This window comes from Watersipora subatra, chromosome 3 (genome assembly GCF_963576615.1).
Source record: "Watersipora subatra chromosome 3, tzWatSuba1.1, whole genome shotgun sequence".
Taxonomy (NCBI): domain Eukaryota; kingdom Metazoa; phylum Bryozoa; class Gymnolaemata; order Cheilostomatida; family Watersiporidae; genus Watersipora; species Watersipora subatra.
The window spans coordinates 47,400,730-47,472,818 of record NC_088710.1 but is presented as its reverse complement, the minus strand read 5'-3'; the positions used below and the strand labels follow the sequence as shown (position 1 = coordinate 47,472,818).

Here is a 72,089-nt window from a genome sequence, read left to right as displayed (position 1 = left end):
CGATGTTCAGGAGCGACAAAAAATGGAGGTTTTGCGTAAGGCATCCGCCAGAAAAGAGTGATGCGGCCGCCAGAAGGGGGTTGATGACGTGAGCTCTGTTCACTCGGTCAGTTTATTCCCAAGTGTACGATTGGTGACAGGAGGCACATGTAACCTTGAACTCTACCCATCCGCTTTCTTGCACTATCGTGAATGAGCAGGGGAGGGCGCAGGCGTGACAATGAAATAGTCGCTGGAGTTCTGTCACACTTACTATTATTTTCTCCTCTTTGAAGGAGGATTCGGGTCTAAAATCACAACACAATAGTTGACTTGCAATAAGATTTGTACAACATCGTTTCCTGTTATTATATCATATTTGCTTGATCAGAAAAAGAATAAATATATAGCCATGCAATCATGACACAGATTTTACAAAACCTTATCAGAATCCATGATATTGTAAACATAAAAATGTGAGTAATAACTCTATGGATATTCTTTATATTTTGTCAAGTTTGGTTAAGTTCAGCTCTATCTTACATGTAATTGGAGAGCGTTTGACGCTAGCCAACATAGCGCTCAAACTCTTCCCAGTCTTCAGTGGTTGGCACAAACTCTTCATCATCTAATACTAATAATAATCATCTAATAATATTAATATGCTATTAACAATAATACCAGAAAATGACAATAACTATTTTATAACATATCTATAAGTGAGTGGAGTTAAGAAATTTGGCGAAATTAATCGTGAAACTTATAACATTATTTTATCAATTATAGATTAATATATTACGTTTTACAGATAGATATGCAGTATGAATTAACTTTGTTATTATAATAAGAATAATACACGTAATTAAAAAGATAAAATACTAATAATATCATATTACAATTAAATGACATTAATATTGTAATATTAAATATAGATTAATACAGTAGTATTAGGAGAATACTAGAAAATAACCCGAGTTACTACTACTAATACAAGTAGCTCATAAAATAAATTACTCACGTGCTTTGGTGACATGTGGAGTATGCAAACAGGTTAGAAAACATGTCGTCTTTGAAATGGCGAAAACAAAGGTAAGAGTGAGCAGGCGAATAAATAAAGTTTGTCCCATCCAGCTTCACCCAGTTGCTCCACGCCCGGTGAAGGTCTGGTCTTTTCTCTGCTCTTGGCCAAGAAAAAAAGTGGTTCTCAGCTTGGCAGTTGGAAGCTGCACAAACACGATGTAGCGCGTTAGACATTATGACGAATTGAAATTAACAAGTTTAATACGAGAAAGCGTGTCCGCTATTTGCGATAGATCAAACTTGAACTGAAACTAACATTATCTGATCATGTGACTTACAATTCCCGCCATATGGCGCAAACAATTTCTACAGCATTTTTCGACCATCATAGCGGACTAAAAGGCTCATCATGTTTATCAGAGGATGATATGCAATCGTTCAAGCTAAGCTTAAAAAATTAAACATATTTTTATGCTAGGTTTTGAGATATCAGCGCACAAAGTTGCAGCATTACGATGCCGATAAAATAGACGCGTAAGAACAATAGACATGGTTTTTATTGCAAGCGTGAAGTATATTTGTGAAAATATTTCGACAAATAAAGATGCATGAAAGTGTAAACATAAACTATCTCGCACACATACGTCACATTTTAGCCGTTTTGGAAAACGAATCCAAACTACGGCGGTCTCGTGTCGCTGCGAATTTCTGTTTGTTTTTGAGCTTTTAATCACATTCCCACATATTTTGCACCTACAACACAACAGAGTAAGACATGGCGAATCTTTTGATACCAAATAACTGTAATGTGAATTTTATTGCAAGTCAACCTCTAAAATAGTATAGTTTTTCTTGAATGAGGAACAAATACTTGCATATAAAGGTTGTAACTTATGACTACATTGATGGGAGAGAGTGATAACAGTGATATTCTGCTTTTTGTAACTTTAACAGCTTTACAACAAAACATGGTTGTAATGATTTTCTAAAATCTGTAGTTTTGGTTTGTCAAAGAATTACTAAAATAGCTAGAGAAATGTTCGAGTACAAAGTTTGTTCATCCAACCCATAGGATGTGCCAATTACTTGAATCTTTTGGGTTCCCCATTCAATATATTGCCTTAAAAATTGACTTGTGAAACAAAATATGCTGGTGGGAGCCTTAGTAGCTTTGCACTACTAAGGCTAGTAGTGCAAAGCTACTAGCCTTAGTGCTATATATACACTGAGCTATGCATATAGTGTATGTATATATGTACATATGTGTATATGTATATATACATGTATGTATATATTTACATATACACATATATACATATACATACATATACATACATATACATACATATACACATAGGCTGCTTGATGCAGTGGTATAATCACATTATGTATTTGCTTCCATTTCTGTTTTGAAAATATTTATAAATGTGTGTTTAAGAGAAGTTGCCATTGATAATCAACACAAACTATTTTGGCAGCTAGAAGAACAACAACAGTTAATGACAGTTGACTATGAGCTAAACTGTGCCCCTAAAGAACGTTGAATCATGTACTTTAGAGTTATCTTCCCACTTTGTGTTTTCCTGTCAATAAACAGTTTCCTGTCACCTATCGCATGGATGGCATCACGCTTACTAAACTCTTACTTCATCAGAAGCATCCACCAACAATATTACATGGTAGCCAGTACTAATATTACATTGTGAGAACTCTTATGTTAATCTTTTGCTAAGAAGCCTTTTGGTATAATCTTCTTTCAATTGACGCTAAATATGGCAAAGTTTAACCCACCGACAGAATTTGACTTTGTACCGGAAAAGTGGGATGAATGGTCCACCAGATAGGGTAGATTTCATAGCCTGTCACAGCTAGATAAGCAAGAAAATCAGCTGCAGATAGATAGTTTGCTATATACGATGGGATCTACATGTAAGAGCGAAGCAATCTTCAATTGCTTGGACTGCCTACAGAAGACAAACAAAATCATAAAAAAGTGAAAGAAGGGTTTGCCAAATACTTTTCTCCAAGGAAATACGTTATATTTGAGTGAGCGACATTTTTCAGACGTGACCAGCTTCCTGGTGAGTCTGTTGAAGAATTTATCCGAGCAATAAACGACGTGGCAAATAGATGTGACTTTGGAGATCTTAGATCATAACAGATTAGAGATCGTATCGTAGTGGGCATCGTGGACAAGGATGTTAGCAGAGATATGCAAAAAATGGAGCTGGACCAGCTTACTGAGAAGGCAGTTGCCATGGCAAGGCAAGCTGAGCGTCAGATGAAGTTGTTAAGTCGCAGTGAGGATAACACCTTTGTAGACTCTATCCATGGCGATAATCATCAGAGACGCGAACCGAGCCGCAATAGCCATCGCCTGCCCCAACCCTCTGGCTATCAGCGCCAAAGGCAACATCAACCGTGTAGAAAGTGTGGATCCTACCAGCATTCAAGAGGAAGCTGTCCTATTCTGCACGCTGTTTGCCGGAAATGTTCAAAATTAGGATATTTTTCGAAACTATGCTTAATGGCAGCCGGTAAGCCTAAGCCAGATTCTATCAGCCGTACGTCAGTCGATGAGGTAGAGATAGAGAGGGTCTTCCTAGGTCAAGTCTAGGATAAACAGGATTACAGTAATCCATGGATGAAAAGTATCGATGTGCACATTGGTGAACCAGAGTCCAAGCCTGTGTCCGTGAAGTTTAAACTTGACATTGGTGCTGACGTTTCTGTCATACCTAGTAGCTTGTGTGCTGGTCAAAGTTTAAAATCAAATGACAAGATTTTAGTAAGGCCTGGAAATAATAAAGTACCAGTGCTAGGCTATTTTTCAGCTAGGTTGTGTGTAAATAATGCTGAGCACTATGAACGTTTATATGTAGTCAACCAGACAAAAGCGTTGCTAAGTAGAAATGCATGCATTGAGTTAGGTCTAATAAAAGTCAGTGGTAATGTTGACCCTGTGCATACTGCTAATCGTTTTAAATGTGAATTTCTTAAGCTGTTTTAGGGTTTGGGCTGTATGAAGCAGGAGGCTGATATCACGCTGCGGGCAGGTTGTTAACCATATGCCATAAACACGCCAAAAACCGTACCTTATCCGTTGCTCGACCATGTCAAGTCAGAACTAGAAACGATGGTTAAGAACAATGTAATTTTTCCAGTTAATAAACCCAGTGACTGGTGCTCTCCGATGGTGGTTGTGCCAAAGCCAAACTTCCGTGTTTGTATTTGTGTTGGCTATACTAAATTAAACAGAGAAGTCAAGAGAGAAATCTATCCAATGGCCCATGTTGAGTCGAGCCTGGCAAAGCTAGGCACTGGTAAATTGTTTATTAAGCTAGACGCTAACTCAGGATTCTACCAGATTTTGTTAACCCCTGAAGCAAGAATGCTGACAATATTCCTCACTCCATTTGGCCGTTTTGCTTTTAACCGGTTACCGTTTGGGCTGTCATCCAGCCATGAGATTTACTTGAAGATTATATTAAGCGTACTCAATGGCCTTGATGGAGCAATTTGCCACATAGATGATGTGTGTATATGAGGGGAACGACCAACAAGAACACAATAACAGAGTCCGTGCTGTGTTAGATCAAATGGTATGAGCCGGTATGACACTAAATGAATCCAAATGTCAGTTTGCTTGTGACAGTATCAAATTTTTAGGCCATGTAATAAGCTCCAGTGGCGTTAAACCTAACCTCGATGCCATCCAGGGCATCCGAGATTTCGCAACACCAAAAAATTTGAGTGATGGGCGGAGTTTTCTTGGCATGGCCAACCAACTTAGTAAGTTCACTATGCGTCTAGGTCAGGCATGGGCAAACTACGGCCCGGGGGACACATGCGGCCCGTTAAACTTTTTAATCCGGCCCGCCGAACTTGAAGAAATTAAATAAATAAACTTTGTTAAACCATAACTGTCACGAACAATTTTTATTGTATTTACTAAGTAAATTAAACATGCTGATTCCGATTTTGTACTCAAAATAAAGATTAGTCTACTTACTTTCAGAGTAGTGAAGGCTTTTTTACAGCGTTTTAATTTCGGTCTCGAAAACAACACGATCGCCATAACAAGCTCCGCCCATAAATACGTGACGTAACCTAGCTTTTTAGGAACAGAAGTTGCGTAGGGATGTTTAGACCGATTTAGAATACTAGAGATAGGTGTTTTAAAATCTATTAATATCTAAATTCAGCCTTAAAAATAATATCAGTCTTTTCTGAAAGGTAGATAAGCTATTTAGCATTGCATATTTTAAAAAGTGCGATGACACCGCTAGCTTGTGATAAAACCGCGCTTTTTGAGCTCATTTTTCTCGGCGTTCAGCCCATTTAAACGTTGTGTAACAAGCTACGAGCAATTTTAAATAGTTTATATACCTTTCATAGCAAAATGAAATTATTTTACAGGCTGGATTTAGATAATAATGGGTTTTAAGACACCCATCTCTATTATTCTAAATCGGACTTGTAATTCTAAATGGGCAGAGCTTGTAATGCCGATTGTGTTAATTTCAAAACGGATATTGAAACGCTTTAAAAAAGCCTAAATTACTTTGAAGGTTAGTGGCCTAATCTTTATTTTGAGTACAAAATCGGAATCAGCGGGTCTGATTTACCTAGTAAATACGATAAAAGTTTTTCGTGACAGTTATGGTTTAATGTTTTATTTTCCCTGCAATTCTAATGTGTTCCCACTAGATGGCGCACTCTAGATACATTGACTTTGTTGAGGTTCCGCATATTACGGTACTCCACGTTTGCTTTTTGACCCCTCAGTCCTTCTGTAAAGATGAGCGGACTTAAGCAAAGGAAAGTGGACAGAGAATGTCGAGTGTTCAATAAGGAGTGTACAAAAATAGAAATTGTTAGTAAAAAAAATAGAAATTTTTAGTAACAAAAAATTATTTTTTATTCATTTAATTTTCAGTGTTTTAAGACTCATTTCAATAAATAGCTAAATACTGTGGGGCTTTAAAGACAGATCTTTTGTTGTAATGCTTTTGTTCATTTTCATTTGAAATTAAAGCACATGTTTTCTCCATATCCCATGATATATATTTTTTTCTCCTGTGAGGTGGGGTTACCAAAACACTCCATCCATCTGCTCCTGGTCCGGCCCCTCTGTCAAAATTTAGAACCCATTGTGGCCCACGAATCAAAAAGTTTGCCCACCCCTGGTCAAGGTGATCTCAGTACACCGCTCAGGGACTTGCTCTGCAAAAACTGTCCGTTGTACTAGGGAGACCGGCAAGCTAAAGCCTTCACCAACATCAAAGACAAGCTGTCCCGATCTGTAGAGCTGGCGGTATACAATCCAACTCGCAAAACTATCCTCCAGTTAGATGCATGTAGGAATGGCATCGGTGCTGCATTACTACGAGTACAACCCGATGGCACGCTTCGTTTAGTCTACGCCGCGTTGCGAGCACTCACTGACACAGAGCAACGATATGCCACAATTGAACAGGAAGCCCTCGCCATTGTATGGACATGTGAAAAGTTCAGAAATTACATTATAGACATGACTGTTAGTATTCAAACCGACCACAAACCGCTCGTCTCTTTATTTAGTGACACAGAACTCAGCAAAATGCCTATTGGCATTCAATGATTTGTCATGCACATGTCACGCTTCTAGTACCGGATGGAACACATTCCTGGAAAGCAAAATATTGTAGCTGATGCACTTTCCTGTTCAAAGGCTGTTTTTATTGTGGGGGACATGGCATTCGTGGAGGAAGTAGAAAACCATGCTCGCAGTACTCTGCTTTACTCTGCCTCCAATGAGAGACGCAGCAAACTCATAGATTCACAGAAAAACGATGAGGTGTTGTCAAAAATTCACCACTTTGTTAATACAACATGGCATGCGTATATAACATCCAATGACTCATTGGTACGCCCCTTCTTTGAGAATCGCTCTAGGTTAACCATAATTGATGGAGTATTCGTTTTCGACGATCGAATAATCATTCCGCTCGCTGATCGTCGCGAAGCGCTACTGAAAGTTCACCAAGGCCATCTAGGCATTACTAAGTGCAGAAAGCGAGCAAGGAAGTCAATTTAGTGGCCTGGTATGTTGCAACAAATTGCGGAAATGGTGCGCTCATGTGAATTGTATCAAAAATTAGCCTGAGTTCCTCTAGAGCCACTGATGAGATCAGAGTTTCCATCTTGCCCATAGGAGCGTGTTGAAAGTGATCTATTTCAATTTAAGGATTGTTGGTATCTATTGCTAGTTGATTATTATTCATGCTACGTCGAAGTAGCCATGCTGAAAGAGCTTAACAGCCTGAAGACCACTGATCACACGAAAAGCATCTTTGCACGCCACGGTATTCCTGAGCTACTGGTTTCAGATAATGGGCCGCAGTACTCTTTGATAGAGTTTCAAAGATTTGTCACCGGCTATGGTTTTAAACACATCACTAGTTCGCCAAAGCACTCGCAACCAAACGGCGCGGCTGAGAGAGCCGTTCAAACGATAAAGTCCATGGTGGAAAAAGAGACCGACCCTTACCTTGCATTGCTAACACATCATACATCACCCCTTGAAAACGGATTATCTCCTGCCGAGCTGCTTATGAGCCGACAACTCCGAATGACTGTACCAGCACTCCCCGTCACGCTAGAAGCCTCTAGGCTTAACCTCCAAAGCATTCAGGAGGAGGACCAGAAAGAGAAAAGCAAGACCTCCTATGACAACCGACACCCCGCCAGAGAACTGCCACCACTTGACCCTGGACAACAGGTCTTTGTTCCAGATTTAAACCATGAAGCTGAAGTAGCAGCAGCTGCCCCCAATGCTTCTTGATCCTATATCCTCCGAAACTCAAGTAGAACTTCAATTCGTCGTAACCGAATCGACATACGACCGATTGAGGATAAAGCAGACGATGTTGAACCGCCACCAAACTAAGAGGCCCTATATAAGCGGCCCTATATATTGAAGTCTGGTCGTATGGTTAAGCAGCATGTGAAGCTCAACTTATGAATCCAACAGCGTAGTGTCAGCCCTCTGGTTCAGACTTCAGCACTCAAGCTTCTGTAACTTTTGTAGGATGGCGTACTCTTGTTGATATTAATGTGACAATCATTTTTCAATCAATATGTCCTTATGTAAATGTTATACTTTCAATGTTCATGCTTCTCGGAGAAAGAGAGATGTATCATGCACTTTAGAGTTATCTTCCCACTTTGTGTTTTCCTTTCAATAAACAGTTTCCTGTCACCTATCGCATGGATCGCATCACGCTCACTAAACTCTTATTGTATCAGAAGCATCCACCAACAATATTACACATACCTGCCAACTCTCACGCATTGGGCGTGAGACTCACACAATCACCCCATAGAAAAAATGAAAATGCGTGAGAAATGCATGAGATTTTTGCACCAATTTTATATATACTATCATTGATACGTCAATTGCCCCAAAACCAAATCTCAAGCATTGCCCCACTTTTGGGTTGGCAGGCCTGAATTTGCACTCATTATGAAAGCTAAAGCCACTGCTGCTGGCCTTGCCCTTGTTTGACAAACCACAAGTCTATAATCCATATTTTTGGTAAACAGATTTCGTTGTTCAGTAGTTTTATAAATTGCTAAACAACTAAGTAAACAACTAACTAAACAATAACGTAGCCTAGTTTATATAAAAATAATAACTTCTGGTAGCTTCTCCTACTATCACATCACTTTGTCTCCACATCTGTTTTAAAAAAACTTTAAGATGTGTACTAACAAGCAGCAGTTGTAGATTTTTTTTCTCAAAATTGCAATTTACTCACCTTGTGAAATCAAATACATGTACTTAGTTTGAGAAGTTCAACGGTAACACGTAGCAGTCTAAAAATGAAAGTCACATGACATAGAAAACAAAACTAATGGAGCCGGTGAATATTTTTCACCAATCAGCAAGTGGTTCATGCATTACCACTGGTCCGTGTTCTCTTATTCTCTCCTATAGCTAATCCCGCGCTCGGTTTCGACTACTACTGACGTCGATAAACTGCATTATCGAAGATATAGTGATAGTATAGTATTACCGCCCTACCCGAATGTGTTCGGATAGTTAGTGGTCCATGAGTTTACTGTGCCCATAAAGGTAGAACTCCACCCCTTTCCCAGAGAAATAAACTTAACCTTTGATGGATAAAGGGGTAGACTTTACCTCTATGGCAGAGCAAAGAGAGAATGTACAAGGTACTAGGTGAGATAGGTATGTACTAAGTGAGATAGTTCTATGATAATATCGTAACGATCGAATATTATTTTTTAACGTGATAATGCCGAGTCGATCAGTTTATGCGCATATTTAATAGATCTATTAAAATGTTAGTGATCTCTTCGTAGTGTTGGAGAGAGAAAGCGATGCATTCCACAAGCGTAAGAGATATGGCTTTTACAAACGATTATAAAGCACTTTGTCTAGTCATGTTTTAGCCCAAAATACAGCTAGTTAATAAATATTCAGTATTACCCATTCTGGTGACTTTACTCTCACGTGATAATGTGTTCAAACCAAAGCGACATTACAGAGGTTTATTGACACCGGAGTAACAATGACTTTGAGCTTTCTGCCTTGTTAGCATGTTTCGTGAGCGGTCTAAGCCTAATGTTATTAATTTTATTCATACAATCTATGACTAAAAAAGTTTTGCACGATGTTGACTGTTTGTTCGACCCTGTTTTTGTCACTTTCTAAAAGATGTGCAAATATGTTTTGTGTTTTCTCAAATATTTGGTAGCAACACTACCACGCGTATATGTGGGTGCTTATTTTCTATAGGCCGGTTACGGAGACCATTTTAATTTTTAAAACTACGACTTGTAGGCTGGCAATTCAACATTAACGTTATTAAGTTTTCATCAACTTGCGACGTCTTCAAAGGGATTCGTTTTGATTGCTTTCTAGTCTCAGTTGCTTAATGATCATTTTAGTTCTTTAAGATTCTTTCAATAAAATATGAAAACTTTTCTACGTTGTTAAAAATATACAAGATTACTGAAGGATAGCTGAAGATACAAACTCATCACACTACCAATAATTTATTAAAAACTGGCTGATATAAACAAATTCAAAGCTGTTAAAATATGGTATAGACTGCATCACCTAATATTAATTGTTTTTTGCTAATTTTGTGTACTAAAAACATCTACAAGAAATGCATGCTAGTAATGCTTTCGTTCTTTTAAAATGTTGTCATATTCATCAAAATCAAAGTTGTTTGATAAAATGAAAAAAACATGGATTTGTTTTGGGGTTAATGCCATGTAACTGGGTAAATATCCGTTACACAAACTAGGATTTGTAGGGACTAACTCCACAAAAAGTATCAAAAAAGGCATTTAATGATTGATCCTAGATGCCCTTATGCATTGATTGCTTGTCGCGCCCATTCGATAATAACCATACCTTCCTAATCTTAAACTGAGAAAAGTTATAATGGTTAAAAAGTTTATGTCATGCAAATGTGGCCAAGTTGAAAGGGTTACGAAAACATCTCCTGTGCACATACTACAGTATGTTGTTTTGTAAAATTGTATAATAATATGATGATCAATGAGTATGCAACAAAAGATTAGAATTCTCATTGTTGAGAAAGTAGTTTAAATGTTTAGACAATAATCAATCTGATGATCTCAATAATTTTAAAGACGGCTCACATTCAAGTTAGGCTTGTGGTTGAGTTATAGTTTGCTGTTATGTATCACTGATGGTTAATATATTTATTTTAAACAAACACTGGCAGTCTGATGCCTCCGAACAAGTTGCGATACACATTCACATTACTGTATGCATCATAACAAACAAATTGCCCTATTGATTTAATTGACAATGCCATCAATAGCGTTGTCCCCAATTTTTATAAAGACTCAGTAGATTTCTATATTATGAAAAACGTGGAACATTCTGCTAGCTTACTAAGCAAGTTTGCAAACTTACTAAGCCAGCTTGTTAGCTTGAGAGCATTAATACAAGATTTTTTTCTTAGCAAAAGCTAGGGAGAGAATCTTGTATTAATGCTCTCAATAGAACAGATATGTATAATTAGATCTATAATTATTATATATACTATATTATCTTTATAAATAGGACCAAGTCTAAGTTGAGTATGAAATAGACTTGATAGCTTTTTTATATTGCGGTAATAGCTTAACACACTTGAACAACATGATGCAGGTTTCACATTAGTTACAAAGCTGATTACTGAAACTGGTTTATCTTGTCATAGCAAAATGACAGTTTGGAAGTTCTAATGCAATAGTCATGAACCTACCAATAATCTAACTAAGGTATTGGTCATATCACTGATACGAACATTCACAAAATGCTACAGTCCGTTGTAGATCCATCTACAACTGGAAGCATTCATCTAAAGTTGGAAGCAATCAGTTATCGTTTTATTATTACTCAGGTAAACTTCTTTATGCAAATTAGTAAGCATATACTTGTAGGATGTCAGTACGATGTCTAATTGTTACCAACATTGAACATGTCAACAGATGACTATGATCCACTATTTCCAACAGAAGAGTAAGTCAATTTTTACTCGTTCTGTTTTGGTAGCTGCTTTGTCTGCGGACTTCTTAATTTCATCCTTGCTATAGTCTCTTGATTAATTTATCTATGCAATATTTTAGTGAAGACTCTATTGCCATCCATGAATCCTCTTCAGCAGAAGTCTCATCAAAATCTGCTTCTAATCTAAAAGTAGCTGTCTCTTCGTCCCGGCTTGTGGAAGATGCATCTATTCTAGATATTGACTCAATACCACTCCCTGGCACACCAGCCGTTAGTGAACTAGTTTTAAATACGGAAGATAAAACTCTATCTGAACAGAAGCCACTTGTTGAAGATACGTTGTCAAAGTCACCTTTGGAATCTGACTTGACACCAGAAGATGACAAGTCAAATTCCACTCGCTCGCCTCTTAGTAAAATTCAGCTTTTAATTAAACAAAAAGCTGATCAATTGAAAAATTCTGCTGGTAGTGACACCAAACCTAAAGTGAAGAACCTAGGTTTGGCATTTAGTATCGGAAAAAGCAAAAGTCGGCCAACAGATAAAGTAAAGTTTTCTGTAATTAAACTTGACAAGAAAGTTAGTCTCTTCGATGATGAGGAAGATACAGTAGATGTGTCAGTTTCGCCTAGTAAACTAAAAGGCTCTAGCAAGTTGTTGGCTGCCAAAAATGATCCATCACACTATTGTGATGCCTTAGATAGTAAGCCAAGTTCCAATTTTTTGACAGATGGTGTGCTGAAGATGGTAAACTTATCTCCTACCAAGAAATCATGCCATGCTTCTTCAAGCACTAGTGATATGTCGATTTTATCAAACACTGTTAGAAAACCATCTGCTTCAAATCTACCTACACATCTGCCAAGTTCTGACCTACGCAAGACAACAATTGCAAGTAAATCTGAAGGAGCAAGTCAGTCGAGCATTAAAAAATCATCGAATCAGCATGTAGAAAATATAAAAAAGAACCGTCTACTTGATGAACCTTGTAACCTTGTAAATCCAGTGACGACAAACTCGCGTTCTGCAAGTGTTGGTGATGTAGAAGAGCTGAGCATGCAGAGTCCAAAGAAGGATTTCTTAACGAATACTAAAAATGAAAGTATTGTTTTGAAGCCTAGAAAAATTTGCTGTTCTACTTCAATGCAATCAGATGCTGGCCAAATTAGGACTCATGTTAAAACATCTACTTCTGGAAATATTTCAAACCATCGTAGAGTATCTTTTGATAACATTCAACAGGCTAATAAAGAAACTGACTCATGTAATAACAGTGTCAAGCAGTCTTATGAAGCTGACAGTACAATTCCGGATGAGAGTTTCTGTAATGTTGAGATAAAAACTTTGGAACTTTATAGTGATGAAGACTGTTCGTTGAATGAAGAGATAAAATCGCAGACTGATTCTTTTCATCTTGATGACACACAAACTCATATTTCAGTTCTTCCTAAGTCATTTGAGCCATCAGATGCAGCTACTCACCATAAGAGTTTACCAAAGGATGATGATGATGGTTACGCTAAATTACAAGAATTTTCTGCGCAAGAATTAATTCCTACTTCATCTACAGGAGATCTAGTCTCACATATGCATAACACTGAAAACAAGCTGGAAAGTGGGTAGGCATCCTACCTTGTTATATTTACTTCATCTCATACATAGCGCGATAATAAATTGAAACCTATTTTATTGGGTCTATCATATAATATGTTTAAACTGAAAACTTATCATGTTTTTGTTATATTGTGTAGAATACTTGTTAAGGCATGTATTTCTTATTTGTTTCAGTGTACTTCATACAGTTGATCCACTTGAAGAAAATGCGCAGCCAGTAAAAGTGCCTCAACCAGTACTACCACCAGATGTACAATCTGCATCTATTCTTCCAAAGGCTCCCAATGTTAGTGAACTAACTGCTGTTGCTCAGCAGCTTTTTGATGCTTTAAGTCAGCGTATTCATCCTCCTTCAATCTCCAACAAGCCTACAATCTCTAGCCATGATGAAAACAATGTCAGTTCTAGTAGTGGCCATCCTCTACCTGGAGGGCAGTCCAAAAGATCACACAGCAAATCCACAGTTGACAACTCGAAAGAAAAGAAAAAGCGTCTTTCTGAATCATCTAGCAAGTATCATCGCTCACAAAGCAGAGGTAGAGAAAGACTTAAAAGACGTTCAAGAAGTCGGAACAGGCATTGTCGAGATCGATCGCATAGCCGACATCGAGTTCGGTCCCCAAGTAAAGCGACAATTAGACGTTCAAATAAATTGTCACATAGTCCTGAACGACACCAACATCGCAGAGTTTTCTCACCAGGTGATGATAGAAGGCGCGTTAAACATTCATTAGAAAAGATGCATAGCTCAACAGAGAAGACACGTAGCTCATCAGAAAAGACACATCACTCATCGGAAAAGGTGTATAGCAAAAACTCACCACCACATTCCGAGAGGTAAGCCAAGAATAGGATACACTCTCATCAAATGTAGCAGTGTGAATTCACATTTGTTGACTTGCATTTTTCAATGAGCTGCAACACCTCAACTGTGCACTTATATGTTTTTTTTGTACAAGATTATGTATTTCAAACTATTAACCGGGAAGTGTTTTGCTCAATGTTTTCATGAATATGTCAGCCCGCTAAATCTACAAACTTTCTTTTATGATTCTGCAGGTGCTTACCTGCCACGATTACTATTATTGTAGAATGCCCTCTCAGCTATATGATTAGTGGCATACTTTGAGGATCGCCCTTGCTGCATAAACTCAAATTGATATGACATTAAAACCGAGTTCTGGTGTTGCTGTTATAAATGTAGATAAAACATCTGAATCACCATGCCCAATCAATTTAATAAAAACTGTGATGCCACAGTATATGCAACATTCTCTGCACAGGCTAATAAAGGATCGCGACTGTTTGTGCATTTTGAATATACAATTCTAAAATAAGGATATGTAGAGGTTCTTATAAAATGAAAGACACTAGGCACATGAACATGACATTGGCATGAAAACTGATAAATTAATTATTTTGCCGTTCAAACTTCTAGCAGTGGATATTTTTTTGTAGTTTTACAGCGAAGGAATCATCAGTCTCATCAATTACAAGTCAAGTAATTGCAGAGAATCTGGCCCTTGTTTCTACATCAGAGACGACATCAATACCTAGCTCAACAGTTCTTCAATATGTCTACACTGCTGATGGTCAGATATGCCAAATTGCCTCTTATGCGCCATCAGCCACAACGACTCAAGTTATCGAAGGACCACCGCCTCCTCCTCCCGGAATTGGGCCACCACCCCCTCCTCGAACAGGGCTTCCACCTCCTCCTCTGAGATATTCTTCTGTAATTAATGCACCGCCTCCACCTCCAAGACTTCCTGTTGCACCTCCTGTCTTGTCACACTTCGATGCAACCAAGTCAATTCTTCAGTTTTCTGGAAATCAGCAAATACCACCAAATGAAGTATTGGCCTCACAAGCATTAAATTGTCAGCCAGCAACTTACGCTTCATATCTTCCTCAAGCTGAACATGTGGAACACATGTCTTCCCGCTACATGAGTATGCCTCCTCGCCCACACTTGACAGCTTCTCCGTCTACAAATATGCCACTTCACCAGTCCGTTAGTGTACCACTGCCTCAGTCCATTGCAGTACGGCCACACCAGCCCGCAAGCGTACCACCATATCAGTCATTGACCGTACCACCTGGGAAGCCAGTCTCTATTGTATCTCACCAGTCTGTGCAAATGTCAGCTCATCAGTCTCAAGCTGTGTCCTCTCATCATTCTGGCAATGTAGCACTGCAAGAGCCTGTAAATGTACCACCTCACCAGCTTGTAAACATGCCACCTCATCAGTCTCTAAACATATTACATCAGTCTGTACCTCTACCTCCTCCTCCGCCTGGAGCTATACCTCCTCTCGCTCGACAGCCTGTAGGTCTGCCACCCCGCCAGCCCCCACCCATGCCACCTTCATGTCATCCAATGTTTTCTGCTTCTCAGAACGTGCATGTGCCTCCGGCCACACATTCACAGCACAGTTTACCATCAAATGCATCTACTCAACTGAGCTCTTTTGGAAATGTTTCTTTTCCACGGCAACAGGGGCCCCCTCCTCCACCGCCAGGGTTTACATCATTGCCCCCAGATGTGAAACACCAGTGTAAACTGCCTTCACCAGATTCTCAGTCTTTGCAGCAATTGGTTAGCAAAGATGCCAGGCCTGACAACGGTGTAGCTGTTCACACACTGTCACAGCCAGTCATCAAAACTGAGCCATTAATATCCACAAGTGCTGATAATGTAAGTTATCTTGTTAATTTATACATTATTTATTATACTGTACTTGTTTATTTCCTTTGTCTTGAAAAAATATGTGTTGTTTCAGTCCCCAAGCGACTCCAACTTCTTGAGGTGCCAACTGGCTTTACCTGCATACTCTCCTACAACATCTGCGGAAGAGGTACAATCAATTGTCATTGAGAAAACAGTATCCCCCGAGGACACTACAGAACAGCATGGGAAATCTAGCAGAAGTACTGGCAAATCGGCCAATGATTATACTGAAACCGGCAACAGACGAAGAAGCAGCCGGATTCAAGAGAAAGAAACACGTGCTTTGGCAGGGAGTAAAATAAAAGCTGATAAGAACGCAGAGCAGGTAGGGATGAACATGACTGTGATGGGACATTAAAGTTTACATATAATCATATAATACATTTTATTTATACCAGTAAGTGTATCACGTTGAACTGTTGGATTACAACGAAGTTGTAATACAGGCAGGCATATATCAATATGCAATTTCTTATTTTACCTTACATAATTCGCCTCTTCATTTGTAACAAAAACTTGTCCATTTCTCTCAAGTTTTTGTTGGCTACTTTAAACTTTTTTATTTTGAAAAACCCTGAAAATGTATGAGTAAGTAGTTCAATCTGTGTTTGATGTTTAAAATTGCACATATCTTGGTATTTTTACAGATCAATGGTTTGTGGTCTGCTTTGTGTAGTCATTTATTACCTTTTCCTTTGAGTTGTAAAAATATAGGTTACACCATACTTCAGGCTGCAAAGTCAATCACACCGCAAAGTGTTGATGAGGAGACAGTAGACTTTGTCATCGAGAATCGTTCATCTAAGAAAACAATCGATTTGCCTGATAGAACAGAAAATCACCAAACATCTCCCACCAAGCCTCATCCAGGATCTGCCCCTGGAAAACTGAAGATGAGATGGTTACAGGCTAGCAAGTGTCAAGAAGGAAATGCTAGCATGGAAACTGAAACAGATGTTAGTTTGAAAGCTGTTATCCGACATTTTCATTATGTCTCATCGTCTCCATTTTTTCAGTTTGATAGCTTCTCCGTTGCATTTCCTTTTGAGTATAACTATCTCTTTTGTGAGTTCTCACTTTCCACATTTAGTTCGTTTTTAGATGTAGTTCAACCTTTGATCTTTTGTTAATGTTTTCTTTTTTGACTCACTTTTTATCTTTACTTTTTTGCTTGTGTTTAATAATTTACCGATGCATGCCATCAGTTGAACCACTTTATTGGCTCATTTCTTTTAATCACGCTTTTTATTCCAGCTCTTCATTTAATTTGCTTAGCTTTCTTATTTAGGCTTTGTTATCTGCTAGCCATGTCTATTTATGAAGTTTCTCTCTTATCTCTCCTCCCATATTATCCCGAATGGGTTAGTTTCATACTCCATATAAAGCACAGTATTATTGTACAACTTGTATAAAATAATGGTTAAGCTGATGTGATGTTTTAGGATGTGGTGAGGACAACTTTTGGTGAAGAATTGGAAAGGGAAATGGTAACCGGCCCTACTCACTTGGACGCAACAGCCAACCAGCAAACGCCGCAGTTAGTTGAACCAGCTCCTTTTGATCGCATTGATGACAACATCTACCTGACGACCAGGTGCTCTTTATTTCCGACCGTATCTTTACAAATTACTTTATTGTTTTAAACCAATGCGATCATTGCTAGCTATGTGTGGAAGCCAATCATATACTTGTAGCAAAAAAGTAAGCAAGAACCAGAAGGAATCGAAGAGGATGGTGTGTGACTGCTCCACGAGTGAAGAAGATAGAGCCAACGGCATCCCAGCTTGTGGAGATGATTGCTTGAACAGGATGTTGATGATAGAATGGCTAGTAATACAATCATGATTATTGCTTTGTTTTTCAATCCTCGCTTATCTGCTTAACATTTTTGCTTGTTTGTCGGTGCTGTTTATACTTATAGTCAACTTTTAGCACTTCAAGATGTCCGTGTGGGGAGTTTTGTACTAACAAGAGATTTGAGCGCCATCTGAACGCTGATGTTGAAGTTGTTTTGACTGACAAGAAAGGCCATGGGCTCCGAGCGAATAAGTCGCTTCCAAAGTCAGTACTTAGTAATAATACTATTCTCCTGTAACAGCGTGTCATAAGACTCATGCAATCAGATATCTATTTTAAAGCTTTCACGGATAACTAACGTGCCTTTTTTCTATGACATTACGATGACCTTGTATGAATGAGTTGGAAAGTTTATGACTAACTAGGCTGACTTGTTACTAGTAAAATAATTTGACTAATAGGGATCAGTGATATGCAGTCATTGTCTTTGTCTATGAGCTTCACTGCCGTAATTACTAGAGGCTTGTTGAGAGGGAAATTGGATGGATGCCAGGTCTTTTGAGCTGGCATCTTAGCAACCTTTGATCATAACCAGTGTTGAAAATTTAATCGTAGGTATATGAAAATTAAACAGTAGGTTGCGTGATACTCCTCTTCATCCTTATGTCATTGGTAAAATTGCATGTCTGGTTCACTTATAATTATATGGTAGGTTTAATGGCATATCTATATATCTTATGGTTACACACATGGTTTAGTGGCATATCTGGTTGTTTTATTGTTACATGGTAGGTCGATTGTCATGTCTGGTTATCTTATTGTTGCATGGTAGGTTGATTGGCATATCTGGTTATCTTATGGTTGCATAGTAGATCGATTGGCATGTCTGGTTATCTTATGGTTGCATAATAGGTTTAATGGTGTATCTGATTGTCTCATGGTTACATGGTAGGTTGAATAGCATGTCTGGCTATCTTGAAGATACATGGTAGATCGATTTGGCCTGTTTGATTCTCTGGTGGTTACATGGTAGTTTGAAGGGCATTCTTTTGAGTAGAGAAGGATAATCTACATGTTGCAGGGGCACATTCATCAGGGAGTATGTTGGGGAAGTTCTTGGCTACAAGGATTTTAAGCATCGAGTTAAGCAATATGCTAAGGATCAACATAGACACTATTATTTCATGGCTCTAAACGTTGATGAAATCATAGATGCAACGGGCAAGGGAAACATCTCCAGATTTATAAACCACAGTTGTGACCCAAATGCTGAGACGCAGAAGGTAGGGAAGCTGCTGGTCAAGACCTCTAATTGGGTCTGATCAACTTTTTATTAACTCTTGCTTTGGAAAGCATATACCGTACTTTTCGGACTATTAACTGTACCCCTATATAAGCCGCATCTGCTTTATTTTCGAAAAACAGATAATAAAACAACACGTGGGCCGCACCTTTTGTATAGGTCGCAGAACTCATGACGGTGCTTTTTAACACGGCAGCAACTTTGCTGGGAAAAAACGGAACAGTGCCGTTTTTTCTTTCACCGCGCACTAACCAGAGTTTTCAGTTAATGCACCCTAGCGGTGAAAGAAAAAACCACAGAATAGCCGCACCCTTATATAAGCCGCATGGCTCAGAACATCAAAAAAAGTAGCGGCTAATAGTCCGAAAAGTACGGTACATGTATATTGGCTCGCTTTAGCACTTAGTACAAAAACATTGCTCACGGATCGCAGAGTTGACAGATCAACCCAAATTTTTCCCACAATAGATTTAGGATATCGGATTATTTTTTGTCACAAAAATGGGTCAGTTAGTTTTCTTTTCATTCAGACTTCACAGCATAATATTGCGGTTTCCAAATTTTTTAATGTTTCGTCACATACCTATTAACTATACATATTGTTAATAGGTATAGTATAGTTGATAGGTATAGCTAATAGGTCTATGTCTCTTGTTCAGGGTGGATGAAAAGAAAAATTGTAAACAGCGACCTAAACATATTTGTGCTAGTTAAAATTTTCAACAATAAGTCTCAAATACTTCTAATAACTATATTTTTATATTAGAGAATGGGAGTCTGTGTTTTTGTCAAACTGCTAGAATGATAGCATTTTTTTGCATTCGGATTAACTAAACTAAAAAAGATATTACACATGGCTCTTTTTTCAAATGCACTGAGATTTGTGCAGATTTCTGCTAATTCCAAAAAGACTAGCTTGAGGCTCTTTGACAAGCATTAATTAATTGCGTCAAAACAAGTGAAAAATTATGTTGTGAAAGAGTGAAGTTGTAACTAGTTGCCAGAGTATCTAGACAACTAGCTAGTATACCTTGCACCTCACTCGTTAACTCCAAATGCCTTAACTACAATATAGTCACACTTTGTATATCGCTATATTCACTGCTCTGAAGATGCCCAGCAGAAAAAATTATGATCAATTCAAAGATACAATCGCAGGTTTGGTTACCTAATTTGTAAACGTTATATACGGCCAAAAAGTTGTGGAGCAGAAAGCACACCAATTTTACAGATTATCCAACAGCCAAGCCCATATTACCCTGCTGTGAATCATGCAATCTTTTGCTAGTGGACTATTAATAATTATTTACCTTTTTATATTTTATATTACAACTTGCCGAATGCCTGGCATTGCACAGATATTAAAAACAACTTATAAACAGTGGCAGGTAATGTAAATGCCATTGGCTAATCTGAGTAAGCTAGTATATGTATTGCTAAATTTACTAATAAGAGATGTGAGCGCAAGCTTTAGTAACACAGAGTCGCTATGCGTGTTTTAATTCAGATAATGACTATCTGCCCAATGAATCCGTTGTATCTCATGCTGCTTAATAGGTTAGCTTGTCACCTTGTGAACGGGAGGTTCCGCGATCAAATCTTCTGGGATACAGATTTTTCATAACTAGACAGGCTGCACAAAAAGGCAAAAAGTCATACACAGAGATTTATATACCTATATATAGAAGGTATCTGATAGAAGGTATCTGATAGAAGGTATCTGATAAAAGGTATCTGATAAAAGGTATCTGATAAAAGGTATCTGATAAAAGGTATCTGATAAAAGGTATCTGATAAAAGGTATCTGATAGAAGGTATCTGATAAAAAGTATCTGATAAAAGGTATCTGATAGAACGTATCTGATAGAACGTAACTGATAGAACGTATCTGATTGAACGTATTGTTCGAGTGCATGACATCATCTAACATATCTGATATCACCTTTCAGTGGACAGTGAATGGCAAGCTACGGATAGGTTTCTTTACTATCAAGGACATTGAGGAGAATGAGGAGATTACATTTGATTACCAGTTTGAGAGATACGGGTGAGTAAATCCATATGATGCGCGCCTGTTAGTCTAAGCACTCAATTTTCGAATCTCCCTTACTGAGTATTTACAGGGCATGCTGAGCAAACATTAGGTTTTGCATGTTTTTTGATATTTATAAAAAATGTGCAGCGTTGAGATGTTGAATTTGACAAAGTTCAATCCGGCCCCTCAAAATTTGTATGCTACTTGTCTGAGTCTGTAAACATCTTTGGATTTTTTAAAAACTTTGTTCAACTCGCATATATTTCCTACCTGTCCTCTAAATAAATATGTCAGGATGTGATGTGATTCTTTGATCTACCTATGTAACGACTGTGTGTAGCAAATTTTAAATACAGTCATACTTCAACTTACGAGCTTAATGCGTTCCGAGACTGAGCTCGTTTGTCAATTTACTCGCATGTTGGTGCAATTTATTTATATATAGAACAATTAAATATATATTGATTAGTTTCCATACTCTAAAAAAGCAAATAAAACACTCAAAACAAGATATTGTAACAGAAAGAACATGTTGGTTATTGTTCTTACGTACTACATGCTTTCAAAAAGCAACAAATAAAAAATAATGCAAGGAAATGTGATTAATTAAAATGTAAAATTAAATACATACAATAGCTGTTAACACTCGCATTTGCCAGGGAGGGAGATATAAGTTATCCTTCGTTACAACATTTGACTTTGATAATTTTGGATTTTATCAGTGTTAAAAAACAAATTTAGAAGCAAACCTGAAAGCAAACTTTCATTTTCAACTAAACGTAATTAAAATTTCTTCGGCGTTCATAGTTTGAAGTTTCTCGTTGGTTAGCGAGAAATTTTTCCTTTTTTTTTCGCTTTCACAACTAGCCGGCCGTTTTAAGATAAACCTATCTAAGGACGTTTGCCTTTGTCGCCCTTTCAACATGTTGCGATTAGGACGAACACAGGTGTCGTCACAAATGGTTAATGCACGACCACTAGCCAGCTTGTCCGAATGTCTATTAAACAGTTTGGATAGATAGCGCCGGCCTTTTCACATAGCATCGTTTCAGTTACGCTGTCACCGGCCAATTGTTTGTCCAATGCCACCAGCGGTCGTGAAGATCGCTGCACCGCTTAGAAACTATGGTTAGTCCTTTTGCGAACTAAATGCCCTGAATATAATCCTTCTGTTTGATAATTATGAATATATTTCTGTCATACTGTCGAGCTAGCTCAATCACGCATACACATTTCGCATATTTTTCAATATTTTTCCGTTTAATATCATTTGTTATCATTTGCTTCTTCTTGGTATTATCTTTAATTTTACTGGCAAACTTTCGGTCTACGCACAGTACGTTTAATTCACATAATTCTGCACAGAAAATCGTGCACAAAAAAACACGGTACAACAGTATAACCTGAGCAGTTGAAAAATACAGAGTGATGCTGTTCTCATAAAACACCTCTGGCATATTTGGCAACTGACTCAAGTGCTCGTATCTCAAACATGGCTCGTATGTTAGTGCTAAAACTTGCTTAAAAGCTGGCTCGTATCTCAAGTTTCTCGTACGTTGGAGCACTCGTAAGTTGAAGTATTACTGTAGTCAAGAAAGAAAATAGAACAAGTTCTAAACCATTTTATATTCTTATGTACCTGAATGCATGCAACAGCTGCATGGATTTATTACACTTACATGTTTGTAGCTTATCTTAAAAGTTGACTTGCAACAAAATTCACATTACAGTTATTTGATATGAAAAGATTCACCATGTCTTACTCTGTTGTGTTGTAGGTGCCAAATATGTGGAAATGTGATTACAAGCTCTTAAAAGCTCAAAAATGAAAAGCCGCCGTAGATTGGAATCTGTTTATTTATCTGACGTAGTCATTACAGTTTAGTTATTGTCTTGACACGTGATGATCTCACGTGAATTGAAAAGTCAATAAAAAGCTCAATATAAAACTTATCGTAGCACTAGTTTATGACAAACACTTCGGGTTTTACCGAAGACCTGTATCAAATATATATATTTGATACAGGGTCTTCGGTATAGATGCTCACTACTTTACAGTTTTGCTTCGGCTTGATCAAATCGTCAAGTCGTAATCTGATCATGTGACCCAATACTTCGCAAATAAATTTTGCAGCACTTTTCGATTATCACAGGGGACCAACAGGCTCACCATGATTATCAGACAATGATATGTACTCCTTCGAGGTAAGGTTAAAAAATTAAATGAATTTTTACGGTAAGTTATAGGATATCAGTGCTACAAGTGACAGCATTACGATGACGATAAAATAGACACATAAGAACAATAGACATGGTTTTATTGAATGCGTGAAGTATATTTGTAAAAATATTTCGACGAATAAAGTTGCACGAAAGTGTAAACAGAAACCTTCTACCGCAACTACGTCACATCTGAGCCGTTTTGGAAAGAGAATCCAAACTACGGCGGTCTTTGTGGCTGCGATTAACTGTTCATTTTTGAGCTTTTAAGAGCTTGTAATCACATTCCCACATATTTGGCACCTACAACACAACAGAGTAAGACATGGTGAATCTTTTCATATCAAATAACTGTAATGTGAATTTTGTTACAAGTCAACCTTTAAGCTAGTTGGCTGTAAATCGATACGAGTTTCAGCTTAATTCTTGCATCATTTTCTGTTTAGCGTGTGGTTTTTATGTACATATATTATCTTGAATGTTGTAGGAAGGAGGCCCAAATATGTTACTGTGGATCAAGCAACTGTCGAGGTGTTATCGGGGGAGAAAAGCCTCAGGCCCTCAAACCTATAACTGATAGCAAACCTCAGCCGGGAGGAAAAAAGAAAAAAGAGGACAACAAGAGGAAGTTAGACTACAGCTTTAGTGATGACACGGTGAGTTTCTCTTTACGCTTTGTCTTCCAGTACAAATCTTTGGGATATCTTCCTCTTTCCACTTTTGTTAAGGTAAATACCATGATTGGGATGCTGCTGAGTGACAGAAAGATCTTGTGTCACAACAATGTCAATTAGAAACCAGTCTAACAATTCCAGTTGTCAATCGTTCTTGATCGCCATTCAGGCTGCTCCAATCGATTTGTTTCCAATTTCTTTGAAAAAAGATCTATTACTATTAATTTACTTTTTTTCTTATTATGCATATATATATTTTTTTCATTTATAGTTTATATATAGATATATTTTATATATATATATATATAATTTATATATATAGATTTTATATATATAAAATGTTGTGGACCTTAGAAAGTTCTTTCTTACTGTGGGAAGGGAAGTTCTTATTAGTTGTCAACTTTGTAGACTGTTTCTTTTTCTAATTATAGTCATATATTTGGTTGTATTGCAGATAGTTCAAGTTTATAATTTGTCTTCAAAGTTGTTTGAAGACAAACAACTTTGAACTAGCATGAATAATCTGAGTATGGAACTTTCAGTTTTACCATAAAGCTTTTCATTCATTGTTGCACTTCTGGTGATTGGTGTGTTTTTTGATGTGGATATCAGTCCACTTTTTTAAATTGAAAAAATATTTGCATTCTGAATTTTTTTTCACGTGTCTACATGTGAATCAATCTGTCAAACGTGCCATGCCAGTAATCTCCTATCTATTACTCTGTGGTTCGCATTTCTCTTTTGAAAGAAAAGTTTTTGACTAGTAAATGATGATTCTTTGAAATGTCCACAAAATCTTCACTTATTAGAGTTTTCAGCGCTGTGAAAAATTGAAAATTTTAAAAATTTGCGGTCTATGACTCTATGTATGTGATGACAGCCACGATGCAAATTCGCTCTTTTAACTGTTGCAGCTGTCTACAGAGATTGAGAAGCTGACTAGCCTGGGTGGTCTGAAGAGGTCTGAGCATGTGCTTCAACTCTCTCGGCTCATGGTTAGGGCTGACAATGTTGAGCAGAGGGTTCATCTTGCCGATATCATACTGGTCAGCATGCTCACGATTTGTTTCTAACCCATAATTACGCTAGGCAATTTATCATTTCCATCTTAGAAGAAAACTGATTCACCAGCAGTATCAAAATGCCTTCGTAGATTAATTTAGAAAAAAGTTGAAATCAGCTGCGGACTGGTAAGGTGCTATCAACCAAATTTCACCAATAGTAATTACCGTATGTTTGGTTTTCAAAGCGGTGTTGCGGACTTATGAAACAATTTATAGGAATAGTTGTGAAAAGGTGATTTTAGAGAGCTTTTAGAAGAGAAAAATGTTATCACTATTTGAACTCTCTCAAATACTTTTCAGAATACCGTCATTAAATAATAAATTATAAAACTTTATTTCTCTGTAGAACTTTATAAAACATGATTTTTTTTTGGGGTTGTCCAAAACTGATTGTCATAAGGTTGTTCATAGAACAAGGAAAGGAAAGGTGTGAAGCAGCTCCCACCAAAGGTTAGCATGTAAACGAGAGCCTCAGGCTAACTCATGCGTGTCTAACATTAAAAGATGCACTAGTAGGTGTGGGCCAAGTGTTCCATAGAGTACAATTATTTCTTCAAAAATGTGACAAAAATAACAACTACGGCGGTTGTTATTGACTTTCTCTGAGTTTTTATTGTGTGAATGGAAGCGTATATGACTTGTCCTCTTATTACAAATTTGGACAAGACTACATTCATTCGAGCTTAAAATTAAAGTATAGGCTATTTCAAAAAATTGATCAAGTCGTATTTCATCGGATTGATCTGTGATTGTTCCTGTAGTTTAATTGCGGTTGATATTCACTGATCTCCCGATCATCACAAGTGAAAATTGCGCTAGCTAATATGAGCTCTAAATTTTCATGTGTTAAGCAATCGCAAGGATAGATTGTAATGTATTGTTTCCAGGAGACGACAAATCACAGCTGTTTGAGATTGTTTCTCAGCTATCATGGCCTGTCTGTGCTGTGGAGCTGGCTTGTTGACCTTCCAAACATTGGCTGCTATGAACTAAAAATCATGGTGAGCACCCTAGTATAATCCTTCCACCTTACCTTCAGCACAATAGTCCTCATGTTCTTTATTATATGTACCAGTTTGGTGTAGAATGATACTTTTGCCCGCTTAGTTGAGATCCCAAGATAGGTTTTTAGCATGATTGACCAAGTTTACAGCTCATATAGTGACACATCACTGAAATTGCTGCCAAACACCCCAGTTAAACTTCAGCAATTTTTATCCAACAGTCATTTGTCTGCGTAAACTCATAAAAGTACATGTGAAGAGTATTGATACATGTGATATTATGTCATTGAAGTCTCAGACCTATGCTAAAGTACATCCTTTTAGATTATAAATGTACTGCGTCGTCTGCCTATTAATAATCGAAATGTCATCCAAGAAACTAAGATCCAATTGGTGCTTGAGCGGCTGTTAAAGGATAGCAAGGAACGACTTGACATACTTAGTGCTGAGGCTGCCCTCAAACAGGAGAAGGCTGACACACTTAGCGCTGAGGCTGTCCTCAAACAGGAGAAGGCTGGCACACTTAGCACTGAGGCTGTCCTCAAACAGGAGAAGACTTATACTGATGTTGCTAACCAGCCGATCAAAATTAAAGCATCTCCCGAGGTCGCTGATTCAGTCTTCAATCAAGAGGTTTTAGACACGTCACTAGAGATGGCCGGTGCAGACAACTGTCAACAGGTCGTCACTGGCTCTGGTTCGCTAGACAAGCAAACAAAGGAAGACTGTAGTCATGAGTCAAAAGAAATGTTAAAAAAAGATACTGCATTAGATTCAGGCACTGATGCCACTGTTTCAGCAAGCCCAACCAGTGTCTCTAACACAGCTCAGCCAGTTGAATTGATAGCAGAACGACAATCGCAAACAGGTGAGACTGATGACCTCGCATTGCCCAGGTCATGTCCTCAATTACACAGACAATCATCGGATCAGTTGACGGATGAGGTGGATATGAAATCTAGTGCTGACGGTGACAGTCAAGATGGATGCCAATCACAAGACGAGCATGGGTCCGACACAGGGACGAAGACAGAGGAGGAGGGAAATGAGCTGAATGAGCTGGATGACTTAACTCACATGGTGTCACTGATTGAAGAGGTCTTGGAGGCTTGGTCAGAACTCAAGGTAATTTCTGTCTGCTAATCTAACCTTTGTGCTTCGAGCGGATTAGCGCTTGCCTGGTCTCCATTGTGTTTCCAAGCTGATGCAAAAACCCTGCCCAAAGCTTGATTCGCTTCCTATTCCAATTGTAACACACTGCATTACACCTCCTAACATCATGGGTTCCTCTGGCATTGATGGGAACGTTTTCTGTAAAATGATGCTAAGAATCTTTCATAAAATGTTTGAAGCTAAAAAAACTTTTGATGATGCATTTCTACGTAGAAAACGTGATAGGAAAGTGAATTCCTGGCAAATGCTAATCTTGACTGAGATGTTTCATCCCCCTGATATAACCTCTCTTGAATATTTATCTTGTCATAGCCCTTATTTAAATAGATAGTTCACATTTGATCATCTCGATGGTGACAGCGGATCTTGCGGTGTTTTCACAATTGAAAACAGTTAACGCTATAATAACACTCAGCATTGCTCTCTTAGGATTTTTATGGGAAACAATCTTTACGGGACAGTAGAAGTTTGACAGGAACTGTGAAATTTCCAAGTTGCACCACTTATGGTGCAATAAGCAAGTTTTCTTAATAATTATGAACATTGACCATCATTATATCCTATATACTGCTGTATCAGTTTCTAGCACAATTATCAACCACCATTAGATCATATTTCCTTTACTATTGGTTCGACTTGGGAGGGAGGAACGTATAAGTTGACCAAATATTTGCTCATGGTGCTCGTTAGGTGTTAAATATATTCATACCATGTTCTGTTGGTTTATGTGAGTGTTCTAGTTTTATTGGACATGTGTAATAATAGTTCATCAGCTGATTCATATTGTCCATCGTGGATTAATAATTTTATCTAGTCAACTTGTTGCTTTTCTTTAGGAAGAATTTAAAATACCGAAAAAGCAGGAGAATGAGGAGAGGAAGAGAACGGTGTACGAGATTGACACAAGCAAGCATGATGAGTATGATCAGCGAAAAGATAGGAGGGAGTCAAGCAGGTCTGCCAACAATATATATTCAAGTCTAAGCTGACAGGCAGTTACCTTTGTTCTGTTCGTCTGTAATTAGGGTCAGAGCAAAGCATAGCATATGAAGACCTAGTCACCTAGTTCCAGCTTTTGTTGCAGATAATGTTCAATATACAATTTTAACTGCCTTAGATGTCTATATGGTTATAACTATCTTAGATGTCTATATCACTATAGCTACTTTAGATGTATATACGACTATAACCATCTAAGATGTCTATTTGACTATAACCACCTTAGATGTCTATATGGCTATAATCACCTTAGATGTCTATATGACTATAACTACCTTAGATGTCTATATGACTATAGCCACCTTAGATGTCTATATGACAATAACCACCTTTGATGTCTATATGACTATACCTACCTTAGATGTCTATATGACTATAACCACCTTAGATGTCTATATGACTATACCTACCTTAGATGTATATATGACTATAACCACCTTAGATGTCTATATGACTATAACCACCTTAGATGTCTATATGACTATATTCACCTTAGATGTATCTAGCGTCTGCTTTTCAAATGTCAACCCGGCACCATCACTTAGTGCTTAACAAATAGTAAGTACCTATAATGTGCTAAATAGGTTAGTTTGTGCATATAATACTGCAGATGAGCGCTGAGGTATTACAGAGCTCAGTAGTTGTCTTACTCAAAGACAGACTGTTCTATCTTTGTCCTCCGACATGGTTTTATAGTTAGAGTTTTAATCAGAGAGTTGATCAGCCACCTTTACATAGTCCGCTCTTAATATATATTACAGCTATGGTGGAAAGTACAAACGACGCAAGAAATACAATGGAAAAGCTTGTGCGCATCAGGAAACGTAAGTGAATTATGGTTTACGCATCGACCCATGAACAATGTACTTGAACAGGACTAAAGGCAAACCAAAGGCTTCTACATGCATCCATTTCCGTAACCTCGGCCACAAAACAAGCTTCATTCATATGTGAAAGTTCCTTACCTCATGAAATTCTGGTTTGACAAGTGGGTTGTTTATGTTCCGACCGGTACAGTGATGGCCAAAATAGTTGGGACGCCTAATTTTAAATTAGAATTTTGACTGAGTGTCATATTGTCATTTTATAACAATAGTTTCTCATCCCAATGTAGTAAAATAATATATAAATGTTATAAATGAAAAAATATAATATTAAAAATGACTAATCCCATTCGAGACAGTTGAACCCAAGCTAACCCCAATTTGAAAAACCCAAACGGCCTTTTTCAGGGCCACCAACTTATACAAAGAGTTGTTCAAAATTATTTTAAGATGATATCTAGTAGACACTGTCTCATAGATTGATCTGTATATCATAGAATCAACATCTTGCTATATATTGTAGTTGAAGATGTTGCCCAGTAAAAAATTCATAATCAAAGCCATCTAATTATAATATTAATATAATTGGTTTCATCATACTCTTAGCAGTATGAAGAATTAGAATATATATAGTTTTAGTCATCTAGCTGCTCTAACAGCCAGGCTATTTCAATATGAACATGAATTTTTAGTTATTTCAATTATAGGCGTTCCAACTATTCTGGCAATCACTGTATGTGAGTTTAACTCATAAAAACTTTTGTTTAGTTGATTTGTTTTGATCAATTTTTATTGGCTCTGATCTGATAAACCTGCTTTGTGACTATTAATAGCTTGCTCAGGCTTTAATGGCTCACAGCATAGCTAAATATCTTATAACATAAATAAGATCAAGAACTTGTGAACCCGCTCTCTCTTTCGATTAAATGGTTATAGATTACTATAACCATTTAATCAAGAAAATGTTGATAGTGGTTTCAATCTCTGTGGCGGTCCTTCTTCGTTAACATTGCTGGAATTGTGACTTATTGACATACAAGTATTTCAATTGCGATCTAGTGGGTGATGTGAGCTGTGCTTTGTTAAAAGGACGTGTCAGATTGTGTGACGTCGTTGATTGTTGTTAGGTTAGTAAAGAATTTGTCTCGTACAATCTGTTTGACCTTGTTGAGATTATTTATGTTGTCAGTGTAGAGATACAGCCGGTAAGAGGCTAGACCCTTCACACTTTTTATACTTCTTAACAGAGAGCAGATGTTGCTCAGTAAGCTCGAAAGAAGACGAATGTTTGAGGAGCAAGTCCGGGCAGAAGAACTTTACGAGTTTCAGCAACAGCAGGTTATTATCATAGCACTCGGTATAGTTTTGCTGGTATTGAAGGTTTCACCCGAGGTCATAAATTGGTTAATCTCTAGTTTTTGGAAAAGTACATGAACTAAACTATTGTAAACGCTATCAAGTATAAGATTGCATTGCGTGGTTCTTGTGGCACATTACTACTTCTGAACTTATAAATTGCTGAGCCTACACTTCCTTTCACATGTCTCTAAGGTAAAGTAATAATATGAAACCTCGTTTTATTTGATTAGCATTTTATTCATTTTGGTTTTTAGTGTAGTTTTAACCCTTTGAACCTTAACTGCTGGTATTTTGGCGATGCGTAGGGTGTGTCAGAAATGCTAACGGCCGGATACCGGCATCCTCATGCCTTCTGTCTACAAAAGCTGCTTCTAAGTAACAGCGTAGACCTATCAAAATAATTCTTGCACAGGACGTTAGAACGAATATTTCACTTCCGTTTTTAACCTTTTTCAAAGATCGTTATCTTCTTCCTTCGTTGTAATAACAATTTTACTGTGACGATATCGCAAAAAATTGATACGACTAGTTTGTTTGATGCAGATGAATGATTATATAATACTAATCATAATTTTTGCAGGTTATTTTTGCTCATTAAACAATGATGAATGTACACTCAATGGATATGATGCTACTGTAAAGGTTTTTAGAAGTTTTTAAAATCGCACAAATTTTTATGGTTCTAACCCGAAGAACCGTGAAACACATTGTTTTCCATTTTCTAGCATTTGCTGTGTTGCTGGACCTTTTTACCAGTGTTTTACCACATATCATTGGATTATGAGCATACACGTATTAAGATATTTTTCAAAAAGCCTCAAAACTTCCTATCATTGGACAGTTTGCCCGGAGATAATGAAACACATCGGCAAGGATGGGCAGGGTTCAAAGGGTTAAAGGTTAACTGACAGCTCAAAATATTAATGCATTAGCACATGTTACTAATTAGAGTTTCAGTAATATTTATATATATATATTTGACCTAATACTATTTATATCAACATTTTCAAATTGCAAAGGTGGACAGAAAGATTTGCAACATTTGCAAAATATCGATAAAACACTTTTTAATCATAAAATTTGTTATATCCAAATCCTTATACATGTAAAAGAAAAGTATGTGTTGATAGATTGCAAAAGATGGCTTTTGAGAATAGCAAATTTTTACTCATTTTTTGAAATTTTTGTTCAGCGTAAAGGAGGAATTTAGCGCTAGTGCAATTCTTAAGATGACACGCGCAAGCCGATTTATGTAATTCTATAACCACAAATCGAAAACTGATGCAGGACATATAATTATAATAGACTTACTTGTATTTGGGCCAAATGCTTCGTCCTCAATTCGAAAATGCCGAATGTTGCTATTGCGAGGCGGTAAGCTAATCCCCATACTTTTAACAATAGACTGATAACTTCTAACAGTGCTCAGTGAGTATTATTAGTGTTAATCATGTTTTTATTACTTATTCTGTTTACAAGTTATTAAAATGCCGGTTATGTTGCATTATAAGATCATAAGTAAAGTGCAGCATAAAATAAGTCTTATGTTCATGCATTACGTAGTTGGCAGCATTGACATCGGTCATACATCTGTGTTTTACCATAAAATGGCCTCCTTATACCATAACTAAGAGCTTGCCTCACGAGTGTTTTTCCCATAAGCGTTTTTTTTAATTTCGCCAACTTCAAAATCATTGATAAAACATGAAATGTCATAATTAAATTTTATATCTCATTGTAATTGTGGCTCTAAAATAATAAATTTATTTTAATGCTATATCTAATTACCTGAAATATTTGTAGTTGTTTTTACTTGGACTGTAGAATTTTTTATGAATAATTGCGCCAACATGCAAAATAAACGTCGAAAGGTAATTCAATATGTCTAGATTTTACTGTCTGTAATCATGATTCATTTGCACATTCGAGTTTAACCACGTTTGTTGCTGAAAAAAGATTTTATTTAAAGTATTTGTCATCTACAATTTTGACATTATTCACCTGGACAAAGAGCTGAATTGCTAGGGTTGCTCAGCTGAAGCTACGACTTACGTTTCAAGTTCTATGTCTGTAGGATTTCTGGTATGCTTATAGTGAAGTTAGTCTCATCCAGAAGTACACTCGTAACGATGTCAGTTTGTTGTGATGTCATAATGACTTGGTTGGTGTGGAATAGAACTGAGGGAAAGACTAATTTAACAAGAAATAATGTTCAACTCATCGGTATTCAATTTACTTATGCAACAGTTTGCTTTTCAAACAGCTGAGTTTATTACTAATCTCCTCATGATTGACACGAAGAACTTGCCTCTATTTTGATAATGCAGCATTGCCTATATTACACAGCCATAGCAGAGGTGTGAACATGAAAAATGTATATATATGTTTATTGCGTAATGCATGTATTTTTATACAATATATGACACAGAGCAAATCAGACAATAAAAGTACTTGTTGAAAGTTTGAATATAAATAAAGTCAAAAATGAACACTAATTATAATGCTGAGGAATATGCCTGACGCATATTAGTGTAAACAGCTGTGCCATGTCTAGAATGTTGGTTTCAAGGATTAAAGGTTTAAAAGTCATACCTTGAATAGGAAAAGGGCTAGAATTGTCTAAACTGACTCTGATTGGATAAATTATTTCGTAGCCTAGTTTCTTTAAAGGTTGACTTGCAACAAAATTCACATTACAGTTATTTGGTATCAAAAGATTTACCATGTCTTAGTCTGTTGTGCTGTAAGTGCCAAATATGTAAAAATGTGATTACAAGCTCTTAAAAGCTCAAAAACAAAAAGCCGCCGTAGATTGGAATCTCTTTATTTCGATGACGTAACCACGAAATTTGGTTATCGTCTTGTCACGTATGTTCTCACGTAAATTGAAAGGCCAATAAAAAGCTCAATATAAAACTTATCGTAGCGCTAGTTTATGACAAACACTTCGGGTTTACCGAAGACCTCGTATCAAATATAGATGCTTGCTACTTTACAGTTTTGTTTCGGCATTATTCAATCGTCAAGTCGTAATCTGATCATGTGACCCAATACTTCGCAAATAATTTTTGCAGCACTTTTTGATTATCACAGGTGACCAACAGGCTCGTCATGATTATCAGACAATGATATGTACTCCTTCGATTACAATGACGATAAAACAGTACGAACGATAAACATAAGAACAATAGACATAGTTTTATTGAATGCGTGAAGTATATTTGGGAAAATATTTCGACGAATAAGGGTACAAGAAAGTGTAAACAAAAACCATCTATCACAACTACATCACATTTGAGCCGTTTTGGAAAGAGAATCCAAACTACGGCGGTCTTTGTGGCTGCGATTTTCTGTTCGTTTTTGAGCTTGTAATCACCTTCCCACATATTTTGCACCTATAACACAACAGAGTAAAACATTGTGAATCTTTTCATATCAAATAGCGGTAATGTGAATTTTGTTGCAAGTCAACCTTTAAGTTATCTCAACCAGGACTATTGATCTCGGGACAGTCTTGGTCTTGTAATAGAGGCAATATTCTTGTAATTGGTTATTTTGCTTCGACACTTTATCATCTAACGAGTTGCTCATAGTCACATAAGTTGAAACATTAACTTTACAAAATTTAAATACAAAGTTTTTAACTAAGAAGAAAACCTTCTCAAGAAATAAATGCTCGCCCATCTTCATGTCTATTTTATGGCGTAATCAAACAAATGACATGTTTAAAAGTTTTAGCAGCTAGAGTTGGTATTTTGGTAGAGTGTAGTCTAGCTTTGAGTTCAGCTGGCTATTACAGTAAAATGAAGTCTGTTTCACCCATTGCTTGGATTACCTTGACTAGACTTGCCAGTTCATACTCCTTATGTTGCTAACAAAGAATGCTCGTTCCACTACCAATACATTACCTTCTCTGTGGCTTCAACTACATTTATTGGCTGCAGTTTGACGACTATCCCTCGTGCCAAAGTTTCAAAAATGGTTGTGATGGCTTGAGTCCTCACTACTTCTCTAACCTACTATAGAGGGCCAGAACCGTTCTACAGCAATATTAGGCTTACACAAAAGTAACAAATTAAACTCTTTTTCAACCGCTGCCAGAGTCGGGTATAGAGTTAGAGTTGGAAATCTGTATCGGACTCACCTGTGTAGTGTATATTATTCAATCGCTGCCTGTTTTAGTACGCAGAGTCACAGAAATCATCAGATGCCTACTGTGATGATTTTTCACAACCCCCTCCGATGCCTGAACAATCATTTCCAAATGCAACTCAGCCAGCGGTTGCTCCCCAGCATAGTCATCCACATCAGTACGTGGGTCAGGATATTCCTCATCCTACGCCCACAGTTGAAACTCCCCAGTTCTCAGCACTGCCCACCGAACCTGCCCAATTCCCCGCACAATCAGGAGAAAATTCTCAGTATCCCGTTCAGCCGGTCGAGTCCCAGTATTCAGTACAGCCTGTAGGCTTTATCCAACCCACACCCACATCCATTCAGGTACATATATGAAGCCTATTTGATTGAGCAGGCTGAGATACATGAAAAATGGCCTTAAAATGCTGAAAATGGCCTATGATGTTGTTTGACCTCGTTTAATATTCTTGCTGTGCTTGACCATTGGCGGTGTTGATGGTCTCAGTAGTGCCTCTTTGGGATGAGTTACATTGGATTTACTCGATTAAAATAATTGAAAAATGTTTCAAACATTTTTATATTTACAAAGTTGGCTAATTTTAGCAATTTTATGTTTTTGTATGTAATATTTTACCAACACTCAACTGATTATGCAAACAGTTAAAAGGCAGAATACTATCAATAAAAGAGTTCATATAGATGTCAGGACCTGAAAGGTCTTTCCATTCGCACATTGAATAACACTGTTTGTGCTGTTTATTTTGCCTTAAAAGCTGCATCCTCTTCTACAATTGTAAATGCAAATTTTAGTTTGAAACAAGTGTTAGTTTTGAAAGACGAGTCATTGTGGTGACCTTCACCTATATGAATTTGATGTTAACCTTATTCCCATACACTTAATTCAATCTCAATGCTGTGCTTAGGCTATCCCAAAAAATCCTTGTATCTATGATGACAACATAATTCAAGCAGGGTTCAGACAGTGCCCATCGGGACTCAAGCCTCAGAGGCAAAACCTTAGTTTTGCATACACAATTGCAGCTTGCTACTCGAGTGATTTACAGTCTTCTTGTTGCAGCCCGTCGCCACACCGGTGCTCACCCAATCATCTGTAGCTCTTGGATCTCAAGCACCAGCTCTCTGCTATTACACAACTCCTCAAGGAATGCTCTTCCAACAAATTGTGCAGGCAACTCCCCAGCAGTCAAACCCCTCTGTAAGTCTGAAAGTAGATTTTGCTGTTGTTGTTTAAATGTTTTCATTGATCTTTCATAAAACTGATTCAAAATCTTAAACGGTTTTTTTTAGAAACATTTTATCGTTTTGTCATCTTGTGAGGGGTTATTAGAAGACACAAAAAGGAGCAGCTATACTCGCTATCAATGTTGGTTGGAATAATATCTCATTTCTCTTCATAATAACCCATTACAATGTAAATAGTTCTTAAAAGTGCAATTGTTATTTTATTTTGTAAAATAAGGTTATTTTCATTGTAAAAGCCTATGACCTCTGTTACATTGCTGTCAAATTTCCATACAGCGATAGCGTAGCAACAAACCCCCAATATGGCGCTGCAAAGCCATTATGGGAACAACTTTCTCACTCTCATTCTGTCGTGGTTCAGTGATGCTGTTTGGAAGCTAAACAACAGTGCGATACGCCATCTTTGTACCATTAAAATGGTATTAGCGACCAATGGCGTCCCACTTGTGTGTACGCATAGGTCTTGCTTTCCTGTTGTTTCATATATGCAGAATTTTTTGTTATTGAAACGCTCTAAACTAATTGCACAACCATCGCTTTACTATAGCACCCTATGGAAACATGATCAGCGTAGCGCTTTGGCAGTGGCGCACACATGTGTCGCTAAACTCTTGCTGAATGGAGACTTAGTAAATGTGTTGTACATGGTTATATACATGGTCATTGCAGGTGACATATGGTCATCTGGTTTGTATGTTATATTATCAGGTAATATACATGACTCCAGCCTCACAGACTATCAGAATAGACGAACCGCCTCCTCCTCCTGCTGAACGTAAATCAAGCCTTCCATCTGATTGGAGGAGTGCCACTGATGCACAGGGCCGCATCTACTACTACCATAAAGTGACTAGGCAGACCCAATGGGAGGTGCCAACAGGAGATGAGGAACTAGGCGCTGCTATGGAACTTGAAAGTCCGTCACAGGAGAAAAAGAGTAAAGCTAAGCATAGGGTTCGTTATTTTCTTTTTGCTAGACAATTTCATAGTCGTACGGTTACATACCTCAAACAATTATATGATGTGAGCTGATGTGCTATGATGTGAGCTGATATAAGCTGATGTGCTATGATGTGAGCTGATGTGCTATGATGTGGACTGATGTGCTATGATGTGGTCTGATGCGCTATGATGTGATCTGATGCCCTATAATGTGATCTGATGCCCTATGATGTGATCTGATGCCCTATGATGTGATCTGATGCCCTATGATGTGATTTGATGCGCTATGATGTGAGATGATGCGCTATGATGTGAGCTGATGCGCTATGATGTGATCTGATGCGCTATGATGTGAGATGATGCGCTATGATGTGATCTGATGCGCTATGATGTGAGCTGATGTGATGATATAGGTGTGAGCGAAGCTCCTAGGAGCTGTCAATGCCAACTGGTTTATAAACTGAAGTTTTTTCTTTATTTTTTTTATCTAGGTTTTAGAGGTTTTGAATTTTGTGATGAATTTACAGTATTTTACATGTTTGTGAGAATTTAGCGCTACTGGGCAGTTTAAATCGGGCATTTATATTAATCATTGAAGTTATGAGTGAAAGCACGCCGTTCATGCTCCAACAAGACAGTATTGGAAAATACTGATAGCTTTCACTACTGTGTGACAGCAAAACACTCTGTTGAGATTCACCATGGAAGCCATAAATTCTAGAAAGTATTTCTATCAGTTTTTATGACTAGCTGAGTTGATGTAGTGAGTGACATTGTCCCTCAAATTAAAAAAATTCCAGATGATTTAAGAAATTTTTAAGATTAACATCCTCATAACTGAAAGCTTTTGTATCTGACGAAATAGCTAAGAATTAGAGATTACGCTTGAAAGCCTGATGCGAGTAGGTGGTCTACTTTTTGATCGTTCATCATTTTCTCTCCCAAGAGCGGCCGGAGAGAAAAATGATACTTTTTGGCTAATTATGGGACTCTTGCTATTCAAATCGAATTTGTGAACTTCCACGAAAATTTGATTTCTTCCTTAATACGATGCAAATACGTAACATAAAAATCTTTACGTTGAGTAAAATTTAAGTACAGGGGTGTCTACTTTGCTTGGTTTTCTCCTTCAGATCGATTCTAGGTTCATTTATAATTGACAATCTATCAATATTTCAGTAAATTAATGTAATTATTGTAATAATGTTATTTCCTTGTAATAATTCCTTGTAGAACATTTTTCCTTTGATGATGTGGTTGATCAATGGGATTGTTGTATGATATAAATATACATAGCATTACTCTTCACGTTATTTTCACTTTTCATGATGGTCTCTTATTGCAGAAAACAACTATGGCTCCTGCTGACACCTCTGCCGATGCAAAGAAAATGAAGGAACATTTCAAGTCAGCTGTAAGTATTTTTGTAGTTGGTATGGGGTGGCTGTACGAACCATCATTCTGCCACCATTGTAATACTCTAATTATGTGCGGTTGAGCACTCTGAATCTAACATCGCGAATACAGGACACTCCTACAGTTTTCAATAACTGTCTTGTATGTGTTTGGTTCTAATATACATGTATATATAATTTTACTGATTTATTACTGTTTTTTTACGTGTCTCTTCAGCATACTACTTTTATTACATGATTCAGTCTCCTACTACCTGTCTTTTTAGATATCAGTGCACATCCGAACTCTCCTTAACGGCTACATGAAGACAGACTGCAAAGTAGGAAAGATTACCAATAAAGAAGACTACAAGTTTTTAGCGAAAAAGGTATGTAGAACTCGGTTTGCTTCTAATATAGGCACTGCTATTTAATGTTTACAAAGATTGAGGGACCTTCGATATTAAGCGGAATACAATAGAAAAATATTGTAGGTTAACTAAGTACGTGAATCCAAACAGCACGATAAAACTAAACAACTTATCTCAGTTAACAGCTCTAGCCCTTCGCAATTGCTACTTTTTACAAAACTGAACATCAGTCAGCTATACACATGTGACCAATTTTTCAAAATAACTTATAGCCTAGCTAGTAGTGGGTTGTTCGTGCTTCCAGAACTCAACAAATGCTGTTTTTTAATTTTTTTGAAATTATTCTGAATGGGATATTAGTATGTCATGCTCAAGATCATTGTAGATGACAAATCTCAGCCGATTCACCACACTATGTCACTGAGATGTACAGCTGAAATTTTATCGTATACTCTAGCATTAGGTCCTTTGCATATTTTAGTTGACCCATGCTGTGCTAGATAAAGAGCTTAAACACTGCCGACATCTCGAAGATCTAGAAGTCAATGAAAACGTGAAGTTCAAAGCGAAAGAATTTGTAAAAAAGTATATGGCTAGATCAGGAGGTGTATATAAACGAGACAAAGAGGATAAATAAACATTCCTCTTTTCAATTAGTTATCATCTGCATGTGCTGGTTTCTTATTATGTACTTATTCGATTTCCTAGTTAGTAATTAAAGTATTGTTTTCGAATAGTTCATTCAACTCCCCTACCTTTTTCCAATTTTCGGCCATGTGCAATTTGTCTTCGTGAATATTAATGTAACCTTTTGTCAAGTCTTCAGTGTAATATTTAGTGATTTATTTGATGCACATATTGCATGCTGCATGAGAATGATATTATTGTACATACGTATATATATATCAACATTTTACTTCCAAGTACAACATAATAAAAGTACACTCTTAGTAATAAAAGTCCAATCTTTGTACTCCGCATTAGAAGCTAGAAAGTGTCTCTTATGTCATTATGCTGTATAACATACAAATAACTTTTAGGAAATCAGAAAAAAGCATTACCGTCTGTCCAGCTATGAGAAGCCAAAACAGCAGTGATACAAAATATTCTTTAGCTGAGCTATAATCCATATTCATGAAAGCACAAAAATATTATAAAACATTGAGCAGCCAGATAACTAGCATGTATGCGCTTTCGTTTAACAAAGAAAGAACTACAATTGTTTGGAAAATTGATCTAGCACAAGAACGGTAAATGAATTGATTATTAAATGAGAATAAAATACAAGTTGGAGTTAGAGGCAAGATCAGAGCACCAGGTAAGTTGATTATCTCTCTCGCAATACAGGTATCTCTAGATATGTATGTTCAGCACCCTTGATGTTTACCTTGTGTCGGCTATAGTATTCTACCATTTCCATTATGTTCTTAAATGGGTGACTGAACTGCCCTAATATCACTGTGCCATCTGGCTGGTGCACTATCATTATATGTATGAAACCAGAGAGATTCCTACAAAATAATTTCTTAAATCAAATTTTACTGTTACTACAAGATTCTCATGAACATCTGTTAAGGTTATGACACATGTGAGCAGTTGAGTTATATAACATCACTAAACTGTACAAGCAACTGAAATGCACCCAAGGCTTTTGTAGGCTGAATTACCTAGCTCTACGAGATGAGCATCTAAGCTACAACACATGAGAAGAACAAAAAAAAAACCATTTTCGGATTGAATTCAATTACCGGTCAATGGTTATCGCCACCTTGTTATTTTGATATAAGGTGAGCCATAAAGCAACAGCCAATATAATTGTATATATTATAATACTATACTGTATATATTATACATATAGTAACATATACAATTATATTGGTTGTTCCTTTATGGTGTATATGTATATACCATATATATGGTATATACCATGTATATACCATATATATGGTATATATATATATATATATACCATATATATGGTATATATATACACGTATATCTTAGAGACACCGACATACTTAGAGAAATATATCTATCTATTTCTCTAAGTACATATGTTCATGTGTATGCATTCCGGCTATAGCTATTAAAATCTTGGAATCAGTACCAAAGAGGATTTGATCTCAGACCCTACTTTTCGCTTGACCGATGCCCTACCCAATAGGCCACAGAGAATGAGTTGACAGGTTGCTGATATAAGTTGCTATATGGGCGCACATACCCAACAGCTTTGCATACCACACAGGGTGATTGAATAAGTAAGTGATTTGTCATTAGTTGGTTTACTAAAATTTTACATTGGCAAACTGCCAGGCTAATAGCAAGTGGCAGGCAACTCTCATTACTTCTCATTGTTTATTTGCTGATTTTTAATACTCGGGTAACACAGCTAGTATATGTATATATACATGTATAATATGGATTAAGACAAACAATTTAACAACAATGTTGTTGTTTGCTGGGTGTATTTATGAATAGTGAAGCAACCACACAGGTATGCTACATCTAGTCAGCTGAGACTATTTTTTGCTTAACAATTTCAAGAGTATGCCAGCATGTATGTTCAGTATGCCTGTGAACGTGAGCTGAGCTTGATAGGAAGTAGAACAAAGAAAGCTGGTATATAGAACACCGTGTGAAGATAGCGCCTGCATGAATGTCGCGTAGCTTGTGCTCAAACAGTACAACATAGAACACAACATTAAAAGAATAGTCTGTTCTTACACCAATTTTAAAAATATTGATTCAAAAAAGTTCTCTCAAAAATTAATATTCAACAGCCTCAAAAGCCAACAACAAACCTTTTTACTGTGGAAATGGTGTATTTATGGTTGATAAATCATTGTGATGATCATACAGCATTTTTTGATGGATATAATAATAATATATGGTTAATATAAGGTTTTATTATTTATACTTACTGTTATTTTGTTATCACTACAAACTCTGCATGGTAACCGCAAGGGTTCCCATTGAATGTACACAAACTAAGCTGAACAAGATACTTTTTCAATGTAAAATGATCATTGACATCTCATGATTGGTAAGAAACATTGATTTATTGTTGCAAATGGGAATTATGGCTTGGTTATATCTAATTTTAACTTTTGAAATGTTGGTTCTCGTATAAAGCTATTTCAATTAAAATGTTCAAGTGTTTACAACACTCTTTGAGACAAACACACATCTATAGAGGCTTTGAACCAAGGCAAATTAAATTTGCATGCAAAGCAAAACACGAGCAACAAGCTAAACGACAGCTCTGCCAGAAATTACTTAATACTGTCACCTTTCAGGGCAGTGCCGAAATGTTGAATGATTTCTGAAAGAATGAGATTTACAATATTATAAGGGCGTAAACCGAATTCTTAAGTACGGTGGTACAGTATAATAGCCACTCACCACACACACTTGCATACACAAACACAGTTTGTAAATTTGCTCAGTTTTATTGAAGCCGCTGTTCCTTATCAACTATCGAGCTATTCAACAGATTCAACACATTCAATGGATTCCCAATTTGCTATTAGGAAAATAGGAAATGGTTATCCGCTTAGAAAATGGAAGTGTTTATTAATAACGCTGTTGGTTATCATATTAGCTAGCCCATTTTAATAGAAATAATAGAACAGTCATACCTAATCACTTGGTTTTCATGCTTCGAATGGATTCGGAGTTTACCTCTGCCAACAAATTCGCACCCTACTGTTTTAACGATTCGGAGTTGCACTTTATCGATCTTCCAAGACTAGCGACGCACTCTTCTAAACAGAATTTGTTACAGTCACTGTCAATTCACAAATCGTACTTTGTTGCACTAATTCAGCCAGGATACCTAATCAGAACTTTCTTTATTATTAATATTTTTATCCCTCTATATTACAAAACAGCAACAGAATTTACTATTTGTGATACAGTTATTACTTCCGAGGTCACATGACCGGCAATCGAATTTAGTAAAAAAATATTTTGCTATGCTAAAAGAGCTAAGCCTTGGAAGAGGTCAGCACCAGTGCAGTGGGAATCTGTACAATTGGTAAACTCCGCTATTTAACAAGATAATAAAATAAATAAAAAGGTAATTATCTCATCATTGTATGAGCAATCTATCCTTGGCAATAGTAGTTAGAATATACTCGGGTGGTAATGTGATAAAATACGCCCAATTTTTTTACCTCCACTGGGAGAGCCTAACTAGGTATTATCGATTCGAATCCAACTACCGTGAGTGTTCTGTGACGGCGAATAGTAGTCTCACTGCGAATGCCTTCTCACAAACTTTGCAAAACGAAATGGCGTCGAATTCGTTCAGATTTTACTGTTTCTATGATTCAGAGTGGAAGAAACTCCGAATCCATTTGAAGCATGGAAACCCAGTGTAGAAGTCCCATAGAAACCCAGTGTAGAAGTCCCATGGAAACCCAGTGTAGAAGTCCCATAGAAACCCAGTGTAGAAGTCCCATGGAAACCCAGTGTGGAAGTACCATGGAAACCCAGTGTAGAAGTCCCATGGAAACCCAGTGTAGAAGTCCCATGGAAACCCAGTGTGGAAGTACCATGGAAACCCAGTGTAGAAGTCCCATAGAAACCCAGTGTAGAAGTCCCAAAGAAACCCAGTGTAGAAGTTCCATGGAAACCCAGTGTAGAAGTCCCATAGAAACCCAGTGTAGAAGTCTCATGGAAACCCAGTGTAGAAGTCCCATGGAAACCCAGTGTAGAAGTCCCATGGAAACCCAGTGTAGAAGTCCCAATTAACATTTTTTAAGCTTTTAATGTTAGTGAGTAATGTAAACTAAGCTATGGAACCAGCTGTGAGATTTGAATTGGGAATCACTCAAATTAAAAAAATAAATTAGATAAATGCCATTTAAAGCAGCAAAATTTTGAAAATCTGTTTGCTATAATAATGCTACCATAGCTTTGTTTTGCTATAATAATGCTACCATAGCTTTGTTTTGCTATAATAATGCTACCATAGCTTTGTTTTGCTATAATAATGCTACCATAGCTTTGTTTTGCTATAATAATGCTACCATAGCTTTGTTTTGCCGCAAGTTTTTGTTGTTTGCGCATTTCAATTGTCAACTCAGAATGACGCAATAACATATGTTATTGAAATATTACCAAAATGCAACAGAGTAGAGATCGGTCAGACTGATAAGTTTACAATTAAAAGAATAATAATCGATAATAATTAATCTAAGATGTAATCTACAGTATAAGCTGAATATATTTATAACATACTAGTGAGCACCATGGAGCTTGAGAACATGTGGAGGTAAATTCAATGCATATTATTTGAAAGATAAATATCACAAAACACTAATACTATTTCCCATAATATTTTTGTTTTATCTTTTCAAAATTAATTTAGCCTTTTGATGGTGCGCTATATATAACAACTAGGCATATACAACCACATTTTTTAGCCACATACTTAGACACTGTCAGTAGCAACAGCTTATAAGTGCATATTTGTAAGCTAACAGCAATATACTCAATGGAAACAGAAAAACCCAAGCAAAAATAATCATCAAAATTTTCCCAGCCTTAAAAGCAATTAAGAACTATACATTTATACTTATTTATAACCAGCTGACAGTGAAAGTGTCAATTACAAAAACTAGTTGGCATCCAAGAAGCAGCAAGAGCAGGAAGATGAATTGCCTTATGAAATATCATATCGTAAAGGCGATAACATTTGGCTGGCAGACAATTGGTAATTTCAAGCCAGTCGAATATTAGTTTTGTCGATGATTGAAGCATGATGATAATTCTTCAACCCAAACTGCGTATCTAGGCAGCTTTAGCAGAGCACTAGATTAGCCAATCACAGTGATTACACGCCGCTAGCCGAAAGATATTGAATGCTAGAGCTGATCTGTTAGCAAGTGCTAGCAAGTTGCTAATGACACTTCTACGTCAAACCTGTAAGGAATTGGAAGTTTCTAGTATTTGAAGTCAAAATTCTAAAAAAGAAGACTAAGTCAGAGTGTCAACCCATGACGACTTTAAACTATTATTATACAAGATGTACATTCAAGATTCCTTCTTTAAACAAATTGAGAAGCGGCTAACATCGACTATTCTCCCAATACCTCGTCAGTTTAAACGAAAAAGATGTTACAAACAAACAATTTATAGATATTCAAGTTCAAAAAACTAGTTGAATTGAAATTTAATTGTAATTGCATAGGGTAGCCTACATTTTAGTTCATATTTTAGTAATGCTGCTAATCTCTCAGATAAAAAAACAAGGTATTCACATCGCATATGCAAGTGGGTAGAGTAAAACAGTAATCACCTTTTGTAAAGCCTAAAAACAACTATCATAATTCTAAAAACTAAACATATAACCTGTCATAAAATGAGAGAAATTTGTAGCATCCAATATACAAATCACATATATGACTTACATGTATATGTAAGTCACGACTTGCGTGGACCGATTTTTATGATGCCTGTAACTGGAGACTAAGCTATATTGTGATAAGAAATTTAATGGGATACATTATAAAAAAAGTTTGAGAAATTTAGAAACAGTAATGAAATAATTCTTAACTTTTTTTTAACACGAGTAGCAGTTATGAACAACAGAGAAAAGCATAATCTGATAAAAAGGTGGGACAAGAAAGCAAACAGACGTACGTTGACATACGAGTACATACAAGAATATCGAGATACAAGGAACATTTCAAAAAAGTTTCTACCCTGAGACATGAGAAAACTGAGATATGAACACAGAAAACTGGCCACTAAGTAGCCGAGTAAGCGAGAGGCTGAGTTCGAGAATAGCATTGCTCAATCTTTTTCATTGAATCAGTTTGAAAAATATTTTTTAAAAGGCCAGCTAAAAGGTATAGTGAAAGCGAGGCAAAAAGCACCAAGCCGGAAAACAATAAATAAAAAATAAAAACGAAGACAAAATTAGAGTTAATTTAGTAAAAGATTAAAACTTAACGTTAACTACTGGTTTAGTAAGCTAAATTTATTTTAAGTTAAATTCAAAATTTATGTTGTGTTACAAAAGTCAAGTGTAAGTGTCAAGTCTCTCTCCCATCACTGTTGGCCAGTACGTCCGTCTCGAAGGTGAGAACTCCGTGCAGTACTGTACATGGTAATGTTCCATTTTATTTCATATCATAACTACTGAATATATAATTGTTTCGCTTTGTGAGAGTAGGTAGCGAATTACAGCAATTAAAAACATGTGTTATTGTAATCTCCTGTTTTAGGTGGTTTTTCATAGTATGGGAACAGATTGATTTATGATTACATATTTTACGTAGGAAATACTGCTTTGAGATACAAGAAAATTGATATACGCTGTCAGTCCCAGAACGCATTAAGCTCATATGTCATAGTCTCATGTCTCATATGTCGAGGCATAACTGTATTTAGTGTATGTATACAGTTGAATTACAATATACAATTAAGAGCTAGCACTAATTTTTCTATTTGATGAAACATTTGCTTTTAAAACTATGGCTATATGACTACAGAGCACAGTGACTGAGTGATCACATCTATCACAATTACCCACACTGGTCCACTTGCCCACCTTCACCTCAACAAACGACTTTTCGACAAACATATAATTTTAGCAAGTAATAATTACCACCCTATGATGTCCAAAGCTTATATGGTGCTTGATAAGCATTATTATCAAGCACCATATAAGTGCTAAAAAAGTATTTAAGAGTAGTTCATATTTTCCTTTTATAATTTTATAATTATAGATCCCAAGAAAACTAGTGGGATGTAAGATTGCTAGCAGTGATACATACAAGAAGAAAATACAATACTCGTGACATACTTTAGAGACAAAGTTCTAAAATACTCGTGACCTACTTTAGAGACAAAGTTCTAAAATACTCGTGACCTACTTTAGAGACAAAGTTTTATCCCTTGGGCTGTTGCTTGACTCACGAATTAGAAACGAACCATCGGGTTTCGTGCGAAGCAGTTCTTCAGCTTGGAATCTCTGTATGGCTCCATGATACCACCTAAATCCACAGAGTATCTGTACATAGCACCGGAATGTAATAGAAATATCTTACGATAACCGCTAGCGATGAACAAGACTTACAGTTGCTGGGTAATAGGCAGATTCTTGTTCACGGTAAGCCCTATCCTATGTTGGCACTCCAGGCCTTCAGTTGGAATTCCTTGCGCTGTAGGAAAAGACAACTACATTTAATTTCACTCTCGCCGTATATATTTGTATACAAACACAAGAAGCAATCACCATTCCACTCTTATGGGTATATACAATAATCAGTCAGCATTTCAGCACCACATGTAGCCACAGTTCAGAGATTCTTAAAAGCAGACGGTTAAAATATCACCCAGTCACCGTCATAACCAGCGTATTTTGTTACACTTGTAAACATTAATAGAATTCTCATATCGATTGTTTTGACCCACAAGCTTGGATGTCACACATTAATGCTTTAGTATGAAGCACTCACACCAACAGTGATAGATAATTACACAGAAAGCCACATTACATGAGCACATTCGGCAGTGGACATGGTAACCATTTAGGAGAGAAAAAAGCTTTCCTTCTTCCCAGCGGATAAGTTAAAGATGCTTAGATGCCAACAGCGCTGGCATTAAACCATGAAGCATAAGATTTGCAGCTTTTATCAAAATACACTTTTACCAGAATAGCTTCCTGAGAAATGGAAAGTATGATTTCTGGTGGACAAATATGTAGTCTCAGTAATATAGTCTACAATGGATCGGAAGGAGTTGTTAGCTCTCAACCAAGAAAAGATAACACTGCATTCACTAAAATTCTAACACAACTCCAAATACCTTTCAAATTGAAGCAATCAAAGTTGGGATGCGTTATAAAGTATTGTGAAAATACCAGCCTAATTCAAAGCAAAGCTAAGCGAAGAAAGATTCAAATGGAATTCCTAATTTGAGCAAAAGCAAGAATACTAGGGCAGTAAACACCATAAATTGTAAAACAACGCATTCGATAAAGATAGTCAAGAACCATGCCCCGTAATTTATGCGCAAATGTTTTATTCAAAGCAAAACTGATCGTTCGAGCTGTGAACAAATCCGTGATTATAAACAAAAGATATGTTGCCAAAGCTGTTTGCATGGATGAAAGCTGCCAACAAACTAAAAAGAACACGGAACATCTAAAACAAGGTGTCAAAATGATGAGACTTACCGTGTTTAGCCCTCGCTACAGTGCAATTATAATGTTATGGTGGGTCAATCTATCCTATACATAAATTAAAGTGAGTAGATACATGCGTATACATTGATTTGACAAGTTCAAACTGGCAAAAAAATAACGAATGATTTCTGCGCTGACATATCTTACTTTTTCTCATGCTGCCATGACGAGTCGACGATGTTGATCCTTTACGCTCAGGGGTGTTGAACGATGGATAAATGTTTTTTTGCACAACTAACACCGGATTGTTGGTGTGCAATTGGCCAGGAGAAGAATGTGGTAACTGGGGAGGAGCTGTTCCTTTTATAGGGGTCGCTGGCAATGCTCGAACAGAATGCTTATCCATCTTATCGCTGGAGGACGAGCTGGAAGACAACAATCTTCGAGAAGTCGTTTCTGACATACTCCTAAAGGATCCTCCTTCACTAGGTAAATCTACTGGTCTAAAACACAGCAAAGGAATGAATTAAGGAGTGAAATGAAAGTGCCACGCTTTTTGGCAGTAGTAATAGGCGTTATCCTTACAACGATGTGACAGCTCATTTATCTGGCACCACTACTTTCTGGGATCTCCAAGGTCATAGTCAAAACAAGGCAGACGGCAATCAAGTTCTTATCATCAGAGGCACCAATTGGGAGAAACAGTCAAAATAACCCAAACATAAAGCTTATGCTTAACTAAAACTCTGACTTTTGATTGGACAATTAGCACAATTGGACAATATTAGCATATTCAATATTCACTTTATTTATTCCCAAACGACCAATTAAATTAAACCAACTAAAAACAAATAGTAGCGCGACCAAGAGAAGGAAACGGCTAGTATTCTCAAAAGCTGATGTTATTCAAATATTAAGTTCAAGAGTTGATATTATTCAGATATGAAGTTCGAGAGCTGATGTTATTCAGATATTACGTTCAAGAGTTGATGTTATTAAGATATTAAGTTCAAGAGCTGACGTTATTCAGATATTAAGTTCAAGCACTGATGTTGTTCAGACATTAAGCTCATGAGCTGAAATTGTTCAGATATTAAGTTCAAAAGCTGATGTTGTTCAGATATAAGTTCAAGTGCTGATGTTGTTCAGATATTAAGCTGATGAACTGATGTTATTCAGATATTAAGCTCAAGTACTGATGTTATTCAGATATTGAGTTCAAGTACTGATATTATTAAGATATTAAGTTCAAGAGCTGATGTTATTCAGATATTAAGCTCAAGTACTGATGCTATTCAGATATTAAGCTCAAGTACTGATGTTATTCAGATATTGAGTTCAAGTACTGATATTATTAAGATATTAAGTTCAAGAGCTGATGCTATTCAGATATTAAGCTCAAGTACTGATGCTATTCAGATATTAAGCTCAAGTACTGATGTTATTCAGATATTAAGCTCAAGTACTGATGTTATTCAAATATTAAGTTCAAGAGTTGATATTATTCAGATATGAAGTTCGAGAGCTGATGTTATTCAGATATTACGTTCAAGAGCTGACGTTATTCAGATATTAAGTTCAAGCACTGATGTTGTTCAGACATTAAGCTCATGAGCTGAAATTGTTCAGATATTAAGTTCAAAAGCTGATGTTGTTCAGATATAAGTTCAAGTGCTGATGTTGTTCAGATATTAAGCTGATGAACTGATGTTATTCAGATATTAAGCTCAAGTACTGATGTTATTCAGATATTGAGTTCAAGTACTGATATTATTAAGATATTAAGTTTAAGAGCTGATGCTATTCAGATATTAAGCTCAAGTACTGATGTTATTCAGATATTAAGCTCAAGTACTGATGTTATTCAGATATTAAGCTCAAGTACTGATGTTATTCAGATATTAAGTTCATGAGATGATATTATTAAGATATTAAGCTCAAGAGCTGATGTTATTCAGATAAGATGATTTGATGGTTTGATTTGAAGAGTTTGATTTTCGTTGTTTAACCTGAATAAATTATTTAAAAATAATGATAATGTAAAAACAGTGTTATTTGAATTTTTTGTATAAGATTGCAAAGAATTAGGGTAAATAGTTGTAGCATGCAGGCATTAGTTGGCATTATCATATGACACTTGTACTTAGTTCTAAAAAGTTCATAATCAATCAATAACTAATCATAACAGTTACTAACAAGAAATAGTTTATTTTATGAATAATTGCAATGGGTCTTTGCTTTTGTTATTAATGCAAATTTGAAAATGTTTTGGTATGAACTTTTGTCGCACAAATCTCCCATACTGTTGATAAATAGGTAAGGATTTGTTATTGAGTGTAAATCCTATTGCAAGTGTGAAATCAATACGACGTGCAAATACATCTCACGACTTGTCTAGACATATACAATACTTCAATTCTGATAATTTTGTAAGTGCAAAGCTGTTTATTAAACCGTCTAAGCACCTGCGCACACCTGCCCATGTGTGCACGCCTCTAGAAAGAGGCACAGACAGCTGTGCTGCCTAGCTTATCAGCAGTTGAGACGTTCAGACAAATACAATGTACCTCATACGAGGACAAAGCAACACTGATTTAATGTTTATCAAAGCAGATGCCGTTCTATAGCATGTCCATGATAGCATGGTCCATAGCATGGTCCAAATATTACCAATTTTAAGAGCACGCAGCTTGAAGTCATGTCAACTAGCAGACCCCAGTCTGAGAGATTACGACAATTGGGAAAATTCTAGAAAGATGTGCTTGCAAAATATTTTCAGTGAGTCATGTGAAGAATATATATAGCTAATCTTATTTTAAATGTTAGCTACATGCGGATTGATAACCCTGAACGTGTTTCCTATCGCGGGTATGTAGTGTTAATAATCGTTTTATTTTTTTCACTTTCCAGCCAGTTGTTTGTTATATGAAGAACAAAAACGTCATGAAATCATTGACAAAACAGAATGATAAACTAAAAAATTGCAGCACACAAAATTTCTCTTATTTCTATTAGTGAAGTGCCCCACTAACGGACAAGATAGATGGCAACTCGCTACAGGAGCGATCCTGAAAAAGACTTCCATGGCGTGCTTAGAGTTTCACGCAAATCTGGCTCTGGCTCACTACGGCAGACCATGCAACTATGACATGAAACCACATACATCAAGATTAGTCAACTGATGCACATTTTATTTATCTGAAGTGTTTGAACCCAAAGTGACTAAGTGCAAACATTAAGAGAAGTTTAGTAGAACTTCAATATAAACCATTAAAGTAAACATGATAACAATAGTAATAGTATAAACCATGTAGTGCATGTAGTGAATGTCCAAAATATGATCTTATACTAAGATCTTGTTATCAGAGAATAGCATCCTTACTGGGATAGCAGGGAGTTGTGTATAGCTGAGAGTGAATACAGGCTACCATCTGCCTAAGTAACTCATATGGTTTAAAACATTTGATCTCCAATGACAACGGCCACATAGTGTAGAAGTATACATAGCAAATAATTAGAGACTACTAGAGCGTAACGTAAGGCAGCGGTTTGGTCTGCGCAGACTAACCCTACAGTTAAGTATACTACGGAAAAGGTTAAACTCTACTTTGAGCTGTATAAGTCAATAGGTCAATATTAAGATCCATTAGCTCAAAACAAATATACCTGGAATGCAATTATGAGAATAAGTGCGGGTTTACTTTGCAGAGGCAGGAGACTAGCAATAGTTTGAAATAACCTCTTACGGAAGGCAAGAGACGTTAAGCAGTAATTACAATGTTGCATATATTGTCAGCGAGGAACAAAATACAAACTTTAGAACAATATTTTAGGTGGTTTTCAAGTGTAGACTAAAATTCATGCATAGACGACTTGTTTATATGCCACTAGCTGGCTAGAGTTGGAGAAAAGAATTTTTCAAACCTAAAAACCATTTTTTGTTCATGTAAAAGGCAGCCAGAAACTGGCGTATAGTTGTCAATCAAACTATAGAAGCTGTAGATCTAGATGTAAGGGTAGAGGGTGCTCAAGAAATAGTACATATCAAATACTCAGCCATGATCAACACAAACAATTGTAGTGTCTTAAAACAATGGCCTCCTACATCTCTAAGGAGTTTATGGGTGCTGTTGGATTCTGGATGCTATTGATGTATGGTCACGCATGTACATATCTAGTCAATGGACACCATCCAAAAAGGTTATCATGCACCATCTTGTATTCTAATCTATGCGAACCTCCACAATTTCTCACAAGAGTATGAAGATACGCGAGTGGAATCCAGATACCTTATGAGTACTCAGTAGCCTTATGAGTACGCGGTAGCCTTATGAGTACTCGGTAGCCTTATGAGTACTCGGTAACCTTATGAGTACTCGGTAACCTTATGAGTACTCAGTAACCTTATGGGTACTCAGTAGCCTTATGAGTACTCGGTAGCCATAATTATGGGTACTCTGTAGTCTTATGGGTACTCTGTAGTCTTATGGGTACTCTGTAGTCTTATGGGTACTCAGCAGCCTTATGAGTACTCAGTAACCTTATGGGTACCCAGTAGCCTTATGGGTACTCAGTAGCCTTATGAGTACTCGGTAGCCTTATGAGTACTCTGTAACCTTATGTGTACTCTGCAGTCTTATGGGTACTCAGCAGCCTTATGAGTACTCAGTAACCTTATGAGTACTCAGTAGCCTTATGAGTACTCGGTAGCCTTATGAGTATTCGGTAACTTTATGTGTACTCTGTAGTTTTATGGGTACTCTGTAGTCGTATGGGTACTCTGTAGTCTTATGGGTACTCAGTAGCCTTATGGGTACTCTGTAGTCTTATGGGTACTCTGTAGTCTTATGAGTACTCTGTAGTCTTATGGGTACTCTGTAGTCTTATGAGTACTTGGTAACCTTATGGGTACTCAGTATCCTTATGAGTACTCGGTAGCCTTATGAGTACTCAGTAGTCTCATGAGTACTCAGTAGCCTATCCCTATCCTCTATGTGCAGAGAATCTGAAAGCACCCTATAGATCAAGTTAACGGCACCACAAAATCAAATATTTGCCAAAATGATTCTGATACATAAATTGATATATAAACTTGAAATGTTTGTTAGTCAAACTAGCTATAAAATATAGCTAGTTTGATTTATGATACTAATGATTGCTCAAACATTAGCATAAAAAATTGAGGAACATAATGTAGCTATAAACAATTTACACTTGATAAAATGTTTCTAACCAATAGGATAGTATACTAAAATATTTCTAACCAATGGGATAGTATACTAAAATGTTTCTAACCAATGGGATAGTACACTAAAATGTTTCTAACCAATGGGATAGTATACTAAAATACTTTTAACCAATGGGATAGTATACTAAAATGTTTCTAATCAATGGGATAGTATACTAAAATAATTTTAACCAATGGGATAGTATACTAAAATGTTTCTAACCAATGGGATAGTATACTAAAATGTTTTTAACCGATGGGATAGTATACTAAACTGTTTCTAACCAATGGGATAGTATACTAAGATGCTTCTAACCGATGAGATAGTATACTAAAATGTTTCTAACCAATGAGATAGTATACTAAAATATTTCTAACCAATGGGATAGTATACTAAAATGTTTCTAACCAATGGGATAGTACACTAAAATGTTTCTAACCAATGAGATAGTATACTAAAATGTTTTTAACCAATGGGATAGTATACTAAATACTTTTAACCAATGGGATAGTATACTAAAATGTTTCTAACCAATGGGATAGTATACTAAAATATTTCTAACCAATGGGATAGTATACTAAAATGTTTTTAACCGATGGGATAGTATACTAAACTGTTTCTAACCAATGGGATAGTATACTAAGATGCTTCTAACCGATGAGATAGTATACTAAAATGTTTCTAACCAATGAGATAGTATACTAAAATATTTCTAACCAATGGGATAGTATACTAAAATGTTTCTAACCAATGGGATAGTACACTAAAATGTTTCTAACCAATGAGATAGTATACTAAAATGTTTTTAACCAATGGGATAGTATACTAAAATACTTTTAACCAATGGGATAGTATACTAAAATGTTTCTAATCAATGGGATAGTATACTAAAATAATTTTAACCAATGGGATAGTATACTAAAATGTTTCTAACCAATGGGATAGTATACTAAAATGTTTTTAACCGATGGGATAGTATACTAAACTGTTTCTAACCAATGGGATAGTATACTAAGATGCTTCTAACCGATGAGATAGTATACTAAAATGTTTCTAACCAATGAGATAGTATACTAAAATATTTCTAACCAATGGGATAGTATACTAAAATGTTTCTAACCAATGGGATAGTACACTAAAATGTTTCTAACCAATGAGATAGTATACTAAAATGTTTTTAACCAATGGGATAGTATACTAAAATACTTTTAACCAATGGGATAGTATACTAAAATGTTTCTAACCAATGGGATAGTATACTAAAATATTTCTAACCAATGGGATAGTATACTAAAATGTTTTTAACCGATGGGATAGTATACTAAACTGTTTCTAACCAATGGGATAGTATACTAAGATGCTTCTAACCGATGAGATAGTATACTAAAATGTTTCTAACCAATGAGATAGTATACTAAAATATTTCTAACCAATGGGATAGTATACTAAAATGTTTCTAACCAATGGGATAGTACACTAAAATGTTTCTAACCAATGAGATAGTATACTAAAATGTTTTTAACCAATGGGATAGTATACTAAAATACTTTTAACCAATGGGATAGTATACTAAAATGTTTCTAACCAATGGGATAGTATACTAAAATATTTCTAACCAATGGGATAGTATACTAAGATGTTTTTAACCAATGGGATAGTATACTAAAATTAAGCATCGACCTAAGCAAGTATAGTATTGATAAGGATTTAGCTGTTAATCTTCTCTTACTAAAGCAGGTGTGATATGAAGCTACTAGCTGTATAGTCACAATTTTTTATAGTTTGATAAATCAAACTATTAAAAACTATGATGGTTCTATTTATAAATGTTTTAAGAGAACTATCATTGTGTCTACGTGTAGAGGTAACTTCTGGATACATTGTTCGTAAAACTGATAAGCTAGGCATTCACATTTTTGAGCATGAATATTAATATTTTCGCCTGATGGTCTACACTCTACAGAGTTGCAGGATGTATGTAGCAGTAAGAAGAAAGTAGGCAAATGTGGTGTCTATTTTACCACCATTATGTATTTATTACAACAGATGTTGAGATGACAGGTTAAAAATCCTAATAATTTTAGGTATATGTAGAAAGGAAATATAATAATTGTAGGTATATGTAAAAAGGAGATATAATAATTGTAGGTATGTGTAGAAAGGAAATATAATAATTGTACGGATTATTTTAGTATTAGCATGGGCGGTCAGAGACTTGTTTCAATTTAGCGGGATGGACTGAGGTTGAAGCTCTTATTGTGCCACAGCGACCAACTTTGCAGTTTTACCATTGAAACAAAAAAAGGCCAATGAGAGGACTTCAACATTGAGTCTTTGACTTGTTGAGTCTTTGACTCGTTGTCTGCAGAGTCAAGCTCTGACTGCATAGCTGTTGCCAATCGCTGGATATGGTTTACACAAGGATTGATCAGTCAAAAGTTACCCTCTCGAAGCCAATATTATCAATAAATACCGCTATGAAGAAGAGATAAAATGACATCAAAATGGGTCTTTTACAACTTGTACAAATCTGGTTATGCAAATGGAAAGACCACATTTAAGTGGCCGAAAATTTTAAATTTCAAACACGATAATTGTTTTTTTTTATTGTTTACAATCGTCTTTTTATTATTCATAATCTATGAAATTTCTTGATTACGGGCTAGTATCTCCACACTCTTTGCGTGTTATTACCCATATTTTCATCTGTAGCTTGTTCATGATCCTCAGCTTCTCTAACTCAGACACTTAGAGTGTAAGATTAGACTCGTGTATGTGCAGTGTTTTTCATACAGCCAACTTTTCCGTAAGCATATCGAGCCAGACCAGTTTTGGACAGACCATATTGAGCCAGACCAGATTTGAACAGACCATATTGAGCCAGACCAGATTTGAACAGACCATATTGAGCCAGACCAGATTTGAACAGACCATATTGAGCCAGACCAGATTTGAACAGACCATATTGAGCCAGACCAGATTTGAACAGACCATATTGAGCCAGACCAGATTTGAACAGCCCATAATGAGCCAGACCAGATTTGAACAGACCATATTGAGCCAGACCAGATTTGAACAGACCATATTGAGTCAGACCAGATTTGAACAGACCATATTGAGCCAGACCAGATTTGACAGACCATATTGAGCCAGACCAGATTTGAACAGCCCATAATGAGCCAGACCAGATTTGAACAGACCATATTGAGCCAGACCAGATTTGAACAGACCATATCAAGCCAGACCAGATTTGAACAGACCAGATTAAGCCAGACCAGATTTGAACAGACCAAATTTGAACCAGACCAGATTTGAACAGGCCATAATGAGCCAGACCAGATTTGAACAGACCATATCGAGCCAGACCAGATTTGAACAGACCATATTGAGCCAGACCAGATTTGAACAGACCAAATTTGAACAGACCAGATTTGAACAGGCCATAATGAACCAGACCAGATTTGAACAGACCATATTGAGCCAGACCAGATTTGAACAGACCATATTGAGCCAGACCAGATTAGAACAGACCATATTGAGCCAGACCAGATTTGAACAGACCATATTGAGCCAGACCAGATTTGAACAGACCATATTGAGCCAGACCAGATTTGAACAGACCATATTGAGCCAGACCAGATTTGAACAGACCATATTGAGCCAGACCAGATTTGAACAGACCATATTGAGCCAGACCAGATTTGAACAGACCATATTGAGCCAGACCAGATTTGAACAGACCATATTGAGCCAGACCAGATTTGAACAGACCATATTGAGCCAGACCAGATTTGAACAGACCATATTGAGCCAGACCAGATTTGAACAGCCTTGATACAAAAATTAATGATCAGTTGTCGTTTCCTTGAAAAGTTTTGTTGTAATTTATTTAATTGAAGTTAAAACTAAAATTGCCTCACACATTTTCAAGTCTCTACGCGAAACCGTACCTTGATGAGCTTTACTTGTAGCCATATTATAACTGAATCTAAGCTTTTGACATAAGAAGCTTTTGTTGGCAGACTCGGTTGAAGAAACTAAGGACTACAAGCAAGCAATCTGACGGCCAGAAGCTACCAAAAAACGCATTTGATTAGACAACATATTAAAAATGTAATATATAAATTATTTTTCGTAAACGATCGATTCACTAATGATGCAGATGAGCAATAAATGAAATTGCACAAACCTAAGACCTAATGGACAAACCTAAGACCTAATGCACAAACAAGACCTATTGCACAAACCTAATACCTAATGCACAAACCTAATACCTAATGCACAAACCTAATACCTAATGCACAAACCTAATACCTAATGCACAAACCTAAGACCTAATGCACAAACTTAATCTTATTTACTGGTTGAACTTGTATCAGTTTGTTTCACAACCAGAGTTTATCACTTCTGTATGCATCGATGACTCTGAGCCCAGACGTATGATGCAACACAAAGTTGTTTTTCAACTATTCGATAGTTGTGCCCTTATATACTCCTGCGTAGCAGCCAATCGCAGATACAAGCTGAATTTTGAACCATCTAAAATGAGAAGCATTGTAAAAGCTTGCCTGTAAGTTGACCTCTAAATATCATAGATTACTTTTTAAGCTAACCACGGACAGAGCATTGATGAGTTATTTACTAATAAAGGTTCATTATCAAAGTATGGTTAAATTTCTCCGAGCTTTGCCACTAATAACCCAAAAAAACTGATAAGTTTCATAATATCAGAGTAAATGTGGTCACATAGTGATAACGAGATTAAAGAAAGCGAGAAAAGTATAAACACGCTCTTAATTGGACATCGTTACGGCGCAAATTATTCTACGAAGTGTTAAATTGTTTTATTTTAGAGTCAATTTATCGCTAAAGATTTGAGTTTTGGTTGGATTTAGCTTTATGTCATTCAGCTTCTGTTTTTAAGGCTACTAAATAGTAATATCAAGAATATTGCATGAACTGAGAAGCTGTCTCGTCATTTCCTCATATGAGATTACAGCTACGCATACAAGCCCAGTTCGATATACTTTTCATAGGCTGTCAGGATGAGAGTACATATGGTAATCTGTTTTAGCCGCAGGTGAACTGTTTTGCACTAGCTCACATATGTTATGTAATCGTGATAAGAAGGTTGCCAGTAGCAACAGAGTGGCACGCAACCAATGGTTTCTTCAACCTAACAATCACCAGGAACTGGTTTACTGGTAAGGTGTGCAGGTCATGGTCGTTACCTCTAGACTCTAGAAGTTAACAGCTACAAGTGGCCTCTTTCTTATCATCAATTAATGTTACTTTACCATATATTTTGGCTTGCTCTCTAACATATATATAATTACATGAAACTGCCAGTAGCTGCAAAGACAAGTACAACTATTTTCCATAAATAGTATATATATACTATAGTACACATTTTATTCTTTAATCGATTTGAATTTTATTTTATACTTTATTCGGTTTTAGTGGCCAACAGTTAAACGCTAAAATCAAATAAAGAGTTTAACAAATAGTGTTTAAAACGCCTTTCTCTGCTAAGAGAACTGATATTAGGCATAAATTGTTAAAGCAGCTAGTAATAATGATTTTAAAATAATTGGTGCGCTTTGTATGGTATACCATAATTGGTAGTGAGTATATGCAGTTTGTTTATATCCCATAGTTGAAACGAGTTTAAATCCTATAACCGTCATGTTAAAAACGAGGACACAAACCTTGAAAGACCTTGAAACCTTTAATTAAAGTTAAATAAATATTTAGCTTAGGTAAAATACATGTAAGATGATGGTAAGATTTGGAGAGATCATTCGTTGGAATAAGATATAAGTATAAATATACCTAATAGGAATAAGTATATATATAATCACATGCATACTTTATGCAAATAAAGCTGTGTTACGCTCTCAATCTTGCATTACAATATATTTTAGCTAGTACATATAAACACTATATATTTAGCTAGTACATATAAACACTATATATTGAGCTAGTACATATAAACACAATATATTCAGCTAGTACATATAAACACAGTATATTTAGCTAGTACATATAAACACCATATATTGAGCTAGTACATATAAACACTATATATTGAGCTAGTACATAAAAACACTATATATTGAGCTAGTACATATAAACACTATATATTTAGCTAGTACATATAAACACTATATATTGAGCTAGTACATATAAACACTATATATTCAGCTAGTACATATAAACACAGTATATTCAGCTAGTATATATAAACACAGTATATTTAGCTAGTACATATAAACGCAGTATATTCAGCTAGTACATATAAACACAGTATATTCAGCTAGTATATATAAACACAGTATATTCAGCTAGTACATATAAACACAGTATATTCAGCTAGTACATATAAACACAGTATATTCAGCTAGTATATATAAACACAGTATATTCAGCTAGTATATATAAACACAGTATATTTAGCTAGTACATATAAACACAGTATATTCAGCTAGTATATATAAACACAGTATATTCAGCTAGTACATATAAACACAGTATATTCAGCTAGTATATATAAACACAGTATATTTAGCTAGTACATATAAACACAGTATATTCAGCTAGTAGATATAAACACAATATATTTAGCTAGTACATATAAACACTATATATTTAGCTAGTACATATAAACACAGTATATTCAGCTAGTATATATAAACACAGTATATTCAGCTAGTATATATAAACACAGTATATTCAGCTAGTACATATAAACACAGTATATTCAGCTAGTATATATAAACACAGTATATTTAGCTAGTACATATAAACACAGTATATTCAGCTAGTATATATAAACACAATATATTTAGCTAGTACATATAAACACTATATATTGAGCTAGTACATATAAACACTATATATTGAGCTAGTATATATAAACACTATATATTTAGCTAGTACATATAAACACAGTATATTCAGCTAGTACATATAAACACAGTATATTCAGCTAGTACATATAAATACAGTATATTCAGCTAGTATATATAAACACAGTATATTTAGCTAGTATATATAAACACAGTATATTCAGCTAGTATATATAAACACAGTATATTTAGCTAGTACATATAAACACAGTATATTTAGCTAGTAGTTTTACAAACTAGTTCTAGAATGGATGAGGGTTAAAAAGGCCTATAGGAATCAGATCCAACTGCATTTTTGCTGAGGATATTTTCTGAATTCTAATATGAACTGAGGAGAGCAGGGCAACACCGTTGAGACAATTCTAACAGCTAATGATATTCTATGGTAACACATGTAAAGCAAAAGCTATCATCCTACACGAGAATCATCCTCAATCCTAATACTTTGCAGAGCCATCAACTGCTACAGCGATCATGTTACGACACTCCAGCCTATAATGAGTGTGGCTTTCCACTAGCAAATTCAATTTTCAACAAAATCAAACTAATAGAAATGCTATGTACAGGCATGTTTTAGAGTACTATCAATTATGCAGCTGTCTGTAATAGAGAAGGGAAAACATGCATGGCTGCCTGCGGCTGACTTTAATCCCTTGGCAGCTAAAATCAATAGCAAGGACACTTTTGCCTTCCTCAAACATGAATTAAGTTAGTAAACATAAACAAACACTTACAGACAACTTGACATTTCAGCTAACACGGTGTTAACTATGCGTGTACTAATCAACTATGGCAGCCTAACAAATACTATTACTATAGCCTTAACTATGCGTGTACTAATCAACTATGGCAGCCTAACAAATACTATTACTATAGCTTTAACTATGCGTGTACTAATCAACTATGGCAGCCTAACAAATACTATTACTATAGCTTTAACTATGCGTGTACTAATCAACTATGGCAGCCTAACAAATACTATTACTATAGCCATAGAGTTGAAGAACTAAAGACTATATAAGTTACCGTTTGAGCATTTCAGGCACAGCAAAGATGTCTCCCTGGTATGATCTATCGCTAGTGAGTTCTTCAGATTGCCTCTTGTGTTTGACATCGCTTGTAATCGTCTTTTGCTTTTGCCGCTCTAATTGGTCAAAAATGTCCTGCTGCACTCTCTCGACATCCCATGGATCATCATATAAGCCTGAATAATAATAGGTGAGCGGTAAAAATATGCTCCTATAAGTATGAACATAAATGATTCAAAATACTTGGAAAAAAGTATCAAGATATCCAATTTCAGCTGGTCTTGGCCCATGCGTAAATTTCTATCAACCAGATGCCATTTCTATCAACCAGATGCCAATTTTTATCAACCAGATGTCATTAAAGAAAAGTGCGAAAAAAACTTGTTAACCATGGGTCACCCACCATCTGCATCAGCATTCTCATTGGTCAAAGCTTTCTTAGCTTGCGGGATGTTTTCATAAATCTTCCGATCATCACTAGGAGGGGGGGACATAGATATAGAGCCCCTGGGTTGTGCACAAGGAAACTTGGGTTTTTCCTCAGAGAACCTAAGAATAAGTAATAGGCTACAGAAAAGTAGAAATCATGGCATGGAAGTACTAACAGCAGAAGAGACAACAAATATTCCAGTTCATATTACGGAGCTGACAGATGTCCCTAACAATAGACTGACAGAGACATTTATAGCGCTAAAAATTGCCTGTACTTTTAGCTATCGACAGCCAAATAGTCTCATGAGACTTAAAGACAAACATTTGCACTCAATCAAACCTAGTTGGTACTAAGTTCACGGGGTGATAGCATGTTGAGAATTCAGTCAGTGGAGGTGCGTTGACCAATGTACGCTGGTAAACAAGCAGTTAAAAAATGACCACCGATCTGTGACAAATAGTTTTAATGTCAATGATGAATGATGGAACTCAGTCTATAGCACAAGTGTAACAGGAGAGTTATCTGACGACTTATACTGAAGAAATTTTGAGAAAGGACATGAGGTTTCAGGATCGTAGAACCTATAACTTTGACACACCTAAGTTGAGTCCTTTTAGTTGAGTCATTTGATACACCTTAATTGAGTCCTTTAATACACCTTAGCTGAGTCCTTCGATATACCTTAGTTGAGTCATTTGATATATCTTAGTTAAGTCATTTGATATATCTTAGTTAAGTCCTTCCATATACCTTAGTTGAGTCCTTTGATATACCTTAGTTGAGTTCTTTGATAAACCTTAGCTGAGTCCTTCGATATACCTTAGTTGAGTCATTTGATATATCTTAGTTAAGTCCTTCCATATACCTTAGTTGAGTCCTTTGATATACCTTAGTTGAGTCATTTGATATACCTTAGTTGAGTCCTCTGATATACCTTAGTTAAGTCCTTTGATATACCTTAGTTGAGTCCTTCGATATATCTTAGTTGAGTCCTTTGATATACCTTAGTTGAGTCCTTTGATATACCTTAGTTGAGTCCTTTGATATACCTTAGTTGAGTCATTTGATATACCTTAGTTGAGTCCTTTGATATACCTTAGTTGAGTCCTTTGATATACCTTAGTTGAGTCATTTGATATACCTTAGTTGAGTCCTTTGATATACCTTAGTTGAGTCCTTTGATATACCTTAGTTGAGTTCTTTGATAAACCTTAGCTGAGTCCTTCGATATACCTTAGTTGAGTCATTTGATATATCTTAGTTAAGTCCTTCCATATACCTTAGTTGAGTCCTTTGATATACCTTAGTTGAGTCATTTGATATACCTTAGTTGAGTCCTCTGATATACCTTAGTTAAGTCCTTTGATATACCTTAGTTGAGTCCTTCGATATATCTTAGTTGAGTCCTTTGATATACCTTAGTTGAGTCCTTTGATATACCTTAGTTGAGTCCTTTGATATACCTTAGTTGAGTCCTTTGATATACCTTAGTTGAGTCCTTTGATATACCTTAGTTGAGTCCTTTGATATACCTTAGTTGAGTCCTTTGATATACCTTAGTTGAGTCATTTGATATACCTTAGTTGAGTCATTTGATATACCTTAGTTGAGTCCTTTGATATACCTTAGTTGAGTCCTTCGATATACCTTAGTTGAGTCATTTGATATATCTTAGTTAAGTCCTTCCATATACCTTAGTTGAGTCCTTTGATATACCTTAGTTGAGTCATTTGATATACCTTAGTTGAGTCCTCTGATATACCTTAGTTAAGTCCTTTGATATACCTTAGTTGAGTCCTTCGATATATCTTAGTTGAGTCCTTTGATATACCTTAGTTGAGTCCTTTGATATACCTTAGTTGAGTCCTTTGATATACCTTAGTTGAGTCCTTTGATATACCTTAGTTGAGTCCTTTGATATACCTTAGTTGAGTCCTTTGATATACCTTAGTTGAGTCCTTTGATATACCTTAGTTGAGTCATTTGATATACCTTAGTTGAGTCCTTTGATATACCTTAGTTGAGTCCTTTGATATACCTTAGTTGAGTCCTTTGATAAACATGTACCTTAGTTCCTTGGAGTATTCACCTGCACGCCTAACATTAACAATAGGAATCGCTATGTAGTATTCACCTGAATGCCTAACATTAGCAATAGGAATGGCTATGTAGTATTCACCTGCATGCCTAACATTAACAATAGGAATCACTATGTAGTATTCACTTGAATGCCTAACATTAGCAATAGGAATGGCTTTGAAGTATTCACCTGCATTCCTAACATTAGCAATAGGAAGCACTATGGAGTATTCACCTGCATGCCTAACATTAACAATAGGAATCACTATGGAGTATTCACCTGTATGCCTAAGATTAACAATAGGAATCACTATGGAGTATTCACCTGTATGCCTAAGATTAACAATAGGAATCACTCTGTCCTTTACACAACTCGCTGAAACTGTATTAGTGAACAACCGTGTAATATGGTCAAACTTGTGGATCAGCCAGAGATCTACTGGTAAGCAGGAGGGGCCCTGAGCACACCTTGTACAAGCGGTACATCACTGGCAGCAGGTATATTTGATAAGGATGTACATAGCTCACTGGCTGACGTAGCAGAAACATTTCCCTATAGACGAGTCTTGTAGGCTACAGATACTACAAGCCAAAAGAATTTACATAAATTACCTTTGCTGTACTTTGATCTCACCGCTGCCTTGAGCATAGACACAGTTGGTAGCAGCATTGCTGCCCGTCCTACTAACAGGCTTGGAAAGAATCTGCTTTGGGGAGGTCAGCTCAGGAGAGGAAGGAGAAGGCAAGAGGGTACTTGGTTTAGCCTCCCTGTAATAGTTTGTCAAGACTTGTCAGGGAGGGGATGGAAGGTTTGAAGAAAATACTGGCGAGAGATATATCACAGGAGGGATAGCAGTTGACTGATGAAGAGTTGATGGACATGGAAATGTTGAATCCCTCGTTAGTCGTACCCCTACCAGCATCTAATTAAACACCCACACTATGGCATGACAAGAGTATTACGTCACACGTGTGTGCGGGTAACAACTGTAATTTAGATGAACTGTAACTGCAATGAACTGCAATAAACTGCAATGAACTGCAGCTCACAAACAAAATTGATGTAGGAATTTTTTTCCATCAAGATAGGCCTTCACAAAATTACTATCGGAGCATCCTGCGGACGCCTACTGGCTCCAAGGTCAAATCTTTGAACAAGTTAGACAAGCCATAATTCTCCCAGGGCAGCCATATTAGGTTCTATAGATATGGTATCCTACTACCTTAAGGCCTTAGGCTCTTTTCAACAGTACAAAATGCTTTTGAAACTAGGTTCACTTCAGTATGTCACACAAAAACAACTGCATCTAAAAGAGCAAACATTAAAAGTCAAGGAGAACTTGGCAAAGAAAAACCATTTAGTTCTGTCCTCCTTGATCTCCAGATATTGCTTCAATTTTTGTAACAGCCAAAGATAATCTCTTACCTCCACTCTCCTTCCACGAGCACAACGTTGGCCACCGAAGCTGGTGGAGCGGCTTTCCGTGAGGTCTGCCGGTGGACATGTGGCTGTTTCACTTTATGCGAAGAACGCATGGAGCTGTAGTCTACCTTATGACCAAGAGTCAATTCTGCAGCAGACGTGGGGGAAGCTACCAAGGTCGAATCACTCGTAGGTGATCGTTGGCTGACTAGACTAGAATTTGAGTTTGTGACGAGAGGTGAAGGACTATGCATCTGCTTGGCTACTTGAATAAGCTCTGTTTGCAAGTCCCAGGGAGAGTCATATTCATTGCCAGCTGCAAGGAAGAGGAAGTTTGAAAATATTTATTTAAATTTTAGAACTGCCCTGGGAAGCACTACTTCTGCCTGTAAAGCCTACACTAGTGTTAGAAGCGATGCTACAGGAAGGCATTGTGGAGGCTTAGAAATAGAAATGCAAAGATCCAAGTGCAACTCTAGTGTCTTGAGCGCATTTCGTTATTGTCACGATAAAGACAGACACAAACTCTAAAGAATCACCTCTGTCAAGTGACTTTTACAGCATAATAACACACTAAAATTTTGAAATCGCTATAATGAAGAGCTTAAAAAATACAATTCCATCAGTGATGATAACAAAAAAATAAGTACACAACTCCATATTGCTGTCGGAGTCATGTTATCTCGATCAAATAATGATCAAATAATATGTAAACTTTTAGCTTAGTGCCCATGTGACTTGTGAACCATCGCAATGCGCACATGTGCACAGACACCAATCATGCTAAGTTAGTACATAATGAGTTTTATGGATCATATCTATCAGATCTCTCATCAACAATTACAAACTGAACTGTTCAAGTAGTCATTAGTAGTTAGCAATGCCAAAAAAGCCTTCAACTGAGAGTGTAACATTCCCTGTTATGGTTGAAAGTAACCAAATATTATCTACTGTATATTCATAATTAATAACGAGAATGGCTGCAGGATTTACAGCCTCGGGAGAAAGAGAGAAATTTGAATCAAAATAATTTGTGTGCTACATTTCTTGATAAACTGCACTTACACTGTAGGACCATGTTCATTTTCAAAACTTTTGTTTCCTGCTCACTAAATCTCACACTGCGCTCCTGTCCCCTGCCCACTATATCTCACACTGCACTCCTGTCTCCTGCCCACTATATCTCACACTGCACTCCTGTCCCCTGCCCACTATATCTCACACTGCACTCCTGTCCCCTGCCCACTATATCTCACACTGCACTCCTGTCCCCTGCCCACTATATCTCACACTGCACTCCTGTCCCCTGCCCACTATATCTTACACTGCACTCCTGTCCCCTGCCCACTATATCTCACACTGCACTCCTGTCTCCTGCCCACTATATCTCACACTGCACTCCTATCCCCTGCCCACTAAATCTCACACTGCGCTCCTGTCCCCTGCCCACTATATCTCACACTGCACTCCTGTCTCCTGCCCACTATATCTCACACTGCACTCCTGTCCCCTGCCCACTATATCTCACACTGCACTCCTGTCCCCTGCCCACTATATCTCACACTGCACTCCTGTCCCCTGCCCACTATATCTCACACTGCACTCCTGTCCCCTGCCCACTATATCTTACACTGCACTCCTGTCCCCTGCCCACTATATCTCACACTGCACTCCTGTCCCCTGCCCACTATATCTCACACTGCACTCCTGTCCCCTGCCCACTATATCTCACACTGCACAGTCATTTAAAATATGTAGAAAAAAGCATGATTTCTAAACGGCACATGAAGAGAGGTAGAAGTGGCCAAGTGTCACCAGTAAACTTATAGAGTATAGAGCTATAGAAAATCAGAAGCCGGTGCCTAGAGCTCCTGGCTAATGAATAGCTATCTGATGACTCATCAGAGATGCGGAGTGCCAGGGGCAGAAATATTGCTGCAAAGGAAATCGCGCTATTTTTTCATCATTATGGGACGAGGCAATTATAGCTTCTTAGGAAAGGATAGATATACAAAGGAAAGGAATTCTGTAAGGGTATAAACAATATCGCAGAGGGGTTCAGTGTACTGAACACATACCAGCAACATAGTCCATGTTCCTTGGATCAGTTTCAGGATTGAGTTTGGGGGTGATGACACTTTTGCTTGTACCTGCTTTTGCAGCTTTAATCTGAGAGTCATTCATGTAGACGGCAAAGGAAGGGTCCGCCTCTGATCGTTCCGTATTGTCAATAGGGTGAGTATCAGAGATACACAACTGCTCAGCGGGCGCTTCCAGATCCGTCTCATCAGGTTGTGACGGATCCGCCAGTCCTGTAGGTTCCGAGGCCTTTAAATTGGGCTCTGTTTCTACTTCATTGCGCTCTTTGCTGGACTTTGTAAGATCAGCAGTGGGTGTGTCATTATGTGTTGATGATGCTGACATTGAGAGCGTGTCTGAATCTAGTGTCTCTACAAGAAGACATTTAAGGATACAGCATATTTTTTGAATAAACATATTTTATTCACTAATAACATAACAAACCGAGATCACAATGTCAGTTCTGGTTTGGAGTATATTTAGAACACTAGCTTACATCTCAATAGTTGTAATAGTGTGCAATTTTTACTTCCATTTTCCATTAACAAATATGCTGCCACAATAACTGCTATAAGAGATATCCTACTCTTTACAAAAGCAACAGCATAGCGAGCTCACCACAGATCTGCAAGTCATGTAGGCATCCAATCCATCTGATTGCTTAGTAAACATTCCAGCTATGTACTACAGTAGCCTACACGACTAACCTAACAAACACTGGTCAGCCATAGAGACAGAAACGAGGAAGTAATTTTCAACTAGCAGGCTGAGGTCAGATACAGTTGCCATTATTAAATGGAGGACCAGGGAGTGCCCCTAGGAGTGCCCGTGTGAGAAGAAGTTTTTGAGGGCGTTCCATTGAACACTGCCAGCTAGATCACCCCTAGCGAACAAAACTCACATGAAAAAAAGAAAAGTTTACCACCTCACAGATCTTTAGTTTGTAAGGTAGTTTTTAGAAATGATGAAAATCGCAACCTGCACAGAGAGACATCAGTATTTGACACAAAGGTTAGCATGTAATGCATGAGCTCAGTGTTGAAGGATAAACTTGTCAAAGCGGATGGGTGTATCACCATGCAGAGAGCGCGCAGAGAGAGTGATATGGTCCAGGATGTTGCATGGCTTTATTATCAACTTAATATATCATTATACGAAGTTTGACAGTTGAGTGCAAATGACCTATACAGTCTTCGCAATGCATCATCACTAAATTTTCCCGATGTTACACAGCGACTCAAGAATTACCCCGATGTTCTGCAGCCTCCAATGAAATCTAAAGATCACAATCCTTCATATCCTGGAACCCAGAGCATTGGAAAAATGTGCTAATTCAAGGTTCGACCCATCCGTATTGACATAGCATCGACAAAACTGTTCAACAGGCAATTAGATGTCAACCATAAGAACAGCACTCCGAGTAAACATTGAACTCAGAAATCTGATTGCGACCAAACCAACAGAAGCACTGTTTGTCTATCAGATATCTTGCAGACGATCACCTACTAAAAGCAATTGCTAATCACCTTTGTAGCATTTTCAATAAAAGCATTACCATATCAGAAATTGTTCTCCTGTTACATTCTATGATCCGTATCGTAGTCAATAATTCATATAATGAGGTGCAGTAGAAGTTGTTCAAGTCCGCTATACACTGATAGCGGTTAGGAGATAGTTTTCCCTATATGTCCAGTTGCGATTTAAACAATCCGTAATTGCATAAATGTCAACAAGTGCCTCTCCTTTGTTGATGGGTAAACGGGAACAGACTGAAAGAAGGAATGATGACAGAATGATGTTGATATGATGGATGAGCGAGCGATCATCACCGAGGATCATCACGAAACCTAATACTGTTAGCAACCTCAGCTAATAGCCAGCTCACTCCTTGATACTCACCCGTTGATACGATAGGACTTCTCAACTGCGGTCAATCAGTGTTGACGTACAAAGTGAGAGCGTTGAAAAATGAGATTGCAGAAGACATAACGAACCTCTAGTGGATGTTGTGTGTGATTGTGTGGAAGAGGTGGAGGAGCTAATGGTGTTGAGAGAGTCAGCAGGCTCGTGATAAACATCATTCTCTTCGCAGTCGGGAGGAAGAGAGTATTCGACGCATGCCTCTATTTCCTGTGTAATAGTACAACATTAGTAATCGCTTGAGAGCTGATTCAGAGTAGAACATGTTGGTCATCATTGCTAAAGTTTACACACATTGCTGAAGGACTGAGTAAGCAATCAAATACTATTTATGGTTTGATTCAAGTCCTCAATTGGTAAAGAGTGACTTGATTAACCATTGACTCAGACTCATATTCTGCTGGCAAATTAAAGAAATACAAATCAGCCAACAGCCAACAGTGAACGAAACAGTAAACATACAAGGGTATTGAGCATATCCTCAAACACCTCCTTGTTAGCATCGAGTTTTAAATATAACCTTACTGTGCCATAAAATGGATTTTATAGTAACAGAAAAACACTGGAATCACACAAAAAATCTGCAACATTTGGTTGGCAAAAGTGATGCTACAACTAGCCTCTGTGGATACAACTAGCCTCTGATACAACTAGCCTCTGCAGTAGCCCACACATAATCAGCAGCTCATCAATGTCATCAGTCCGTACCTTTGCCATCTGATAAGCTAACTGGAGGCCTGCAGTTTCCTAGTGATTTGTTTAAACTCACTACAAAGTAGACTACTAGGTATGCTGAGTGTGTATTGAATAAGCTTGTAGGTACTTCATTGTGAACCATAAGGACTCTGAGATCCAACCCGGTTATGACATCAGCTTTTATATGAAAATCACTTGTTGCCTGTTGCTTAGGTGTCCACAAAACTTTCCACTTGGTCAAAAGCTAACCAAGCTACCTATAAAAGTAATTATTTCTCAGTGATCCTTTCATTACATGACAATGAAATATGACTTTCCACAGAAACTAGGAGACTTGCTTGGTTTTTAAACTGTCAGCCACTATGTTTCTATGACACGTATGATTGTGGTGTTGATTAGGAGTTGTGCACACATTGAGTTACCACGCAATAACAGTTTTAATCAACATTCGCATGATGTGGATTAGTGCGGGGGGGGGGGCTTCATTAAAAAAGATAATGATTTCTATGCCAGAAATAAAGAAATTGTTTAAAATGGAATAGCTTATGCAGCTTTTTCTTGTGCATCATTTGCAAGTGACGTTTCCATCTTTCGCAAGCACGAAACATTTGACAAAAATTTGCGAGAAACAAAACTCATTTTTCTTGCGGATTTTTGCTGTTCTCATCTTGCGGATGGCACAAACTTGCGAACTATTCGCGTCGTGGAAACAAAACAGTCCCCTGTGGTTGCCTTTGTTTGCGTTAGTTAAAACAAGACTACATACCTGGGGGACAGTTTGCTCTGTGATGACTGCCGGCTCTAAATCAACGGACTTGTGCTTTCGGCCGACACCGAGTTTGTTGAACAGCTTAGAAGCCATGGGATGTGATCTGATAACCTCACATGTCGACCATGTTTGGCACAGGTGGTCCACAACCTACTCACCTCCCTCTGAAATAAACATAGCTGTAAATTAATAACTACAAACAAACTACAAGTAGGGCACGCGTTTATTGAGCTCCCATATGTAGTCTAAAAAATACATTATAGCCAAGCGTAGCATCAATGAGCTGCAAAATGGGGCCTCACGTAAGGCAGAATATAGCCACGCTTACAATAAGACATGGCATACTGTATCTAAAGGTAGATAAACAGTGAGACGCTAAGGTGTGTAGGGTGATGAAATACACTTCTGTTTACTTTACCGCATTTGTTTCATTTTGAACTATGACATTTAATCAATGTAAGTAGTAGCTGGATATGTTAAACATGATTTTCTCAAGGAGGCCTAAAGCTTTGTGGCTATTACATTAAAACAATAAATTTATTACTTGCTATTACCTATGATTAGTCATCTCTAAGAAATCCCCATATAAAGACTAGGTATGAATTTCAACTGAAACACATTATCTACGCGTGAAAATCGTTCGTTTTAATATTGACTTCATCAAAGCAATAGTATACAGGAGCGCACGTTTCTAAAAGAAATCCGTTTCATTTCATTATGCAGTCCACAAATCTAATAATAAATACTTCAGATAATTACACATAGCATTAAAACAAATATATTAAGTAAAACTAAAAACTAAATTAAAAATACTAAATTATAAAAAATGAAATTGTTCAAGTAGTAAACAATAAAGGGGGTTTCACTGTTACTTGACAGTAGAGACACGAAATGGAATTGTAGACTTAGCAATATATGAGATCAAAAGTAGAGGTGCTGATAGAAATGTGAGAGACAACTAGTTCCAACTACCTAGGTAAACTCTAAACTAACTTGGCTTACTGTTTGTATTGTTTCTACATTTTTATGGTTATCTTTTAATTTGGACCAGCTTCTTGATTTTCACTTACGAAGACGCTATGTTTTAAGAAACTTGAACCTATGTATGTTGGAAATTATTTCAGATACAGAGTCATAAACTTTCTCGAATTTGAAGCTGTATATATTGGAAAATTTACATTTCATCATAACTCACTTGACTGTGCTCAGTTTCAGTGGTCATTGACCCTTCGTGACAAAAAGTCATCTTATGAGGGGCGCTTATTGTGAATTTGTAACAATATTCCACGATGGATAGAGTCTGAAACGAGGGTTTCATGAAAAAATAATCTCAACAGGAATTTTGAATTTCTTTAACCAAATTTAAAGTCCATATAGTGAATTTTCTCGAAACAATGAGATATTTTACAGCAAGTGCCCTTTTGGTTGAGCCTACCCACAGTGTAACGTAATCTTGCTAGCTAAGCGTCCACTCCACATTAGATAATGTCATCAGTAACATCAAAAGAAGATTTGCAAGTAGCGTACAAAACTATTCTGGTTGGTGAAATAAGCTTAGTTCATAGAAATCAAAGACGTATTGCGCACAAGTCTACACTAAGTGAACTGCTGAGAATAATGATCTACACAACTCATAAAAATACTGGAATACATGCATGTATACATATATGCATATGTATGTATAAACAAATGTAGATATATATGCATATGTATTATATACATGCAAGTATATGCATAGTGCTCAAACTCCCTGGTCTCTGGTAGGCGCACAAGCTGAGTAGACATTGCTACTCAGCTCTGAGTCCTGAGTACTCACAGCACTGAGTTGTCAGGGGTGAGGAAACAGTTTATATTTTTTTTTTTCAATCATTTATTGCTTCCGATATTTGATGTGAAATTTGAGCAAATATTTGATACTATTTTTCAGGGCAATTTACAAAACAC

General features: G+C 36.8%; 2 protein-coding genes across 7 annotated transcripts; one reads left to right on the top strand and one right to left on the bottom strand.

Annotated features, from left to right (window-relative positions):
* Positions 1-11,902: 11,902 nt before the first annotated feature.
* LOC137390657 (histone-lysine N-methyltransferase SETD2-like) lies at positions 11,903-39,128 on the top strand (the record flags this gene model as incomplete). Its single annotated transcript, XM_068076984.1, has 23 exons — positions 11,903-13,158; positions 13,328-13,990; positions 14,612-15,851; positions 15,937-16,209; positions 16,616-16,840; positions 17,327-17,478; positions 17,579-17,710; positions 17,817-17,945; positions 18,763-18,964; positions 20,934-21,031; positions 23,727-23,895; positions 24,828-24,959; positions 25,865-25,978; positions 26,306-27,106; positions 27,991-28,109; positions 28,915-28,977; positions 30,225-30,315; positions 34,519-34,836; positions 35,552-35,689; positions 36,445-36,690; positions 38,024-38,092; positions 38,360-38,461; positions 38,925-39,128. Coding segments are annotated over 23 exons (6,888 nt in total), but the record flags the coding sequence as incomplete, so codon positions are not given.
* Positions 39,129-39,264: 136 nt separating this feature from the next.
* On the bottom strand, positions 39,265-70,304 carry LOC137389922 (SH2 domain-containing adapter protein E-like). Of its 6 annotated transcripts, none has more exons than XM_068076108.1 (13): positions 70,143-70,304; positions 68,755-68,890; positions 66,760-67,131; positions 64,685-64,997; positions 63,871-64,026; positions 61,150-61,295; positions 60,745-60,922; positions 47,790-48,085; positions 47,634-47,648; positions 46,533-46,617; positions 46,330-46,449; positions 41,733-41,765; positions 39,265-39,954 (listed from the first exon to the last, which is right to left on the bottom strand). In XM_068076108.1, the coding sequence occupies exons 1-13, from the start codon at positions 70,236-70,238 to the stop codon at positions 39,771-39,773; spliced, it is 2,130 nt and encodes a 709-aa protein (XP_067932209.1). In that variant the 5' UTR covers positions 70,239-70,304; the 3' UTR covers positions 39,265-39,770. The 6 variants fall into 6 exon arrangements, with proteins under 6 accessions (XP_067932209.1, XP_067932207.1, XP_067932208.1 ...); XM_068076106.1 differs by lacking the exon at positions 47,634-47,648 and adding an exon at positions 47,109-47,177; XM_068076107.1 differs by lacking the exons at positions 41,733-41,765; positions 47,634-47,648 and adding an exon at positions 47,109-47,177.
* Positions 70,305-72,089: the final 1,785 nt, after the last annotated feature.

Coding starts and splice junctions, on each gene's coding strand:
- LOC137389922 (XM_068076106.1), bottom strand. CDS start 70,238: ATGGCTTCTAAGCTGTTCAACAAACTCGGTGTCGGCCGAAAGCACAAG. Junction 61,296..63,870: donor GAGATCAAAGTACAGCAAAG/GTAATTTATGTA, acceptor ACTTATTCTTAG/GTTCTCTGAGGAAAAACCCA. Junction 39,955..41,732: donor TTTCGGCACTGCCCTGAAAG/GTGACAGTATTA, acceptor ATTATTTTGTAG/GAATCTCTCTGGTTTCATAC.